Below are 72089 nucleotides of genomic sequence, written 5' to 3' on the forward strand. Positions count from 1 at the left end.
CAACTCAAAAAGGTTGTCAGGACAAGAATGGGGTTCCAAGACACAATATGCCTTAAAACTGCTATGGAGTGGCCTCCCTCTAATCTAATCTATATAGCTTGAGGAACCGAATATAACAGGGCACCACTTCGCCATTGAACTCAATGGACGCGGCCACCATGTTCTTTTCTGTCACCCTATTACTTTGAAAGGTGTGCAAGTTCTTAATTGGAAAAGTTTACACTGAGTATAACCCTATACTCCCACATTCCCGCGATAAGGTCCCATTTATTTTCTCTGTTCAACGTATCTTCAATGTGTCAAAACTAATGAAGTCCCATCCCAACACTTTTCCTTTCATTTGGCTGATGTTGCTGTAGGTTAGGTGGGTAAAGAGACAGGGGGCATTATTGAGAATCCCTCTACTCTCTCAGAGTTGTTAAGTACTTTAAACCCTCTCTATTTTATGCATGTCATTCTAGGTGAAAATATTCAAAAGGTTTAAAAAATAGCAGATCTACAAGCTCAGAACATGGGGCATTATGACACGTTGTTAGCATGTATATCAGCTATTTTCGCCACATGACATCCTCGTACGATGAAGAATAAATTAACATGGACCAACCAGCAAGATGAATGAGAGAGCGAAATATCTGAGGGACATTGCGTCATCTGTGTTTTAGTGCTGGTCCTGCATCAGGCAAATTTGAATATAATTCAATACAAAAACACAAGCACGCACGCACACACACACACACACACACACACACACACACACACACACACACACACACACACACACACACACACACACACACACACACACACACACACACACACACACACACACACACACACACACACACACACACACACACACACACACACACACACGTATGGAGTTCCAGTAAGTTCCAGAACCACAGTTTAGTCTCAAGGGGATACTGGGTTGCTCTTTGCTGAAAGTAGATGCTTCTCTCTCTTTCCTGAATGACAGTGACACGCACGCACACACATGCAGGCATCTGTGCGCACACACACACACACACACACACACACACACACACACACACACACACACACACACACACACACACACACACACACACACACACACACACACACACAGTGTAACATTAGCTCAGTCCAGACCACACTGTCACTTGGGCAGTTTGCCTTGCCTGCCTGTTGGGGATGTTGGCCTGTGCTCTTTTTTCCAGACATTGCTTCAGACTTACACTATCTGTTTCCACAGCATTTAGCCTGCAAACCCAAGAATGTGGACAAGACTCCAGTACATTGTTTTACAAGGTCAAGGAGGTATATCTATCTGAGATCACTACTAACCATGCAAGTCCCCTAATCCACTCTGTGACAAAAAGCCTGGTCACAGAAAAAACAAAACAAAACAAAACAAAACAAAACAAAACAAAACTCATGAATAGACTCCAACGCACGTCACACATAACTGAACACCCTGTCTGCCGCACAGTTCTCTGTCTTCAATTACCGAGCGTGTCAAGGAGAGGTTGTTGGCATTCGCAGAAGTCATCGTTTGTAGCTGTTGTTATTTTCTGTATACCCATGCTCCTCCACTCTCCCCTCTCTCTATGCTTGACATAGTTTGAGTTAGTAGCTTGCTTGTATTTTATGTCCTGTTCCGCCCAATCCCAAAACCCTCTCTGCTGTTTCTCCAACCTTGTGGCCTGTCTGTCAACCCTTGTTCCCATGGCAATTAGTTAGAAACCCTGGCCAATTATCCACCGCTCCCGAATGTGTGCCTCACAAACTGCTCCGGGTGAAAAGTCGCCACTTGCTCTCTGAATTCATTTGAATAGGCGGAGGAGATTTGTGTGATAGGTTAATGGTAGGGTAGTAAAACTGCTGCAGAGGCGACAATGTTGAGTTCATGTTAGTTTATAGTAGGCTGTGACCCTATTCAACGTTTTATAGCAAAGGGTGTCTAGTATCTACATATTCAGTTCAAGGGGACATGGGACAACATATTAAGACCCTAAAAGCATGGTGCAGCCTATTGGACCGAACGCATATGCAGCCAGGGGACAAGCAAGCATGAAGTGCAGGGGAAGTGCATGGTCCACATATAATTCCTCTGTGTCATGGCAGATGACCGACTCCTCCTGGTGTCTGTGCACCAGTGACTCACAGCGGAGTGCTGGCTGGAAGCAGGGAGCTGTACTGTGGTACTTGTTGCATATAGTGTTTCCACCAGGCAGAGAAACTGGGCTACATGTTTTCTATTCCAGTGGTTCTCAACCTTTTCAGGCCCTGACCCCCCAAAATAATCATATTTGAACTGGGGACCCCCCCCCACCCTGATAATCACTTGGTATGTAGGAGTTGATGCATTACATTTTCGGTTCCGCAGATAAATATTGTGAAAATAGCAGATCTACAATTTCTACAAGTTCACAACGCCTCACTTTGCGAGGCGTTGTGAGCTTGCAGATCGGCTATTTTCAAAATGTTTGCCTCTTTCTTATATTATTTGACAATTTGGCCAAAGTAAATGTTAAATTGTCACTTCAATGTCATCTGGGGACCCCCCCAAAAATCATGTGGGGACCCACAGGTTGAGAACCACTGTTCTATTATATGCGTAGGTGACGCGTCCCCTCAAGAATGTGCTTCTCTTCCTTTTGCCCCCCCTCCCACCCCCTACCCGCCCGCTTACTTCTCTCGCACGCTCGAGAAGCTGTCGCTTCAGGAATCTGGAAAACACCAGCGGGGAATGAAAGGAATTTCTGCTTTTCATTTTTCCTTTTCACCCTCCTCCCCCACCCCCCACACACCTCCACCTCCCTCCAGCCTCCCAACACCCCCCACCACCAGCCCTCCCCCCAATCCCCTCGTGCTCTTTACTTTGGACGCCCCTGCACAGCCGGGACTCTTGAGTTTTCTCTTGTTTCTGAATGCAGCCCAACAATAACAACCGCTCATAAACAATGGCTCTTGTTGATTGGGGGGTTTGAGAGGGAGAGTTACTGTTACTGGCCTCGGCAGTTGGTTTTTCTGGCGTGGGCCCGCGTGAACAGTCCTAAAAAGTGCAAAAGTACAGGGTACACCGAGGACTGCGCAAGATTTAAGGGGCAGCTCTGAAAACGCACCATCTCTGTAGGAACATAAACACATGCTTTGGTTCCTCCACTTCTTCTCGTCTGGCTCTATCATTCTTCCAAAAAGACTCTGGTGGACCGAGCTCTGAAAGGGAACACTGGTCAATGTCAGGAAACCACATAACTACAGAAAAAGGGGGGAAAGGCAGTTTTGGAATTCTCCGCTTTTACAGCACCCATGGACCCATAAAGAGAGTCTGGATCCCATCGAGTAGGATTTTGAACTGGAAGACCATGCTGTAGAGCTCTGCCCAGCATTTTAAAACATCAAGCAACAAACTATAAGTTAAAAAAGAACCAAAATGTGCCCCTTTCTAACAACCAAAACAAATAGTTTACAAATCATTAACATTAGCGTTTGATACTACAATAACTACACTGATGTTCCTCAAGTGTAGAACAGGTTTCATGACCCTATGAAAAACTAATTCAAGTCTTCCATCAGAATAATCTGCTAATGTTAAATGTTAATATGATGGATAATTACATGTCTTTGCTAGGCATGACACAGAAGTAGCCCCTGGATTCTTCAAGACACAAAGGATGGAATGCCCTTTCTTTCAAGTACATGTATTTGGTGCCACCATGTGGACATAAAGGGATCTGTACTGTATGGCATACATGAACATGACCCCTAAATATAGCACTATATGACACCTGACATGAACATACATATAGCCACAACCATAACTATGTTTCTTCCTTCAGTGCATGACAATACCAAGCACTGAACAGTTTGACATTGAGTGGCAGACCCCAGTATGACACTGCTAAATAGGATTGTTTAGGAGTCTCAAGTAAAGGAATATACTGTATATTTCTACAATCATAAAATGTATGTGAAAATCTATGACAATGTCATACACTGAAGAGAATGCTTCCATATTTTCCACCAGACCAAAATAAGGTGCTGTGTCCTTGTCAAGTGTACAGTAGGTCAAGGCTCTCAATTGTGTTTAGCAATTACAGACCTATTTTGGTCCAGAATAAGAGCCCCACTGGAAACCCTGTGCTTTCAAGGGGTGGCACAAGGGGAAAGGCCATGTAAATCAGTATGGTTCATCCTGTGTTTCGCCTGTTAGATTCTGAGTAGGGGTGTCACGAGACACACAATTAACGATACTATACGATACACGATACTGGGCTCATATCATGATAACAATATGAAACATGTGTGTGTGTGTGTGTGTGTGTGTGTGTGTGTGTGTGTGTGTGTGTGTGTGTGTGTGTGTGTGTGTGTGTGTGTGTGTGTGTGTGTGTGTGTGTGGTATTGTTTTTCAATTATCAACATAGTTCAACTCAGTTTGCTGTGGTGGAATATGAGTTATTAATACAATTAAACTTTAACCCATTAAGGCCCGGGTGGCTGGTGCCGGTCCGGGCACCTATAGGCTGCAAATGCTCCCGACGACATTTGCTGCATGTCACTCCCCATCTCTCTCTTCCCATTTCCTGTCAGTCTACTTTATACTATCAATAAAGGCAAAAATGTCTTCAAAAAAATAATAATAATAACTTTAACCCATTAAAACCGGAAAGGCATCTGTGTCATTTTAGATTTTAACTATATATACAGTATAGCAACAACATACGTTTTTCAAAAAACTCTTAGGATTTAGAACAGTGGTTTACAACAGTGGTACTCAAAATTAGCAGATATACCAGCTAACAGTGCGTCACTTAGTGCCACGCTGTGCGCTTGTACATCTGCTACTTTTTTACATTTTTGAAAAATCTTGAGAGTGGTTGAACATTTTTGAATAATGTTTCATTTTTTAACACAAATGTTCTCTTCTGGCGGTCCCGCGCAAAAAACATTTTCAGATGGGGGGTCCGGGTGGAAGTAGAAGAAACAAACAAAAAGTACCCCTAAGAACAACCACTGCATGTAATGACAGTGAACCCCTCATAACACACAGTATACAGTAGGTGTCATATTTTGCCAGCTACTGCCAAATAGAACCAGTGACTCACCCCAAGGTAGATTTTCCTTGTAGAATGTTTTAACTTGATTTGTGATCACTGGGTGAATCAACTGTATCCACCTGCATCCAAATCTATGAGACAGAAACATGTTAAATGGTCAGAAATGGCAAGAAATCACGTGCTACAAAAGTGCTACAAAATGTACTTGGGTATCAGGTAAACATCAAACCTAGCATCTGTCTACAACATGCCATCTAAAACAGACCAAACAGTCCCAAAGACAAGATGGGAGCATTAAAAAAGAAAAGTTAAAGGAGGGGGGCTTTATTCTGCAATATAGATTTGCCTGCCAGGAAACGCTCCACCTTTCTCATACCAGGTGAGTGTTGTATGAAAATGGCTAGGCTATGCCAACGCCTAACAGTCCCAAAGACATGATTCCAGAACTATTTGACCTCTCTGACTTTGGGCTCCTTTCTAAATGTTCCAAACGTTTCTCCCCTATTTTGCATCAATGAGTGAACCGTAGGTTATGATGACAAATTCCTATTATTTTGTGTAGAATGGCCAACAAAACCAATATCTCAACAGGACACACACAGCTATGTGTCAAATTTCCCATCTCTTATTCTAATGCAATGTCTTAAAACATTTTTTATTTGCACTAGTAAAAAGGACTTAATTGCATCCATGTGCTCCAGAACTTGTTCATTGCTTGCAGTGTCAAACAGGTTTCAGAGCTTTCACACAGTCCGTCCTGGTCCAAGTCAGCAGTGACTATCAAATGGCGTTGCTGCATGTCCCTATACTAATCTTTCTGGATAGTCCCCCGGGGGGCTGTATACTTGGGGTGTGTTAAACACATTTAGAGCAGGAGCATGTGGTTCCTATTCTTTTCTCAGAAAGAAAAACAGAAAAGGATGCAATTATCTGAGAGTTTGAGGGGATTAAAACTTTACAAAATCATTCATTTTCTGCTCAGTAATCACCCACTATATATTGGAGTAAATACTGCATATTTAGAGATTTTCATGTCAATTATTTGTGCCGTTATGGTTATTGAAAATTTTGAGAGGTAAAGCCTGCACTCCAACTCTATGGTAAAAAGCAACTTGAAAACGTTTCGATCCGCAATCGATCTTGCGAAGAAGATCCACTTTGCCTCTCAAAATGTTATTTTTTTGGCCTAGCACCCATTGTCGGGGTCATGCTTTGAATATTGAAAATGGCATATATTATTAACTCACTTCAACAGCTTCAACACTGCTGCCAAAAACAACAACAACAACAACATATACACCAATAAAACATGTAAATATCAATACAGCATCAGCAATGACAAGTACCTCTCTGTCTGTACTGAACTGGTTTCACCAGGATGGGGTGTCTGTCAGGAGTCAGGACACAGAACTTTTTACGGTAAGTGCATCAACTTTACTGAAGATTCCAACAGGAGTACAGGTACTGGTACATGGGCACAATGAATACTTGAGTGTGGTGAACAGAAAGTAATCATCATCAATGACAGAACTAAAGTACAAATAAAAGACAATAATAACCACTCTGTTAATTACCATATAATAATCAGCATGCACATAAATAACTAATAGGTTTGGACGAAATAACTGTAACACATTGACCTCAAAGGCATACAGCACTGGCAAATGACAACAAAGGCTAACACTTAGCATTACTCATAAGTATTTACCTTCAGTACAACAAAACATCAATTCCCCTGGGTGGTAAACAGTTAAATAAAAAAGAAACTTACACAACTAGCATCAACACACATCAAGGGGAAGGACTGTGGGAAATGGGGAAGATGGGTAGAGATATTGTAGAAGAGAGGTGGAAAAGTATTTGTTCAGTGGAGAATGACTGAGAGTGACAGTGGATAGTGGATGGTCTAATCAATGGCAGGTGTGGGGAATTCTCCAATACAGGCTGGTGTTGCCAAGGCGATCAATTGGCTCATTAACAGGCCACAGCCAGGGCCTTTACTACACTGTCAGACTGAATGTCTAAGACACATTAAATCAAGCCAAATACATTGTGGCTTTAATCTATCAAACTTAATATTAATTCATTGTATTTAATATTGGTCCCTTGAACAACACACTCAGCATCTTTGATTGCCTGATCATCATCATCATCATCATCATCATCCTCATCACTTGTTTGTTCTAATGGTCATATGAAAGAGGAAACAAAACATTCATGACTAAAACATTTTCACATATCCCAAATCTATCCAAAAATGCAGCATTCTTTTCAGAAGAATGTAGGCTGCTTCTCATAGCAGAAGGATGTACAAATAGGCTACTGTATGATATTGTTAATTGTGGCTAAAAACAGTAACTTATGACAAACAGTTCAACACATTTATCTCATCTGACTTTGACTTTTATAGGACATAATGTATGAACAATGTGTTCAGTAACAGAACTAGAACCAGGAAACCTGGTACTGCCAGACCCCTAGTGGTTGAAATCTGAATGGCCGGGCTTGACGTGTGTCCCTTCTATGACGAAAGGGGGACAGACTTTTTTGGCTGGGGCCGGGGGACAAAGTGACAAAACAGATACAAAGCCTCATGTAAGCCCGACCCCTTGGGTCTGGCAAAAAAACATCGCGTGTTAGTGAGTAGGACAATTTTGTCCTGACTGCAGCTAAATTCCAGCCAGACACTTTATAAAAAAGGACACCACAAAACATCAGCTTTGCCATCCAAGTTTAACATATTGCATTGGACAGGGGGAGTCTTCCCAGCATGCCTCGGGGTGCACAGGCCTTTTGGTTATTTTGTTATTGCCATTATTTTAAAGTTGTTTGTTTGCCAAGGGGATTTTGATGAGTTGGTTCCAGAAAATGGTGGGATAATTACAAATAAAAGTGTTCTTGCCACCCTAGAGATGGGTAACCTCACCAAGGTGTTGTTGCAAGGGAGATGGTTTGGATGCACCAAACAGCCTGCAGCCAGCCACAGGGACTCGATTGATGATTTTTGTATGTACTTGCGTAACGGGTTTTGCTTTATGGCTAGTTATTTTACTCTTTGCATTGCCTATTGTACTGGAACTCATATACAACAGGCCTAGAAACGCCTGTACACAAAATATACACACCCTGCACACATGGTAGTGGAGATTATGGGTTTTCTCCTTTCACTCCTTTCAGTATAATTTCCAGGACTCCTATTGTCTGTGTATCTGTCTGTTTCTCGATATGCCCAAATATGGAGATGACTGACGTCATATTACTGACATCATAAATGATTGTCGTCATAGTACTCTCACAACAGGTACTGACAGACATCATAGCACTGATGTCATAGGTGACTGGGTCATAGACATGGCCTCCTTCAAGAAGGCTGATAACAGGTACTGAATTAATACAGCTAAACAAAAAAGAAGAGTCTAACCATGGCTGCCATAGCATCTGAACACATAATGGTAAAAAAAAACGTAAAAAAACATCACACTTTACCTTGTATGCCTCTACATACTTTACCTTGTATGCCTCTACAGTATCTTCTACCATGCCAAATACTGTGTAAAATTAACTGCAGAGCTCAGGTGGTAGTGACCATCTGGGAATAGGAAATTGAAGTTCCATGGTTTGATTGTCCAAGACTTTGTGTCAAGGTGTCCCTGGGAAAGACATTGAACCCCTAATTTCTCCCTGTGCGCCATCTGGGGGCTACACAGTGCTTCCCAATAGGATGGGACAAATGCAGATAAGTTTTAATATATATTCCCCCCCCCCCAATCTGCTGTATACAACAGAACAGAACTCTGTCTATGTTTTCTGCTCAGACAAACAACAAACTTTCAAAAGATTATTCGTATGGGTTGTTGGCAATTTTTGACTTTCAAACCTTGTGCTGTGTTGTTCTCTTAGTTACTTATATCGATGTAATCAGACATGCCATTTTAAACAATTCCATGATCTACCATGTGCTTCCATGGTCTACCATGTGTTTGTTGATAATAGCTTGGTTGAGTGAGTTCAGCTGGTTTGTCCATTTGTCTAAAGCAGTGTAGCGAGCTCCTCCCCTCTTCAGATTGTCCAGTTCCAGTCGCTGGTTAAGCTGGTCAATGCGGCCAGAAATTGTATTGTCCAGTATGCACTGCACCAGCAAAGCCTCCACATCACATACATCAACGTTCAACTCCTTGGAGATAAAGGGGATGTGTATTCTTGTGTAGGGTTTGATGAGTTTGATAAGTACTTGAGTTCTAATGTTCCACAGGAGTTGATCTATGTGCTCTCTGATGAAAGGATCATCCATTATTTTACTGTGATTCTTTCTTAAGATCTTCTCAAATTCAGCTATGTCATTATTCTGGTAGGCACTCACTAAATTTGTCATTGCTAGGATCTCTGGGTCATTTTTATATGGTTTGGCCTCCTGAGAGTCAAAGGGGTTGATTCCTGACTTCATCAGCATGTTGGCAAGGACCAGGTACTTCAGGCACGTGGTTCTCCTTGGGCTCCCAGACTCGTCATAGTTTTTAAAGGCCTCAAAGAAGTCTGTATGAGCCTTCTCAAACTCGCCCTCCCTCAGGTGCATCTTCCCGCCACATTCTCTGATGACTCCCATGATGAGCGGGTGAGGGATGGCTGACTTGATATGAAGAGACTGCTTGTATAGGGCCTTCAGTTTCTTGTTGTCCTTCTGTGCAGTGTACATCTGGATCTCCAGAGCGTATATCTCTAAGAGCTGTGTGCCTTTCTTTAGGTCATCCTTTCCACTGTCTGTCTGACATGACTGGTGGAGTTGTCGGAGTACCTTCTTTAGTTTTCCATACTCCTCGCTCTCCAAGTACAGTTTCCCCAGCTTTGTGTTAATTTTAAACCATACTCTGTCATTGTTGGCATCTTTCAGAGCCTCAAGCGTAGTTTCATAGAACTCCTGTAGTAGGTCCATCTGTTTGGAGGTGGAGATGTAGTCTAGAATGGAGTTAATGGACTTCTCAGAGTAGTTCCTGGTGACAGCACCACTGATATATGTCAGCAGTTGCTTGTATCTGTTCATCATTTCTGGAAAGTTGTTCAGCTTGAAGTTAATTTTAATCATCTGTTTGAGTGCTTTGAATCCCCAGTCTCCTTTCTCTCCTTCTAGTTCCAAGACCTTTTGAAAACTGCTGAGTGCTGCTTTGGGGTCATCCTCTTTAAGCCCCTTGGAGTTGTAGTACTGGTTCTCCTCATCCACATTGGGTTCAGAACTGTTGTCTTCCTCGTATTCCAGATCATAGTCCTCTTCATCGTCGCACATGAAATCATCTTCATTGTCAGACATCTTGATGATTCTCCCTGCTTCTTAACCAAGCTACAGCCTAGAGAAAGTCACCAAGCCAAGACAATGTGATTACAGGTGTCTTCAATTAAACTATCTCCTCACAGCACACCTGTTACTGTCTACTACACCTTACTCTGAGGATATAATATTACTCCTCTGTGCTCTGAAGTACAAAACCTATATATAATCTACAAAGATACCTCCTATTAATAACGCTTTAAGCTTGTCTGCTCGCTTACACGAACTGAGCCAACTGAGCGCCTATTATATCTACACTGTGACGTATCCATATACATCACAGGTCATAAAGCACCGCTGTGGGGGAAGACCAGTCATCTTCCTATCTTCCTATCTAAAATTGGCTTAAGGGAAGACCGCAATTCTGACGTCACGCTCATGTCGCTATGACTCAGCCATAACCATATAAGGCAGGGTGTCGAACTCATTTTGGGACAAGGGTCGCATTGGGCGAAAGGTGACTTGATGAGGGCCACGACCAGTTGCAGCTCACGTGCGTTCACTTACACATTTGTCACTTGGCTTTGTTTTCCAGCCTGTTGTCTCAGTCACTGCTATTAACAGTGTTAAAGTAGCCTATATCACTTCATACATTTTGTTCATGATTAGGAATAGCTACTTAAATGATTGACTCTTATTTGTATTACAGACAGTAGGCTACAAGAAATTTGGTATGAGAGGTGAAAAAAATAAAAAATAAACATTTCAAATACTGTCTCTGCTATAACTACAAATTTGTAAATGGGTCCACCTTTTTTATGTAGGCTTGAGTGCTTCCAACAATCAAACTCAGTCGTTTTATTGACGTGATGAACAATAATGGAATATTCCGAAAATATCAATGAATCACAATAGCTGCAAGCAGCGATAATACGGAGCCAGGAGAGAGAAAGAGAAATGATAATTCCTTTAACAGGTCAGTTCATGAAAGTCCTTGCGGTCTTGTTTCCAATGAGGGCCTGTGAGCAATTAGGGGTTAAAAGTCTTGCTTGTGTCGATGACAAATTTCATCGACACATTTGCTGACCTGGAATCGTGCCTGGGGCAACCAGAGCCTCTGGCTCCCTAGGCGGGCTCACTAACCACTCAGCTATGGCCGCCCCTGAGAGAGAGAGAGAGAGAGAGAGAGAGAGAGAGAGAGAGAGAGAGAGAGAGAGAGAGAGAGAGAGAGAGAGAGAGAGAGAGAGAGAGAGAGAGAGAGAGAGAGAGAGAGAGAGAGAGAGAGAGAGAGAGAGAGAGAGAGAGAGAGATATGGAAACGGAATAGATTGAAGAGACAGAGACATGGAAACGGAATAGATTGAAGAGAAAGACATGGAAACGGAATAGATTGAAGAGAGCCATGGAAACGGAATAGATTGAGTCATGTTTTTTGCAATTCAACTTAAATGAGTGTGCATCAAGTGAGGCTTGAACCAGCAACCTTGCAGTCGTGAGGCACTCTTAGGTAGCTGCAACACTACCTATAGTGCTATAGCTTTGTCCAGGCTGATGTTGTCTGTTGAGGATGACAAACGCTTGCCTTCTGTCATGACCCAAGCCCCTGTTTCACTAACACTAAGATCACTCGTTCACAAACCATTTACCAATGAAGAAATTGTACATCTCCTCAGAAGCAAAACTAGTGAAAGTAGCCGATCTACAAGCTCACAAACCAGTAAAAGTTGTCAGATTGTACATCGGCTATTTTCACAATGAAGTATGTTATACATTGAAAAAACATACTCTCATAGCTATCTGAAAAGTTGTGAGATTGTAGATCAGCTGTATGTAAAAAACACTCAATTAAGTATTTCATGTTATCTTTAACAATTGCAGATGTATTCATTGATAGTCATGTTGTGTGAAATGCAACTTAGATGAAGTCTGCACCACGTGAGGCTTGAACTGGTGACCTTCAGGTTGTGGGGCACACATTTAAGCGAGAAGCCACCAACAGACAAGAACCTGTGAAAGGAGATCACACAGATGATACAGTTTCACGCAAATAGCTGAAAAATCCTGGGTTTAAGTGTTTTTCAAACTGCTCAAGATTGCGGACAATCTAAGGGCGGTGCTTACTGGTCAACGTGATAGATGTGTTCCTCATTAGTCAAGGCACATGTGTAAGCAGGTCTAATGGCTGTCGGCCAAACGAGGCATGACTTTTGCCTGTTTAAAGTTTGCATTTTCAAAAAATTGCTATAGCGCCCCCGTTTGACCAATTGGAGTAAGATTGGTTTCAGTGATATTTGGAATGGCCCTTTACATTTCTGCAAAGTTTCAAAGAATGGTAAGTCTGCATGTATGTGTTAGGGGCAGATGAATAATTGTCATAAAACTGCAATATTCATTGGCTCATTAAAGCTTAATTTTTTCACTTATGGAAAATATTTTGCAAACGTTTTTTGGCATAGGTCCAAAGTTCATGTGTAAAAAGTTTCGTGCAGATTACTCAAAAATCCCAGGAGGAGATAGGTTTTAACTGTTTTTCATATAATTCAAAATGGTGGGAGATCTAAAGGTCAGAGGTCAAAAGTCAGAGTGTGAAAGTTGTTCAGCATGAGGAGACGCATGTGTGCATCGAAGTTTCATGGCTGTAGGTGAAACAGGGCATGAGTTGTACCTGTTCAAAGTTGGCATTTTTCAATTGAGTGCTATAGCGCCACCTTTTGACGAAAGATTGTGAGAATTATTTCTTGATCTTTTTTCATGACCATCTATCATATGGCCGAGTTTCATAAAAAGCGACTGCACGGTTCAGCCAGAACTGCCAAAAGTGGCAGAAAAATAAACCAATAACAAAACGTGTCCATGCTGGAAGCCTGGCCCCGTAATTAATGCTTAAAAAAACAACTTTAAAACTACCTACTACATTTTTAATTATTATTCTTTTCAAAAATATCCAAAATGTCAAATTTACATGAGATTTCATCTAAATCACTTTCTGCCTCTAGACACCTGACATCTCTTTGCTTTAACCAATGTGTCAATGTCAGGGACCAGTTTCTGAATCTGCAGTTATTTTCATAATATCATTTAAAGGACAACTTTGTTTTTTTACAACCAATGTTTATGTTTTAGATTGTAATTAAAGTAAATAAAAGATGAGTGTTCAAAAATTTTAATTTACTGCTTTCTATAGTTTTAGCAATTTTCACAATCTTTTTTTACAGTGTTTTCACAGTGGGCGGGGGCATTCTGTCCGGTGGCTAAATATGTATTTTTTTAACACATTAACCCAGCGTTTTCTTTATTATTATTTACAGTAGCTCTTCTAGCCCCCCAATAACATCTGGCCATCTCAGACAGCCGGACCTTTTTTATTGTGTAAAAAAGGCATATTTAGCCACCGGACAGAATGCCCCCGCCCACTGTAAAAAATATTGCAAAAAATGCTAAAAATATAGAAAGCAGTAAATGAAAAAAAAATTACACTCATCATTTATTTACTTTAATTACAAGCTAAAATATAAACCTTGGTTGTAAAAAACCAAAGTTGTCCTTTAATGTCTATTATGTGTCACCTATTAGTTATATTGCGGTCTAGGTAGAATGAGTTCAGATTTATATATAGCCAGATATTGTTTTGCAATTTTTGCAATGTGAAGTTCACAGTAGCTAAATCTGACTTAAAAAAATATGAATTTCTATTGAATATCTTAGTTACCATGAGATTGACCTAACATTTAAGTTTTGTTTCTCTACAGTATGTGTTTGTTTGGGAAAAGTTGACGTATAACAAGGAAGTGGCTCTTCCTGGTGGCTGGGAAGTGGAACTACTTTCTTGTAGCCGGGAACTACTTTCTTGTAGAAGTGTTCTTGTTGTGAATCATTAATAATGATTCACTACAAGAACAACTTTTCGTTTTAGAAAAGCAATAAGCCATGCAAGGTCTCAGTTTACTTCTATTTTATAATGGCAGAGAGGGTTGGAGGCACTGACGCGTTGTGTCTCACTATGCCTCTCAGCCATTATAAAATACAAGGTAAACTGCGGCCTCTTCTGGTTTATTGCTTTAATAATGACCGATGAGCTGCTGCGCTGCTTGATTTTGTGCCGTATCCAACATGACAGTCATGTAAACAAACACGCAATGTCATTCACAGCTAAACATTGCCAGAAATAGACAATGCAGTAACACTTTCATTACCGTAAGCAACGAAATACTTCGTTTTGTTGTTACTTTAGGATCAATTTATTAATTCATTTATTAAGTAGCCGTGTAATAAGCAGGGTGATTATGGCACCACCACTACGTGTCGGTGCCTAATCACCCTGTCAGGTTTTATTTCTCAACAATGACCGGCTGGTCAGTGGTCATTGTTGAGAATTATCCCCCCCGTCAATTATCCCTTGCATAACAAACCCTCCAGGGGAAACAGAACCCAGTGGAAACACTGACAATACAACAGGAGTAGGTGCAATGAATCAGGTGAGCTTAAGTAAACCGGCAATTGATCAGCTGCTTGACACGTCACATACAGTACATATGTACTGCATGTGACCTCTCGAGTGTATACTGCCAGAACTAGCTCACAGGCAACGCATCATTTGTGTTTATAGTACTAAAGGGGAAGTTCACCAAATACAAAAGTAAAACCATAGTTATATGGCTCAGTAGGTATTTATGTCCTGCCATATAAATATCTGCAGGTCAGGTTAGAAAGTCCCAAAGAATGACAGAAAAAATGGAACGTTGTCACGCTCGTATCACTATGACTCAGCCATAACCATATAAGGAGTTCTCAATGCAGCTTGTCCTGGCATCAGGCACAAACAAATCAGTCAGCTCCATATATGGGAACAAAAGGGGGCATGCCCATATATGGGCATATACTGATGACATCGGCGATATGTGCATAAAAGGGAAAGGACTGACAGATACAGAGATCTCCATATATGGGCATAAAAGGGACACAGGTAGACAGACAGAAACAGACATCTCCATACAGTATATGGGCATAAAAGGGACACAGACAGACGGGTACAACGGGCTTGTAGCGGGCCGACTCTAGATGTGACGGAACCTCTAGTACATTAAATTCACACAAACAAAGTCCATTCATGGAGCTTGTACATCAAATATATTACCATGGCAGGCTTTGTCCAAGTTATTAAATTGCTCAACATCTGATGGTCACTTCCCCAATGTCTTACTGTTAGGTCAGAAATGTAGTAAAATCCAATCAAATAATGTATTCCCTGGAGATACATGGAAATATAAAACCTAATCCTTTTCTCTAAATGCTGTGAAAGTCATCACACGGTTGATAAAAAGGCAGAAGTACAGAATGGCAGAATGTTGATGATAATGATAAAGGGACTCAATTCATGGTATAAACAAGACAGTGAGTATCATTACAGCAGAGCTGTCTGGATAGTGCAAAGTTTGGTTGGACTAAAAATATTGTGGTTCTCCTCTCAACTCAGCAGTGTTGTCATTTATTGTGACATAAATGCCATCTTTTGGTGAAAATGACAAATGTGACGCATATAATTTCGGAACACTAATTGCAGAACTATTGCGCAATAATGTTTCATAAATACAAAGTGTAGGGAAAATATGAAAGTTGTTTGATTTTAGGACTAGTGCTCATGATGCACACCAGCAAATAGTCATTGAGGGGGTTTGGTGACCACAGGAGAGACTGGTGACAGCCGGAATGTAGACGGCATCCCGGGAGCAGTATGGGTTAGCGCCCCATGCTGTGTCTTCCGTGAGGAAGAAGCCCAACAAACCCGCGGTGAGGCCTGCTAACGTATTGCACCCCTTTAGGAGGGCCATTCCAGCGTACCGCAAGTGGAGCTAATACCATTAGACGGCCCAATCTAGTGGTATCGGCCCAGGGAACCATCACGCCAGAAGGAAATGTTTGGATCGGGGCGGTGCACCTGATCTGGCGCAGCACTCAGGTCCTGGACCTGGTGAGACGAAGGAGGAGCCAGGCCAGGAGACAACCCACAGAGCCCAGTCCCTCCACGTGCCAGAGCCTCCCCGAGTCCCGGCAGAGTACTTCCGGAGAAGCGGACTGCCCTGTTTTGCCCTATAGGACTGACCATGGGTAGCTACTGGGACGTAAGTCGGGGCTTGATCAACCTTGGCTGGGTCACCTGGGCGAGGGTGTATGTTGTATGTTGCGAGACCCGAAACACCCTATGACCCCAGGCTACAACACTGATGATACGTCCCAGTTGCATCCATGTGATGTTTTTCTTTATAAAGTACTTGGGTATAATGATTGATTCCAAGCTGACATGGAATTCCAACACTGATGCCATCTATAAGAAAGGTCAGCAGAGGCTGCATTTTTTGCGCAGACTGAGACAGTACTGTATAACGTGGAAACCGGTTTAATGGTACTCTTCCATCGATCCTTCGTGGAGAGTGCATTCACTTTTTGCTTTATTCCCTAGTATGGCTCATTATCATTGGTTAATAAGAACAAACTCCATAAAATCATCAATGTATCCAGCAAGATAGCTGGGGTACGACTTGAGAGTATGGCAGCAAATACGACTTGAGAGTATGGCAGCAATGTATGAGACCCGGGTACTTAGGAAGGGGAAAGCTATTGCTAGGGATAGAACACACCCGGTATACAGTGAATACAATCTTTTACAATCAGGACGACGGTACACAGTACCAATGTTGCAGGCTACGGCTTCAAGATCATTTGTCTCCACAAGTATAGGACCTCAGAACAAACAGTCCCCATCTCAGTTCTGTACATAAAATGTAATGTGATGCCTCTTGAACTATGACTGGTAGCCTTTCCTGCTTTCCTCTCTGTAAGAGAGGAGTGTGTACCGTGTTATTGGCAATGTATTGTGTGATCTGTCTATGTTTTGTGTATTTATGTGTAGTGATATTTTTGTATCCTGATGGCTGCTTGGTACAAAATGAATTTCCGCAAGGACAATAAAGCATATATCTATAGTGTGTGGAGGCAATTGCACTATGTATGGTGTGCTATAAGAGGGCACTCGGATAAATGACGTACGCCTTCTTCTATTAGGGTGGCTGGATAATAATGATCTCAAACTGGAATATGACTCCAGTTTGAGACAACAATGAAATGCTTTCAAAACACTGCAACTGCGCTATTAAATGTTGCAAATGGGCACAACGTTACATGAAGCCTTAAATATATTCAAATACGTCACCTTAGCCATTAAACGTAGGGGGGAAAACCCCCCTACGTCTGCTGCCAGTACTGCTCCCGGTTTGGCTACAATGGGAAACATGGCCACAGGCTGACTAAATAAGTAATTTAAACGGTTATTTCGTGCCCCAACTTAAAATATTTTCCACCCAACCAAACCTTAAACATCTGTACGCGTTGGAATCTAACATTGTTTTTTGGACACGATGTATACAAAAGGGTAAACAGCGGAGCCTTGGCGGACGTTCTACCGATTCTGGGTGACATCCACATAGAACCTCATCTCAGAGCTGTATAGCGGAGTGAGAGGTTCTTAATGGAGGAATTCACAAAATGTAAAAAATATGAATACACAATTTTATTTTAATTTTGTTTACAAAAATGTGAAAAATATTCATGGTTTTTACTTCCTTGACCTACACTGAAAGCAAAGAAATTTGGTGCTGATTGGGCCATGGTCAGTGAGATTAGTCACAGACAGACATAGACAGAGACACAGACATGCACACACACACAAACCCACTGGTTGCTGTTGCTTGGTTGGACAGAAATCCTGTCTCCATCCACTACTATTGAAAAAATCACACCCTGTGTGAAGAGAGTGGTGCCTTTGATGAGCCCCGTATTGATGTTGTCATCAATGTTTGTTTATTGGACACACACCCGGACAGACACACACCCGGACACACGGACACACAGACAAAGTCAGATATAGGAGTGGTTGGCACCACTCAAAAACTATTAAATTCTTATTTTACATTTATCTTGGTCTTGGTCCAAAAACTGGATATTATTCTCATATTTAGCAAACGTAGCATTAACAACCACCGCTATGCGGAAGGAGCTTGCTGGTTGGTCGGTCAGAGAGACACAGGGAAAATCAGAAGGCTGACAATGGGTATCATTGAGCCCATCCCGTCTGCTCCTTCTGAATCCACTGCAGATACTCATGGGCGTTGTCGTGTCCTGCCAGGTCTGCCAGGACACCTGTGGGGCGGCGACCCTCCTTCCTCCGACACAGGCTGCAGTTACACATTCCCCGGCATTTGGGACACGACCATGTTGGGTCGAGCAGCACGGTCTGGACGTCCTCGCCATAGCGACTCTTCAGACATGGCCCACAGACCTGTCCTTTGACCCCCTCGCAGACACCACTGCGGCACGACGTCTTGGTGTCCAGTGTCTTCTGTCTGCACTGGTGACAATAGGTGCCATTCTTGTCCCAGATCTTGTCTTGTCTGCAGTAGGCAATGTTGTCCAGGTCCTTTTTGGTGATCTCCTCCACTGACCTGACCACACTCGGGGGCGGCTGCTTCACAACGTAGCTCTTTTTACTTTTTTCAACATACTCCTTGTCCACCTCCACCAGTCTCTTGATGTCTGTCATCCAGGCCCCTCGGCCCCCCCAGCCTGGAGAGACACTCTTTTCTTCTACGCTAAAGTTCACCGCCGAACGGCGCGCACGGGGCGGGTTCCTCCTAATCACTATCTCCGGCTTAAACCTCGGCTTCCGGGGCGTCACATTATTCTCCCTTGTTTGCTTCTTCTTTAGGGGTGTATTAAAGGGAGTCAGCTCAGAGAGCAGCTTGGCCAGCATGGCTTTGTTCTCCTGGATGTTCTTTTCTCGCTGCCTCAGGCTCTGTGACAGAACCTCCTGTTGCTGCATCTCCTCCTCCTCCTCCTCCTCCTCCTCCTCCTCCTCCTCAAGGTGCTCCCCTGTCTCCTCCTCCTGTTTGACCAGTGTCTGGGGGACCTCCTGTGTCCGGGAGGACATCATTTTGGTGGGGAACATCAAGTCCACATCCAGACTCCTCTTGGGTGGGGAGGTATTCTCTCCATCAGAGCCTAGGTCCATGTCACAGTACTCCTTCTTCCAGGTTACAATCATTGTTATTGTGCTTTGTTAGTTGTCCTTCAATTACTGTACCTCTTTCACAAGCTCACACACCTGCTGCTATGCTATGGTCTACACCGCCGCCTAAGTAATTATCTTACTGTTCCGCTACTCTCTCCTCTGCACCTCCAGTATGGTCTATCGCTTACACAAACTGAGCCAACTGAGCGACCGACGCAATATATCAGGCTACACCATGACATATGACCCAGTGATGCTCAGGTGACATCATTGGAGTATCAGTGCAGCATCATGAATGCTCAAATCTGGAGTGTGTTGTCAAACTTCAATGTGTCGTCATGGCATCAGGTGTAAACAAATCAGTCAGCTCCATATGGGCACAAAAGGGGGCATGCCCATATATAGGAATATACTGATGACATCAGGGATCTCCATACATGGGCATAAAAGGGACAAGGACTGACAGATACAGAGATCTCCATATATGGGTATAAAAGGGACAAGGACTGACACATACAGAGATCTCCATATATGGGCATAAAAGGGTATTTATGTCCGCGGTGCGATGTAGGTGTGGTCCGAACCTCTAGTCTATTAAAGGATTAAAGGATTAAAGGATAATATGGAGATTTTTAATATAATATGACATCACTGCCTCGCACGGGTACTGGCTGTCACCCACGAATGATGAGCACTGAAGGTGTCAGCGGTCCCAAATATGGAGTTCCACATGGTTCCAGATGGTCTTCATGTACCTTGATGAACAGGTACAGCGCTAGTATGGAAAGATTAGTAAAAGATTAAGTGTGTAGAGGGGAAAAAGGATCAGACCATGCAGAGCCCTGTAAACTCCCATTCAACTAAGTGGTTTAAGTGGTTAAGCTCTCCACTGAATGCTCCTTTCAAGTTATTTTTTTTTTTTTTACAGGTTATGGCATGTAAGGGTCGAGCCATTTAGAAAACTGTATGTATGTTCCCAGAATTTTTGTATGGCCGTGTACATCCGTCCTTCCCTCTGTCTGTCCGTCCACGGCTAGCAATCCCACAAACCACTACACTGAGCGGTGCCAAGATTCTTGTGCACGCTGCCAGTTGGCCAAGGAAGTCAATCACTGAATGATGTTAACATTTTGTGATTTTGACAATTTCTTTTTCACATTTTTTAATTCTTTAATCTCAGATCCACCATCCCACTACACTCCATATTTGGGCAAGACTTACAATATGTAATCAACATGACATCATCAGCATGACTACATACACACTGGGTGCCCTGTGTATACATGCACACAAACACCCAAATGCACATGCAAATGATACATAAAAGCTAGAACTATCAATATTATTGTTGTTAAATTGCCTGATTTTCCCTTCAATAAATAATCTGTACTTGTGAAACAATAAAAACAATATAGTTTGATTATTTTCAACTTTGGTTTTAGTTGAATTATTTTTGGCAGCCGCGGACAAGCAAAAATCATCTTAAACAGGCAAAATACCTGATCTGCATGACAGTATCCACCCACTCCTCGAAACATGAATGCAATGGGAAGCTACAAAGCTGGCTTTGGAGTAGGGTTGAGGATGTGGCTCTTGGGGGCACTGCTTCTTTCCTTGCTACTTGCAGTGTATGGGAGCTCAGACTCCAAGGCTATTACCACCACCCTCACCACAAAATGGGCCTCTACTCCACTGCTGTTGGAGGCAAGTGAGTTCCTGGCAGAGGAGAGTGAGCAGAAGTTCTGGGATTTTGTGGAGGCTAATCAGAACATAGAAGGAGAGCATGGCGATACAGACCAAGCCTACTATGCCCTGATAGTGAAGAGAGCCAGTGCCTTGCTCAGCTCTGCCCTGGTTAACATGCTGAAGTTTTCCATGTCACTTCGAGTATACTCTGCTGCAGTATACTCTTTCCAACAGATAGCATCCAATGAACCACCTCCTTCTGACTGCATAGCTTTCTTCAGTGTCCATGGAGAAAAGACCTGCAATACTGAAGAATTAGAATCTCTGTTGGAAACAGCACCTGAAAGGCCAAAGCCATACCTGTTGAAAGGCGATCACAAACTTATGAGTTCAAATCCTGAGGCTCCAGTAGTCATTTTGTATGCTGAGATTGGAAAAGCAGGATTCTACAGTCTTCACCAGGCCATGCTGTCCAAGGCTCAGCAAGGCCTGGCAACATACGTGCTCCGTCATTATGTGGCTAATCCAAGCGAGAGTAAAGTGTACCTTTCCGGCTATGGAGTGGAGCTTGCCATTAAAAATCAGGAGTACAAGGCAAAAGATGACACGCTGGTTCAAGGAGGTGAATTAAACATGATAGGGGAGAATGATCCTGTGGACAAAGGCCAAGGATTCCTTTCTGGTAAACTGAAGACAGTTAACTTGGAGCTGATGAACCACCCGGTGGGCACTAATGATGTGGAGAGCACTAATGATATGGCTCCTCTTAAAGTCTGGAAGATGCAAGATCTGAGTTTCCAGACCGCAGCTCGTATACTTGCTGCTCCCCCTGTTGAAGCCCTCAATGTCATGAGGGACCTCAGCCAGAACTTCCCCACTAAAGCCAGGTCTATCACAAAAACGTTGGTAAACTCAGAGATCCGCAGTGAGATTCTGAAGAACCAGAAGTACTTAAAAGGAACTCTAGGACTGCAGGCTGGAGAGTCAGCAATGTTCATCAATGGACTACACATAGATCTGGATACAGAGGACATCTTCAGCATGCTGGAGGTGCTGCGTAGCGAGGCCAGAGTGATGGAGGGACTGCACTCCCTGCTGATCGATACACCCTACATCCACGACATGCTGAAGCTCGATGTCCAGCCCTCGGACTGGGACTACGCAGTGGACATCCGACACCCTGGAATTAACTGGATTAACAATTTAGAGACAGACCACAGGTACAGTTTGTGGCCGTACCAGGTTCAGGAGCTGCTTAGAGTCACATTTCCAGGAGTCATCAGGAAGATCCGCAAGAACTTCCACAATCTGGTGATCATTCTGGACCCCACCCACAAGAACTCTGCAGAGCTGCTGAGCGTTGCAGAGATATTCTACACTAATGACATCCCACTTAGGATCGGCCTGGTGTTTGTGGTGTCAGACGAAGAGGATGTAGATGGCATGCAGGATGCAGGTGTGGCCATGTTTCGTGCCTACAATTACATTTGTGACGAGGTTGACAGCCAAAGCGCATTTTATGCAGTTATCGCCATGTTAGACCGCGTGCCTAGTGGATGGCAGCTGAGTGCTGTGGACGTAGTGAAGGTGTTGGAGAAGATGTTTCCCTATGTGGAGATCAGCAGCATCCTGGTACATGACTCCAGCTACGACACCAACCGCAAGGAAGGGCGTCGTTACTATGAGCAGACGGGTGTTGGCCCGTTGCCCGTGGTGATGTTCAACGGAATGCCCTACCAGCAAGAGGAACTGGATCCTGATGAGTTGCAGATGATTACCATGCACAAGATATTTGAGACCACCACCCTCTACCAGAGAGCTGTCGAGCAGGGAGTGCTGACCACAGATCTTGATGTAGTAGACTTTATCATGAACCAGCCAAACATTGTTTCACGCATCAATCACAGAGTCCTGTCCACCAGCAGAACATACCTGGACCTGTCTGATACCAACAAGAGCACTGCTGTGGCCAACAGCATGAACTATATTACCAAGAAAGACGATGGCTTCATCCATCCTGTGACGTTCTGGGTGGTGGGAGACTTTGACCAGCCCTCTGGACGCAAGCTCCTCTATGATGCTATTAAACACACAAATACCAGCAACAATGTCCGGCTGGGGATGATCAGCAACCCCTTAGTTGGTCCAGTCAGTGATACAAGCTGTGTGACTCGGGCCATCTGGGCCGCCATGCAGACACAAACGGCAAACAACGCCAAGAACTTCATCACCAAGATGGCCAAGGAAGAGACTGCGGCAGCCCTGGAAAACGGCACTGATATTGGAGAGTTTGCTGTTGAGGGTATGGATGTGACATTGTTTAAGAGCATGTATGAGGGGCCCAAGTTTGACTTCCTACTCTCCAATGCTGCTTACTGTCGAGACGTGCTCAAACTGAAGAGAGGACAGAGAGCAGTCATCAGTAATGGAAGGATAATTGGCCCACTGAAGGAGGAGGAAGTCTTTAACCAACATGACTTCCTGCTATTGGAGAGCATTACTCTGAGGACTTCTGGGGAGAAAATCAAAAGAAAGGTCCAAGAGTTTGGGATCAAGGGTGAGAGGGCCAGTGACCTGGTAATGAAGGTGGACTCTCTGCTGTCTTCTCAGCCCAAAGGAGAGGCCAGGGTTGAATATGATTTTCCTGGCAAACGCTACAGTGCTGTGAAGATCCGTCCGAAGGAGGGAGAGGTGTACTTTGATATTGTAGCCATAGTGGACCCTGCAACCAGGGACGCCCAGAAACTAGCTCCTCTGCTACTTGTCTTGAAGCAGTTTGTGAATGTAAACTTGTTGTTGTTCATGAACTGTCAGTCTAAGCTCTCAGACCTGCCTATCAAGAGTTTCTACCGATATGTTCTGGAGCCAGAGGTCGGGTTCCAGGCAGATGGGGGTTTCTCTCCAGGTCCCATGGCTAAGTTCCTAGAAATGCCCAAGACTCCCCTCTTCACCCTTAACCTCGACACACCTGAGAACTGGATGGTTGAATCTGTACGCACACGCCATGATCTGGACAACATCTACTTAGAAGAAGTTGACAGTATTGTAGCAGCAGAGTATGAGCTGGAGTACCTACTCCTGGAGGGTCATTGTTTTGATGTTGGTACGGGTCAATCCCCACGGGGCCTCCAGTTCACCCTGGGAACCACCTCTGAGCCTTCCATGTTTAATACTATTGTCATGGCAAACCTGGGTTACTTCCAATTAAAGGCCAACCCAGGAGCCTGGATTTTGAAGTTGAGGGAGGGCCACTCTGAAATCTACAAGATCTACAGCCATGACAGTACAGTCTCCCCAACAGACTCTGATGACATCATAGTGGTCATGAACAACTTCAAGAGCAGGACCATCAAAGTCTTGGTTCACAAGAAGCCAGGTAAGTTTAATCAGAAGCTGCTGAGTGATGGCATTCCGAAGAATGACTCTGGCTTCTGGGAATCTCTGACCAGGAGGTTCTTTGGAACAAAACAAGAGAAAGATGACGTCAATGACGTCATAAACATATTTTCAGTAGCCTCAGGTCATCTGTATGAGAGGTTCCTCAGGATCATGATGCTCTCTGTTCTGAAGAACACCAAAACCCCAGTCAAGTTCTGGTTCCTCAAAAACTACCTATCGCCAACCTTCAAGGAATTCATTCCTCACATGGCAGAGGAGTATGGTTTTCAGTATGAACTGCTCCAGTATAAGTGGCCGCGCTGGCTCCAACAGCAGACAGAGAAACAAAGGATCATCTGGGGTTACAAAATCCTCTTCTTGGATGTTCTATTCCCTCTCACTGTCGACAAGTTCGTGTTTGTGGACGCTGACCAGATTGTGCGCACCGATCTAAAGGAGCTTCACAACTTTGACCTGGAAGGTGCTCCGTATGGATACACTCCCTTCTGTGACAGCAGGAGAGAGATGGAAAGCTATCGCTTCTGGAAATCTGGCTACTGGGCCAGGCAGCTTGCTGGACGCAAGTACCACATCAGTGCCCTGTATGTTGTGGACTTGAAGAAGTTCCGCAAGATAGCTGCAGGGGACAGACTCAGAGGAGAGTACCAGACACTCAGCCAGGACCCAAACAGCTTGTCTAACCTTGATCAGGATCTTCCCAACAACATGATCCACCAGATACCCATCAAGTCTCTGCCCCAGGAGTGGTTGTGGTGTGAGACCTGGTGTGACGACAGCTCCAAAAAGAAGGCCAAGACCATAGACTTGTGTAACAACCCCATGACCAAGGAACCTAAGCTGGAAACTGCTGTGAGAATTGTAGAAGAATGGACAGATTATGACCAGGAGGTTAAACATCTGCAGATAAAAGTTCAACAGAGAGCTGCACACAACAGTCACACAGCACAGAAGCCAGACATAGATGTTCGTACAGAGCTGTGAGTGTACATCTGAGACTGTGATATGGCAGTGAATTAGTCTAGACTCTGTTCAAAGTCTTTTTTTCTTGTTTCTTTTTTTATACAACGTGACTATGAGGGGAAATGACAGTGGTCAGGTGAAGGTGGTTAAAGTGTGTGTGCGAGCGAGCGTGTGTGTGTGTGTGTGTGTGTGTGTGTGTGTGTGTGTGTGTGTGTGTGTGAGGGCAGTGAGAAAGCATTTGCATAACAACCATGTATATGGACTATTTCTTCCCAAATCACTTTATGCGCCCCAAGTGGACCCCAGGGGAGAGAACAGGTAGCTGTGGCGTTCCGCAAGGAAGCATACTTAAAGGCCTTTACTGTTCCTAATACATGTATACGACATGAGCTTGTGACTGTAACTTGTTCTTGTTCGCGGATGACTCGGATCTGATTGTCTCAGACAGGGACAAGTTGCAGGTTGAAAAATCCCTTAGCTCTGAAACTATCATTACACCTGGGTAAAACTGAATCCATTTTCTTTGTTTGGGTCCAAAATTTACCCCGGCAAGGCCGACGGCTTCACAATAAAAGTGGGTATGTTATCACAAGAAAAGAGGAAATCCATTTTAGAGGCAAATCTTTCCAGTGATAAAATGGAAACTAGAGTAATCAAAAAAGTCAACCAAAGAATAAGATTCTTGTATAGGATCTCCTCTCTGGTCAGTAAGAATACTTTGAGGACTCTAACAGGAGCACTTCATCCAAGGTTACTTCGACTATGGATGCCCCTCATGGTACCATAACACCACAAAGGCCTTAAAAACAAGGCTCCAGACATCCCAAAACAAACTGGTAAGGCTACTCCTTGGCCTTACATTTACAACTCATTTAACCCCTGCTCACTTTGCTAAGGTCGGATGGCTCAGGGTAGAGGACAGAGTACAGCAACTTGCAACGGGCCTGGTCTACAAGAAAAATACATCACAAGCGTCAATCAAGCCCACAATCACACCACTCAGAGGGAGCTCCACTAATCACGTCCAACCCAGATTTGGCTCCAACTACCCAGCTAGCAAAATATCGCACATTTCTGGCGTGAGGCCGTCTCCACGCCACGCCGACCGGGGCGTCCGCCGGGCGGGACACGCCGCGTCCACTCGGCGTCCTTGATCAGCGTGAGCCGCGCGTCACGCCGAGCCGCTAATCAGCCTCACTCCGGCGGTGAACGCCAACCGTGGCGTTCGTCGATGGCGGCCGGGTAGCGTAGCGCCGTCATATAATATGCTGTATACACCCCCCTCCCTCCCTCCCTCCCTCCCTTTGGGAATCCCCCCTCCTCCCTTTCATCCCCTATATTTAGCGGCCATTGTTACACCCCCCCGCATTTGAGGTTTCTAAACATGTCAAGTAGCAATACAGAATAAGGTCCCCATCACACAGTTCCCCTGTATCTCTAAGTATCTGTCTAAGAACATGACATAATGCAGAAAATACATGGCCTACATGAAATAATGCAGCACATGGTATTTATTAGAAAAGGAAGGCACAGAAATAATAATCCTAAAATACAAATGTATCACTTTAAAATGGCAGACAGTGAGAAAAGTATTCCACATAAAAGTATCAATGCTGTAATAATATGTGTGAAGTCAGACTGGTAATCAATAGCCTACTTAAAGTAACAAAACAAGTAAACATACCCATTGAGCAGAATGTCAAGTAAAAAATGCATAAGAATATTAAAAAATCACACCCTGTGTGAAGGTAGCGGCGCCTTTGATACATTTTGTCATCGATATGTGTTTATAATGTGTTTATAGCCACGTGTCACGTGAAGCTTGACCAATCACTTTGTTGACGGGTCTGACCAATCAGAACGTTGACGGGTCTGACCAATCAGAACGTTGACGTGTCTGACCAATCAGAACGTTGACGGTGAACACGGACAAAGTCAGGTATAGAGCAGGACCCGCTCTATACCTAAAGGTAGAGAGCGGCTAGCGCCGCTAAAAACGTACCTAGAAGGAGACTTTAGCCAAATGAATAATAAAATGAAATTACTAAATATTTCTAGATATTACTCATTGTTTATTTAGTCATTGTTTATATAGACATCTAATTCTATATTCATGACATCATAGTGATGTCATGAATAGTCCCCTTGCCTGACAAATCAGAACCTTGACGGGCCTGACCAATCAGAACCTTGACGGGCCTGACCAATCAGAACGTTGACGGACCTGACCGATCAGAACGTTGACGGACCTGACCGATCAGAACGTTGACGGACCTGACCAATCAGAACGTTGACGGACCTGACCAATCAGAACCTTGGCGGGCCTGACCAATCAGAACGTTGACGGAAAAGCCAGGTATAGAGCAGGACCGCTCTATACTATGTATAGAGCGGCGCCAGCGCCGCTAAAAATAGGAGATCTATGGTCCATTTGTACACTCAGAGTTGCAGACCTGTAAGGGTCCATTTGGTTTCATCTGTACACAGACTTTCAGACATGTAAAGTCCATTTTGGTTCCATGTGTTACCGCTGTAGTTTGTCCTGGTGTATGTGTTTCTAGTTAACATGCCACAGACTCAGAGCCATATCAAAGCTACTTGACAAAAGTAAACATACCCATTGAGCAGAATGTCAAGTAAAAAATCACACCCAGTGTGAAGTGGGCGGTGTGTGGTCATCACAACATGACTCACTTAAAAAAAAGTATAAATGACTTTTTTTTAAGTCCATACTGCTATTCACATTTCAGCTAAAGCAATTTTTGGATTCTTCTTTACGTCTCCCACGAAGCTTCGTCTCTTCCATTGTTGGATTATATAGGCCACTGTATTTTTAGAAATCTTAAATTCAGCTGAAATTTCTCTGGAACCTTGACCAGATCTGTGCTTTGTCACAATTCTGTGTTTAAGCTCTTGTGATATACACTTGGGTCTCACAAGGCCAGTTCTAGGAAGACTTGCCATTGTCTTTGTTTCGGTTTTTACTTTCCTCATTTTAACCATAGTGATTTTGCGATTCTTTTTCACTGATCTCATGAAATACACAACATCTCAGTTAAATATACTACTCTCACATCAAAATGGTTTTAGATTAGCCAATCACAGGATGTGAAATTGGAGCACTATGTCACTGTTGTGACACCCAAGTAGGTGGTGTGGGGTCATCACGACATGACTCACTTTAAAAAAAGGATAAATGACTTTTTTTAAAGTCCTTACTGCTATTCATAGGGCTGCACATGTGTCATGTGTTTCGCTAGCCAATCACAGTCCTGAATTTGCAAAGTCAGCCAATCACATTACACTTAGTGGTGATGACACTAGCTGTAATGTGATTGGCTGATATGAAAAAAGTATCGATTTGCATTAACAATGGAAGGGTTAGGGGGTACATAAATGTTTTGGTCGGTGTCCAAAACCCACTTATAGGGGGCGGCTACACCGCCCCAAAAATGCATAAGAATATTCAAAAAATAGGAGATCTATGGTCCATTTGTACTCTTGCAGACCTGTAAGGGTCCATTTGGTTCTATCTGTACACAGACGTTCAGACATGTAAAGGTCCATTTTGATTCCATGTGTTACCGCTGTAGTTTGTCCTGGTGCATGTGTTTCTAGTTAACATGCCACAGACTCAGAGCCATATCAAAGCTACTGGAATGAATACAAAATGGGCCACTGTTCATTTAATGTGTGCTGGTGTCTGTCGCCCGCCTCTTCTTCCAAAGCCAATGCAGTTCCGTCATGTGGAACGCGTCACGTGAGCCACCCAACGAACGCCAACTGAGAGGGAGAGAAAGGAAATAAATTAGACAACGGTGCATGGTGTTGGTACTTTAATAAGGACCCCTAATTTGGGTGCATTTCTCCTTTCCGACATGTCGCCTTTCCGACGTTGACGAACCCTATACCTAACCCTAACCCTAACCTTAACCGCACGCGGAAGCCACTAGTCGGAGTGGTGAGATGTCGGAATGGAAGGAGCACCCCCCCTAATTTAACATGCATCAGGTCTACAGACCCTGTTAATGGCATGGCTATCTCTGAGACCCCAATTTATATAGTGAAATGTATGTTAATTTAACTCAGTGTGTAGAAACCCTTAATACATTGATCAGTTCCCCTCTTCTAATGCCTCACTAAATTTCCACACCAACACCAGGCCGACAATGTAACTTGTAATTTTCACATAATGTTCAACTATCATGACAGAGATTACAAGAGGGTTCAGGGATTTATGGTGGAGGTTATGCTGGGGTGCATTTCTCCTTTCCGACATGTCGCCTTTCCGACGTTGACGAACCCTATACCTAACCCTAACCCTAACCTTAACCGCACGCGGAAGCCACTAGTCGGAGTGGTGAGATGTCGGAATGGAAGGAGCACCCCGTTATGCTGTATAGAGAGAAAGAAAAGAGAAGGGAAAAATACATTTAAGATTTCGGCTGTGGCATAAGATTGTAGATTGGCTATTTTCAGCAGCCAGTTCATTTAATGTAAAGCAAAATAATTAAGAAAATGAGCAGCCTTTCGTGTGTGTGTGTGTAAGCTTTTAGCTTAATTCTGCCTTATTCTAGCCTTCAGCTAACATGAGCTGGGCGATCTATATAAATAAAATAAGTACAAGTGTATCCATAACACAGATTTGCCTACCAATCCATCGATCAACAGTTAGTATCATAACTCTGTGACGTGATTAAAAGTAATGTGGGTAGCAACCAAGAAAAGTCTAGTCGTTTAGCTACAGTAGGCTAGCCAGCTAGCACGCTAACATGTAAACAATGAAACAGTCAAACATTTCTAAAACGAGATATTTGGACTACACACAGCAGGCATACATCCACACAGATACAAAAAAATAGTAGGCTAATACACTAACCTTTAAATTACATTTCCCCGGAGGAAAAGGATCGATATATCAGCGGTAATTTTTCCCTCCGTCGAGAAGGGACGACGGTATTGTGTCACTACCGAAACGAAAGAGAGATTGTTTCCCCAAAAACCTGTTGGGAGTACGTTTCAGGCAATTTAAAGTTGATTGGTGGTACTTTGTAGTGACTTTTTTTTTGGTCCCTAACATTCATCAAGCTCTGGACTTCGTAGTTTTACATTTCCTCCTGTAAAACTATAGCTGGACAGAGTTCTTTCAGACATAACCCCCCACCTTAAATTATCGGGAAACAGGGGAGGGACACAGTCCCCCCGATGGTCCTCCAGAAGGTTTCTCTTCATAGTTTTGACTTTTTTTTTTTGTATTTTGGCCTTGAAAATTTCAATTTCAACAACACTGAAGAATGTGACAACTGGGATTTGAACATGGAACCTCTGTGCTGAGAGTCCAACCTTTAGACCACTACTCCATCTCTCTACCATACCGAACAGGTCTCTTCGTGGTTTTGACTTGCTTTTTTCTATTTTGGCCTTGAAAATGTCAAAGTACAACAACACTGAAGTATATGACGACTGGGATTTGAACAAGGAACATCTGTGCTGAGAGTCCAACCTTTAGACCCCTACTCCATCTCTCCGCCATGCCAAACAGGTCTCTTCGTGGTTTTGACTTGCTCTTTTGTATTTTGGCCTTGAAAATTTCAAAGTACAACAACACTGAAGTATGTGACGACTGGGATTTGAGCATGGAACCTCTGTGCTGAGAGTCCAACCTTTAGACCACTACTCCATCTCTCCACCATGCCAAACAGGTCTCTTCATGGTTTTGACTTGCTCTTTTGTATTTTGGCCTTGAAAATGTGATGACTGGGATTTGAACATGGAACCTCTGTACTGAGAGAACCTTTAGACTTTACCCATTGTGCTACCAGCTCCCTTGCTATGAAAGGTCTTCATTCCTCTTTGTGGAACAACACACAACAGTACTTTAAAAAATCACACCTGTGTGAAGGTAGCGGCGCCTTTGATACATTTTGTCATAGATATGTGTTTCAATATTAATATCTAATATATAATATCAATATTAGTTTATACCCCAGTTAATAAGAATACAGAGGACGAACATAAGGATGGACATACACCTGGACATAGACACGGACATACGTACACACACATCTAATTCTATATTCATGACATCATAGTGATGTCATGAATAGTCCCCTTGCCTGACAAATCAGAACCTTGACGGGCCTGACCAATCAGAACCATGACGGGCCTGACCAATCAGAACCTTGACGGGCCTGACCAATCAGAACGTTGACGGACCTGACCAATCAGAACCTCGACGGGCCTGACCAATCAGAACGTTGACGGACCTGACCAATCAGAACCTTGGCGGGCCTGACCAATCAGAACGTTGACGCAAAAGCCAGGTATAGAGGGCTAATATCGGCTAGCGCCGCTAAAAAAGAAAAGAAAAAAGAACTTTACAGCATATTACTTTGTCTATGGTTTGCTGTGCTGTTACCTGTCTAGATGTTTCAATGTTAATGAACCCCAATGGAAACAAGCCGTTGGCTTTTCTGTCATTATTCATTTGGCCTTTATTTAGGCATGGCACAGTGGCCCACTGGATAAAGAGCCTGCCTGAGAAACACAAGGTTGTGAGTTTGATTCTTAACCCTGACATTGTGTGAAAATAAAGACATTTGGAATAAATACATAGATTCTTTTTAAGTTTTAAATATACATCTTTTTCATGGGGGGCCCTGACACTACATCTTTTCACATTGAGGTCCACTGCCAAATAGAAGTCAATTCGGGGGGTCCTTGACAACAAAATGTTTTAGAACGTTTCTAAGAAGGGGGAGTATTGCATGCAATAGCTACTTCAGTTGAAACAAGCCTTTGGCTTTTCTGTTGATGCACATTTCTCATCATTTCATTTTTCAGTTTGCAAACAGCACACTGCACACATACTATGTAGGCTAATAGCAAACACAAATAGGTCTAAATGAAATGAAATAATTGTACATGATAAATAAATAAAAATATACAATAAAGAAAGCATGCACACCCAGATCCAAGTGATCAAATGCACAGCAACATCCTATGCCTATGCTTGAACCACAATGAAATTAAAACATGCAGTCAGCATGTGGTGAATATTCTGGTGTTGCTCAGTATGCAACCATCTTTCACATGAACAGCTTTGCATAAAAAGTGCATTCAGGTATTATGAATCAATGAATTGAGTGCTAACATGTAATGTAAACATACACAACAGGACAAAGGTGAAACAGTAAGCACAGCGCTGCAGGGAATCGAACCCTGTTCCCAGTAGAAACCAGGCGTACCGACTACCAGCGTTTGTTTGCCTTGTTGACACCATATTGCATACTTGCATTAAAATGAATGAAAAGATATGAATAACTATATTTATGAATAATTACAATTGTCTAATGGACTGTTGTTAGCTTTAAGCCCAAGCTGCAGGTTACAGACAGCCCAGTACACAATTATACAATCCCAGGTCGATCTAAAAACTAATGTTACATGATTTAGTGGCGTTTCTGTGGAAAATAAAGGGCACTTTACCTGGATGATGATAATGATGCTGCTGCTGCAGCTAATGCTGCTGCCGTGACCACTGCAGCATAAGAATAACTGTCAAGTTCTTTCACAGTTCAGCTCCAAACCCAAGACAAGGACACAACTCAGTCTCAAACTCAATCAACTCCTTTATTTTTTCCAACTCTTATATTTCATTTTGGTTGGCTTCTTTTCGTTGATTGGTCAATCATAGTCAGGTTGTAAACCTTAAAAGACAGAGAGAAAACAAGGTTTAACAACATTGCCGTTTTACAACAAATTAGGGTATTTATTAAACAACTTAGGGTTTTCAAATAATACATTTTTTAAAACAATAAATGCTTTAAAACAATTAAATGTCTTAAAACAATTAAAGCCCTTAGACCAAACAAAAAGTGTCTTTAACCAATCAATGTCTTAAACAAGTTAAGTAAATCATTTGAATTAAACATTTTAAATGAATTAAACATTTAAAATGAATAAACCATCTTAAGTCCTTTAAATGGAATAAAGACACATTTTAGGAAAAATAGTAGACCCTCAAGCTTGTAGATCGGCTATTTTTCACTTAGCATTTTAAGCATTTCTTAAGCATGGCAAATTCATGAATTCCACATTTTAGTAGTCTTAACTCAAATAAACCATAACATGGTAATTTCATGAATTTTCTACATTTTAGTAGTTTTAAATCATAAACAGAATTTTAACCTTTTAACTTTGTATTATCCATTTGTATTTCATACTTTTCTTTCCAAACACAAAAAGAGGACAACGCTGCAATGAGTTCCTTCAACAATGCTGCAATGTGTTCCTTAATTTAACTTAACCAGTTAGACATGAACACATTATAAGACACATTTTCAAACACATAAGCAGTATTGCAAAACAAAGTAAATAAAACCAGTTCACCAACCATTGGCGTCTTTGGGCTGAACTTCTTTGGTAGAACTTAGTTCCTTCTCTCTGAAGTGTGTTTGTATAATGATTGAGCACCTCCACTCCTTTTCAGGTGCTTCCCATCAGGTAATGAGCGGCCATTTTGCTGGTGCATTTTGGGAAATGTAGTGTAGAGCAGGGGTGTAGTTTTGACTATACATGGTGACTATACATTTTTTGGTTAAAACAAAAAGTATTTTGTTAAAAGGTTAGAATACTATATTCTGATGGTAATCATTGCTATAGAGTGTTTTTTCAGTAACAGATGTCTCCCTGTCTCTCCAGCTCTTTAATAAAAAGAAAATACATTTTTCGGTAGGTGTCAAAATCTCAACCAATCAGGAGAAAGTACCCATTTTAAAGCTTAATTTGTATAGTGTTCCAGTTCCAATTTTGTCTGCTCATTTCTTAGTGTCATCACTTCCAATTTCACTTGTTTAATATGTATCCTGATTGAGTTCTCTGTCCTGGTTGGATAAAATTGTTAATGAAACTGAAACGAAAATGCATTTTCTGTTTAATAAAGAGGTGGAGAGACAAGGAGACTCCTAATACTGAACAAACACTCTATAGCAATGAGTACTATCAGAATATAGCCTAGAGCTATTTAACAATTATTTTAACCAACGCAAATTACTTACCCTACCTTTAATTCCAGTGGTGGAAAAAGTACCCAAATGTTTTACTTAAGTAAAAGTATCGATACTGCAATGTAGAAGTTTGGTATCAAAATGTACTAAAATGTTTGAAATGTTAAAAGCTCACAACGCATCGCGCTGTGAGCTTGTAGATCTGCCATTTTCAAATGGCCTAGGTATAAAAAAGGGCTAAAGTGGTTAATGTATGTTTTATAAAGTAATGAATACTTTATACCTGCAAAGTAACTAAAGTTTTGAAATAATTGTAGTTTGCCTCCGAGATGTACTGGAGTACAAGTAATATTATAGACAATTGGAAGTACCTCAAAAATGTACTTAGTTATTTTACACCACTGGTGAATTCAGATCATTTATAACATGAATTTGTCCTGGGTCACAAAAGCCAACAGGGACAAAACATTCTGAACACAGTATCTCAGGACATGGTGATGGAAGGTGCAGTGCATTTCTTGCAGGTGATGGGAGAGGATTGGTGAACTGATTAGAAAAAAATAAAATGCATGCAGTAATGCATATTCATTTCAACCTGTACCTCCCCCCTCCTATGACACATTTTAACACTGCTGCCCCCCATAACAATGTAACCAATCAAGTGCTAATAAACCAGGGAAATGTAAATGCAACGCAAACCATGAGCAGGGCGCCACAGGGAATCGAACCCTGTCCTAGTAAAACCAGGAGAACCAGACCAGCGCCTTATTTTGGTTTTTTTGCGTTTGTTTTTTTTATGACGCGAATGACGCATTTTATGACGCGAATGGCGCAACGCAAGTGACCTCCCTAACCCTAACCAGCAGCACCCTAACCAGCAGCAGTAAAGAATTAAAAAAAGTTCCTACCTTCCAGCCATCTTCACTGCACACGCTGCAGCAACAGCATCATAGTTCCTACCTTTCTGCCATCTTCACTGGACACGCTGCAGCAACAGCCATAGATATAGAAACCTAGATCGTCACAGCGGATCATCCGTTTCCATCTGCGTCTTCTTCTGTCACTCCAGCCCCTGCATGTCCTCAAGATGTCTTCTTCTGGTCAACTTCAGATTCTGGAAAGAAAGACAAAACAGTTCAGTTGTGTAGGCCATTGTTTTCTTTTTGTTTTGCGTTGGCGGATTTCTTTTGCGAATGGCACATTTTATGACGCAACACAAGTGACCTCCCTAACCCTAACCAAGAGCAGCAAAGAATTTGAAAAAGTTCCTACCTTCCAGCCATCTTCACTGCACACGCTGCAGCAACAGCATCATAGTTCCTACCTTTCTGCCATCTTCACTGCACACACTGCAGCAACAGCATCATCGTTCCTACCTTTCTGCCATCTTCACTGCACACGCTACAGCAACAGCCATAGATATAGAGACCTAGATCGTCACAGCGGATCATCCGTTTCCATCTGCGTCTTCCTCTGTCACTCCAGCCACCTGCATGTCCTCAAGATGTCTTCTTCTGGTCAACTTCCGATTCTGGAAAGAAAGACAAAACAGTTCAGTTGTGTAGGCCATCGTTTTCTTTTTGTTCTTTTGCGAATGGCACATTTTATGACGCGAATGGTGCAACACAAGTGACCTCCCTAACCCTAACCAGCAGCAGCAAAGAATTTTAAAAAGTTCCTACCTTCCAGCCATCTTCACTGCACACGCTGCAGCATCAGCATCATAGTTCCTACCTTTCTGCCATCTTCACTGCACACGCTGCAGCAACATCATCATAGTTCCTACCCTTCTGCCATCTTCACTGCACACGCTGCAGCAACAGCGTCATAGTTCCTACCTTCCAGCCATCTTCACTGCACACGCTGCAGCAACAGCCATAGATATAGAAACCTAGATCGTCACAGCGGATTATCCGTTTCCATCTGCATCTTCCTCGTCACTCCAGCCACCTGCATGTCCTCAAGATGTCTTCTTCTGGTCAACTTCAGATTCTGGAAAGAAAACAAAACAGTTCAGTTGTGTAGGCCATTGTTTTCTTTTTGTTTTGCGTTGGCGGATTTCTTTTGCGAATGGCACATTTTATGACGCAACACAAGTGACCTCCCTAACCCTAACCAAGAGCAGCAAAGAATTTGAAAAAGTTCCTACCTTCCAGCCATCTTCACTGCACACGCTGCAGCAACAGCATCATAGTTCCTACCTTTCTGCCATCTTCACTGCACACACTGCAGCAACAGCATCATCGTTCCTACCTTTCTGCCATCTTCACTGCACACGCTGCAGCAACAGCCATAGATATAGAAACCTAGATCGTCACAGCGGATCATCCGTTTCCATCTGCGTCTTCCTCTGTCACTCCAACCACCTGCATGTCCTCAAGATGTCTTCTTCTGGTCAACTTCCGATTCTGGAAAGAAAGACAAAACAGTTCAGTTGTGTAGGCCATTGTTTTCTTTTTGTTCTTTTGCGAATGGCACATTTTATGACGCGAATGGCGCAACACAAGTGACCTCCCTAACCCTAACCAGCAGCAGCAAAGAATTTTAAAAAGTTCCTACCTTCCAGCCATCTTCACTGCACACGCTGCAGCATCAGCATCATAGTTCCTACCTTTCTGCCATCTTCACTGCACACGCTGCAGCAACAGCATCATAGTTCCTACCTTTCTGCCATCTTCACTGCACACGCTGCAGCAACAGCGTCATAGTTCCTACCTTCCAGCCATCTTCACTGCACACGCTGCAGCAACAGCCATAGATATAGAAACATAGATCGTCACAGCGGATTATCCGTTTCCATCTGCATCTTCCTCGTCACTCCAGCCACCTGCATGTCCTCAAGATGTCTTCTTCTGGTCAACTTCTTCTTCTGGTCAGATTCTGGAAAGAAGACAAAACAGTTCAGTTGTGTAGGCCATTGGTTCTCAGTGTGGGGGTCCCGGGACCCCCAGGGGGTGTTAATATAGCATCACAATAATTTTAACCCTTTATATTTTGGCTGTTCAAAAATAGCAGATATACAAGCTCAGGCCAGCACCGAATACCACGCTATGAGCTTGTAGATCTGCCATTTTTGAACAAAATCGGTGTGTGTGAGATAGATAGATAGATAGATAGATAGATAGATAGATAGATAGATAGATAGATAGATAGATAGATAGATAGATAGATAGATAGATAGATAGATAGATAGATAGATAGATAGATAGATAGATAGATAAAATAGTCAGGCTAAAAAGATATATCTTTTTTTCCCCTCTTTTTTAAGCAAACATAACTCAAATCTTTGCTTCTGGGGGTCCCTGGAACCAAATATTTGAGATGGGGCCAAATACATTTAATTTTGGGGGTCCTTGACATGAAAGTTTGAGAACCACAGGTGTAGGCCTACAGGGTCACATTTTGGAAGCCTTCACTACCGTGCTTATAGTCTGTTCTGGTTTCAGAAATTACTAAAGACAGGTAGTAGTTCACAAACATTTACATGTCAAGGACCCCCCCCCAAAGTCATTTGTATTTGGCCACAGATCCCATCTGAAAACATGTGCCAGGGACCCACATACAAGATTTGTGTTAATAATATTGTTTGTAATACAACACACATCTTGTAGCCTTACAGGGTCCCTGTCATAGGAGAGTCCTTGATATGGAAGAGGTTTGAAAACAACTGACTGAGTTGGTTTTAGTAGTTGTAGTTTAGTTGTAGGCTATAGTTTAGGCTATAAACCCAATTCTTAAACAATAATGTTAAATAGTCAGGCTAAAAAGATGTAATTTTCATATCATTCAAACAGTTTGTATTTACCTGCAGCAGGGGGGGGCAGGTTCCATTCTGAAGTGATCCACCCTGGCATCTCTCACCTGCCTTCTATTTATATCTAATAAGCACTGCTCACATCCAGTCAATCAACATAATGATGATTGACTAATGGTGTGTGTGTGTGTGTGTGTGTGTGTGTGTGTGTGTGTGTGTGTGTGTGTGTGTGTGTGTGTGTGTGTGTGTGTGTGTGTGTGTGTGTGTGTGTGTGTGTGTGCGTTTATGTTCTTCATGTTATTAGTGGAAGGTAACTGGGGTCTTGTTTTTCAAGGCACAAGGACCCCTGTGTTAGTGAGCGCTACCTACTGGGCTGGCAGCATTCCAATAATTTAACAGTGGGTAGCAATATTCAATAAATCACAAGTGTGAATAAACAAGCTTAGTTTGAGAAGAACAGTGGGCAGCAGACACAGCAGCACCCAGAAACGAGTATTGGCTTCAATGCCTAGGCTGGAATTGAACCTGTGGCCCTGTTTGCAGATACCACAGAGGTGTTCACCAACTCCACTGCCCTACAGCACCACCACACATTTACACATCCTTTCTTTTAGTACTTTTAAATGTAGTTCCTGGATGTTAAGTCTTCAAAACATGCTTCAGAGTAAAGGAGCAGGAGGATTTGAACCCACGACTTTTGGATCATGTAGACAACGTTCAGCACAGTGAGCTGAGCTACCATGCTGCCTGCTCATCCAGACCAGTTTGTGTTCTGCTTTAAGTGACTACTAACAACGATACAAACAAAATACAGATTTTTGTTTTGGTATATTGTGCTGTTGCTTGTCTAGAATCTCTAGGTGTTTGAATGTTTATGGAGCACAATGGAAACAAGCCTCTGGCTTTATTGTGAGGAATCCATCCAAGTACAATAGTTAATTGAGTTCGGATTCTCTCTACATAATGGCAAAAGGTCCTGGGTTCAAATCCTACAAATAGCAGATCTACATGTTTAATTCATTGTATAACTGTACCTCTGTGCTTTTTGCAAACTGTTAATAAAGTATTCAATCAATCAAAACAATCTTGAAATAATTGTGACAAAGTTTTAATACTTTTGAAAGTACTTTCTTTGGGGGCCCCCTGGCATAAAATCTCTTCAGATGAGGGTCCGCAGCAAAATACAATTTGGGGGTCCTTGATATGAAGAATTTGAAAACCACTGTGTTGTTCAAAGGAGTGGCCATAGTTGAATGGGTAGAGAGCCTGTCTTGTAAACAGAAAGCCCTGGGTTCAAATCCTGGGCCTGGCAATGTGATTGCGTCCATGAGATAGGCACTGAGTTCCTAGCTGCTCCTCTGTGGGTGGCCAGGGACGTGCACAGATAGACTCTAGGTGGTGCTAGAGCACCTGCCCTTTGCCCTCTTGACCAGAAGTGCCCTTTTGAAAAAAAGGGGGAAAAAGTGTTTGTTTTTTTTTCAGTTTACAGCAGGGGTCTTCAACAGGGGGTCCAGGACCCCTAGGGGGTCCTCAGAGTTACTACAGGGGGTCCGCCAAATCTTTATGTGATATGATTTTTCTTTTTACCATAACCACTCGAAACCTAGCATCCCTTTTCTGAGGAGAACTTTAGCCAAAAATAGCAGATCTACAAGCCTTGTAGATCGGCTATTTTTGGCGGTATAGGTGTAGAGGGGAAAAAGAGCAGACCAAGCAAACACAAAAAAAGTATAATTTACTTGAGCACCTGCCCCTCAAAATGTCTGTGCACGCCACTGAGTTACGTTCGTTTCGGGTCAAAATAAAAAATGAAACGTAAGAAAACAGGGTTTTGCTTTTTCATTCTTTCATTTCTCGATCTTAATATCAAAGATACTGTAAAGACTAGACCAGAAGCGGAAGTAGATTTAGGACTTAAAAATAAAAGTGTGTGTTTGTCTGTGTATATATATATATATATATATATATATATAATTAAATATAATTTTATTATACCGTACCATACCATACTCACTCCAAATCTCCCTCCACAGCAGAGCCCAACTCACTCCACACACTTGCCCAACTCACTCCACACACTTGGCCAACTCCCTCCACACACTTGGCCAACTCACTCCACAAATTTAATTTGCACAACTCACTCCACAAATTATTATTGAGGAAGACATTTGTGCTTAAGTACAATATTGAGGAATTAAGTACAATATTGAGGAATTTGTTACTTTTAACTCTATTCTGTTTTAGGCTTGGTTAAAGTTTTAAATACTGTCTCTACAAAACAGTCTCTACAAAACAACTTAATGGTTCTTAGATGTCTTATTCTATTGTTGGTCAAATCAAGAGGTGTTGTTATATTCCTCGTTAAGGTTTTGTTTTTTGACCTAAACCAAAGTGGATCCAAAGTTTCTCTTTATATTGCATGTAACCAAATGAACCCAAAGGTTTAAGAAACACTGCTCTAAATACCAGGTTTATACACAGGTTTATATAAAAGCTACAAGCTGCTGTTCATAACACAACACAAGAGGTCAAATGTAGGAATGGAACAGTTTATTTGACAAAAGGGGCAGTGTAAAACTTGAATCCACTGTTGGATAAATAGTAGTTATATACATAACTTTGGGACTGTGAAATGCATAGGAAAGTGTTGTTAATTGTAAACTGTAGACAATGAACATCTATTTTGATATAAAGTTATACCTAAATAATTAGATGTTATTTTACAAGGTGAGGCACATTTTATTTATTTTTTAAATAAAATGAGACATTTTGAAAGTAGCCGATCTACAAGCTCACTTTATAGGAAGATGAGCACTTACTCCTATTCAATGAAACATCCATTACAATGAGGTGTTGATTAATGGGTCATGTGCCTGCATTATGCAATGACCAGGTGATAGGCTATGCAGATAAGGTGTTGATGTGAATGGGTCATTTGTATGAAGTCAATTAATTATTCCAAGAATAATGTAAATGGCGTGAAATGGGGGAAAAACACACACACACACACACACACACACACACACACACACACACACACACACTATAATATTATAATTTATAGCTGCAAAGTAACTAGTAAAACAAATACATTTAGTGGAGTAAAAAAACAATATGTGGATCCAATATGTAGTGGAGTAGAGGTAAAACCATTGGAAGTTGGGAATACTCAAATAACGCACAAATACCCAACATTGTACATAAGTACAGTACTTAAGTTAATGTACTTAGTTACTTTACACCACTGACACATTGAACCAATATTACACTGGTGACATTGCATGGAGTGAGTTGGGTTTGGTCCTGGAGTGAGTTGGCTTTGGTCCTGGAGGGAGTTGGTCTTTGGTCCTGGAGGGAGTTGTCCCAGCCCTGGAGTGAGTTGGCCGAGCCCTGGAGTGAGTTGGGCGAATATTTCTTAAGTCTTCATGGAGTGAGTTGGATTTGGAGTGAGTTGGGTGGTATTCGTGTTTCACTATTGAAACAGTTGAGCAGTGTGGCTCAGCTGGCTATATAATTTCTAAGTAAAACAATAACCGACAACAAAAAAACTATTGAAAATGACGCAGCAAATAAGCAGTCACATGATAACCTTACGTCATCTGGCTTCGCCCAGTACCTGTGGAAAGCTCCATTTCTGTTTCCAATTAACCAGTATGATCCGGTCTAAAGCCCGCCTACTGTATCTGGTAATTCTCACGCACACATACATGCATTCCACGTTTCCGTATCTGCTGTAGAAACCAGAGCGGATATGCCAACCATCCGACCCAATCTACTCACTGTTAGGGTTGCCATGTCCGCTTATTATAAGCGACTGTGGACTTGTTTTTCTGTAAAGTTACTTGTAAATATTCGTAGTTGCGCGGGTTGTGTTTTTTGGGCTTGTTTCTAAAGTGCAGTTGCTTATTTGGTATTGTTTCCTAATGTTGTTTAAACCAGTGGTTCTTAAACATTTTCATGTCAGGGACCCCCAAAATTAATATGTAAGTATTTGTCCTCAACCCCCCATCTGAAAATAATGTGTGCCAGGGACCCTCCCCGTACAAGATGTGTGTTGTTAAAACGTATCAACAATGTTCCGAATTTACCTCTTTTTTCTCCAAGTTTCTTCTTTTCTTTTTTTTGAAAATTGCAGATCTTGCGATTGTGAGCTTGTAGGTCGGCTATTTTCAAATATCCGTAGCCTATTATAGTCGCTCCTTTTGGTCTTGTTTTCATAGATGTAGTTGCTCATTTCTCTCGCAGAATCTGGCAACGCTTGATACGGTATCAAATGTGTGTGTGGGTGATTTTCAGAAACTGTTTCCGGAAACATGGAGGCTGTCGTCAGTGATGTGGTAGCTCCCGAGGACCTCTTAGTAAGTTTTCACCCTAAATAACATCTATTTTGTCTATATATTTAACTTACAATACTTGTTTTACACCTTACTAGCACACAGTAGTTGTCAGACACACGTGTACATGTTAAGAAGTGGTGAAACAGAGCTGACATGCGATGAGCGACCAGCTGATGACAGCTAACATTAATTAGCACGTCTGTTGTTTGTGTTGTTGTCGCACAAAGTGCAGATAAGGTGAACCACCACGCTTTAACGTTTAAATATTTATGTATCCTATATTTATATAAGATATATATACATTTTTGTATACAATTGAATGGTATATTTTCATAAGCGTAGTATAATTTGAAGCACGGAAATTGGCGAGTAATTATTTAATTATTTAATCACAGATATAAAAGGGGTGAGTGTTTATGATTGAGTTTACTTAATCTCACTCCTTTTCGGATACGTTTAGATAACTTTCTCTATTATTTCTCTTGTTTCTTTTTTGTTCTATATTTTAATCCGATATTCAGTCTTAAGTGTTTTTCTGTTGAAAGTACAAAAAAGGGTTTCTGTTTTTATTAACATGATCGAAATACACATGACTAAACTAAAACATAATGAATCATGATTAAGAAGACAAATGTACGTTTTGAAAGTAGTATTTTTAAAGAAACACGTACTGGCACATTGTTGCCAGCTTGTTGTTGTCTCGGGTGGGTGGGGGTTGGGGGGGATGAGCCAAATAACGCCCCCAACGAAATCTAGTATCAGCACAAGCTAAAAGTCACATATACAGTCAAATTCTGAGTGTTACTGTAATCCGAAGTAAAGATGTATGTCCTGGCTGCCCACTCCCCCGCGTGGTGTACGAGTGTACGACATTTCCACCACTGATCACCTACTTGGCTAGGCCAGTGGTTCTCAACCTGTGGGTCGGGACCCCCCGGGTGGTCACCACATGATTTTGGGGGGGGTCCCCAGATGCCAGTGAAGTGACAATTTAATGACTTAAAAATACCTTTTTAATACTTACAAATAAAAGATAGAAAAATAGCACTACTGCATCAAAAGTAGTCAACAAACTACTGGTCAAACATTGGCCAAATTGCGTTGCGAGGCGTTTTGAGCTTGTATGTCGGATATTTTCACAATATTTATCTGTGGAACCAAGTCAACAAAATTGAATGCCTCATCTCCTACACTCCTACAAGTGCTTGTCACAAATATGATTATTTTGGGGAGTTATGGCCTGAAAAGGTTGAGAACCACTGGGCTAGGGGAAACGTCGATTCCCGTTCCCTTCCCTTCCCATTGCGCGTGTCCTACCCGACACCAGGGTCTACATTTCAAAACGGAAGAGTAAGGAGGGCCACCTCCAACCACTGTAGATGTATTATATTGTATTATACTCTCTACCATACAGGTTTGTTCAGTTAACGTTTTATTCATTAAAATAAGGTCTGGAAGGTCTGGATTGCATCTTTAATTTAGCTATGAGAGTGTACATGTGGAACCAAATGCCTATGGACCCATAAGGTTGCATTTACACCCTCATAGTTACTCTCAGAGAAAAATATGATTTTACTGTGTGTGTGTGTGTGTGTGTGTGTGTGTGTGTGTGTGTGTGTGTGTGTGTGTGTGTGTGTGTGTGTGTGTGTGTGTGTGCGTGCGTGTGAGAGAGCGCAGGAAATTACAGCTGTTATCCAACTAAGAAACACTGCCTATTGCATAGGATAACCCTTTTTGTCATGTGTTTGTCAGAAATTCGAGAAGAAGTACAACGGCGAGCTGGTAAAAGGTGCCGTGTCCAAAGAAACCAAGTTTGAATACGCATGGTGTCTAATTAGGAGCAAGTACTCGGATGACATCAAGAAGGGAATCGTCCTGTTGGATGGTGAGTTAGTTATCCACTACCCCCCTTTCTAAATACATGGTCAAATAACACTAACATGACATGTGAATATATATATATATATATATATATTTAAAGTGTTGTCTTTGAGTTCCACATGGAATTGGGACTAATTATTCTTGTGTTTTCTATTTTTAGACCTAGTTCAGAAAGCAACAAAGGAAGATTCCAGGGACTTCCTCTTCTACCTGTCAGTTGCCAACTACAGACTAAAGGTGATGACGGTCGTGCATTTACTATAGCAACCACATTATCAACAGTGTGTTTGTTTTTTATGGCTTTTGCAGCATTGCCCTCATTGCATTGCATTTGTTTTGGACATTTACACAATCATTTTGTTTGCCAAAGATTACAATGAACATGTGATTGTTCTAATAAAGTATCACAGGGATAATGTTTGTTGAACTTGTCACCTGTCCCTCACTTATGACCTTTTTTTTCTCCTTCCCTGCTCTTTGCTCCCACCTTCCTTCCACTTCTCCCTCTGGTTTCCATTCCAGGAGTATGAAAAGGCCTTGAAGTACATCAGGACTTTGCTGAGAAACGAGCCAGCGAACAAGCAGGCTCAAGATATGGAGAAACTCGTAGACAAGGCTTTGAAGAAGGGTAAGAGGCTTTTAGGCACCTAGTGCACATTCTCTACCCTTTACATTAGTGGTAACCAAACCTTTCAAGCCCATGAGCACTTTTTATTCCAATGTGTAAGCCAAGGTCTACCGCTACAGTATATTCTAAAAAAAACACCATGAGTAAGACAACATATTTACTATTGCAATTTCTGTCAGGCTCAATCTATTTGCATTAAAGGTGTAACGATACAGTAACTGCATTGATGAATCGATTTAAATTTTCAACGATCTACCATATCGATATGCAAATAGCAAAATATCGTATCGTTTGACTTTATATCGTATCGAATCGTCTTCTTGTCGCCTCCTCTCCCAATACACAAACCTGTGTCTACACTGTCTACACTGTAAAACTCTTAACGCTGACGGTGTACAAATATAACCAGTCCTTTTTGGTTCCATTTTGTACACTCTCTTGAGTTACAGACCTTTAACTCCTCAAGGACCCCTGGGGGTCCCCGGACCGTTGAGAACCAGTGTAGTGGTTGTCAGGTTGAAAGTGGTTAAAACATTTAGTTTTAGACAGAATTTGTCACTGTATTTGGAAATGAGTGTGCACAAAGTACTGATTTAGTAAAAAGGATAACTTTTTGTATAGTTGTATATTGCAATAACTGATGTGTGGTCACAAAATCCCAAGTCACACCTGGGCTTTTCTCACGGCACATCAGTGTGCAACATTTGGCACACCGTTTGGGAAGCACTGACCTAGTGTATAAACTTGAGCCTGACTTCTCTTTATCAGTAAGCCTGATTTATGCTGCAGGGACAGTGTCGCGTGACATAAAATATGTATTGTCAGTTGACAAAGTGTTGACGTATCAACACTTTATGGTTAGTATTTGTAAAGACTTGATGTTGAAGTTTACCCCTTGTCCTCTAGATGGCTTGGTCGGCATGGCGATCGTCGGGGGAATTGGCCTGGGCGTGGCTGGACTAGCAGGCCTCATCGGATTGGCTGTGTCAAAGGGAGCAACAAAATGATAACAAGGAGATAGGGGTTGGGGGGTGGCCGAGCTTTCCTCCTCTTGAAAAGTGACTGAGGTACTACTGACCATTGCTTTCCATAACAAATTAAAACTTTGGAAAAGGGTTGGTGGATATCTTTGTGGAGAGAACTTCAAAGAATTTCTTTTCAGCCATGTTGTCAGGGAAATAATATGGTTTAATTTTTGTTTCTGATGTATTTACCATTTAGAGACAATTAAAGGTTTCTTAAAAATGCCATAATTTGCCGCTTTCTCAATTTAATACGAGACGAGTGCTATTTTTCCATACTTAAGACCTTACTTATTATGTGTATATTCATACAATGTCGCTTTGGCGCATTCTCATCTATGTTTAAACATGTAAATAAAAATTAATAGAAGTGGAATGCAAGTTATTGCTCGATTGTATGGAATTTCTCCATAATGAAGAAAGGTAGCTCACACCTTGCATTCACTTCCTAGTACTTGGATTTTGTAACGAAAACAAATCTTTATAAAAGTGCAATTGTTTTATGATTACTGTTGTCTGTTTAATTATTTCTGCCATAAAGAACTGTAAGGTTAAAGAAGGTGTCTTTGAGTGTACAGGGAATTGTAGCATTATATAGGTGTTAGAAGGGTCACAACAAGCTGCTAGCTGATTGGTTTGAAATGCCTCATTCTGTTGATAGGAGGCAGCTGAAAGAGAAGCTTGTTTGAGTTTTATGCAAGGGCATGAGGACAGTGCTGCATTCTCATTAGAATTGGAAATAAGGCTTGGTTTCATTTATTCTGAATATAAAATCAGCACTTAAACCTCAGAAGTGGTTGCACTTACAGGAAATGAATAATATATTTGTCAGTAAATGTTTCTGTCTTTAGTGTCTTATATTATTACTTATTATATTATACTTTACTAACTGTTTTATTTGGCTGTAATCTCAGTCTCGGTAAATAAAGAGATTTTGAAGTGACAAATTTGTGTTCTTGCAAAATCATTGCCGATGTTTTGGAATAAATGACAGTGTTTGGAGTATCACACACATACAGACATCCTGTTGTGTGTTGTTGAACTGTATATGATTAGGAAAGGAAGTACAATGTGATAGTTGTGGTGTAATTTTCCATTTGCCTGTTGACATATCTGACCTATCAAAGTAATTTATTGATTGACTAAAGTCCAACATACTGTATACTGTAGTTCCCATCTCTGCAAACCAGACAAATATTGTTCACATTCCTTATAGTTATGGAGTATACTATATGTTGTGAATTATTGTATGCAATTGATTGTCTTTGGCTTTGTGCTTGAGGCATTAACTCTAATATATATACTGTAGGTAATAGTATATAAATGTACTAAATATAAGTATACAATTTACAAAGTCAAATCTGGATTCTGCTTTGTAGGTGTCTACTGCCTTGTCTTGACTCCCAAGGTGGGATTTGGGTCCCTGGCATGATTTTAGAGCAGGAAGGCCTCATGCTGTCTATCTCTTGTGTCATGTTATCAGTCCTTTGTGATGTTACTCATTAACTCACTTGACAGCATCGAAACTGCCCAGGGACAGAGGACTAAATACAACCGTCTTCCCCAGATGAGGTGATAGGGTGGATTAATCACAGGGAAAAGCCAATAATCTTAATAGGCAAAACAAAAAAGAGGAAACCTTTGATAAAATATTTTTTTTGTAGTTTGCTTAACCTTCAAAGTAAAAATCTAAGTCCTACAGAGCTTATTCAAAGTAATACATGTCTGTCTGTCTGTCTGTCTGTCTGTCTGTCTGTCTGTCTGTCTATTTAAATAGGGCAGAGCTTTATTGTCCAAATGGCCTGGAAAATTCCCTATTACCTTATGTGTGCTTTCTCTTTCACTAAGCCTTTCCCATCTGTGTTCAGATACAAATATGCAGTATGCAGATCATACTTTTGTTCATAATAAGACTGATTGTATAATTCACATCAGCTTCACTAAGAACTGTGTATACATATAGGGGCGTATGTACAGTATATTGACAGGGAAAAGACAGTAATATTAAAAAAAAAAAAATCTATTAATTTGTATTTGTTTTTTAAGACATGACATCAACAAGACATAACAATGAGACAAACAAACAAAACCAGACTATAATACATGTTAAACATGAGTAATTAACTAATTAATCATAATGAGGTACTGTATAGGCAAACAGAATACAACAGTTGGTGCACATTAACAATTGGGCTTGTACAAAACAGAGCAGTCACACAGCAGAGTCGAGATGACCCGTGATAGGACCCCAGATGTATTCGAATGTTGCTAGATTGTCCTGTTTGTTGCAACGCAGCCTCTCCAGGTGTATCAGTGATACAAACTCATTACTTCATCTTGTAAAACAAGGAGCGATGGAAGTCTTCCACTCTGTTAAAATAATTCTCTTTGCTACAAGTGTACCAAGCATAAGAGTCTGTTAGACAGAGAGTACGGCAGAGCAAGAGAAGCTTTGGAGCAACCAAACAAGGCAGTTAGTGCATCAGGTTCGATATGAAAACCATATACTCTGCTATACCAAGCAAAAATGTTTTGCCATTATAAAATAGTCCTTGGGCAGGACCAGAAAGTGTGACCCAACGTGTCCTTGGAGATGTTGCATCTGTCACAAGTATCGGAAACTGTTGGATACATTTTATTCATTTTAACCTTAGAGTAATGCAATCTGTGCATGACCTTGAACTGGACAAGCTGCAATCTGACAGTAATCTTAATAGGCAAAACATAAAAGAGAGAACCTTTGATAATAATGTACATTTTATTTGTAGTTAGCTTTACCTTCAAAGTAAACATCTAAGTGATACAGAGCTTATTAAAAGTAATACATGTCTGTCTGTCTGTCTGTCTGTCTGTCTGTCTGTCTGTATCTATTTAAATAGGGCAGAGCTTTTGTCCAAATGGCCAGGAAAATTGCCTTTTGCCTTATGTGTTATTTAGATAGATACAAATATGCAGTATGCAGAACATAGTTTTGTTCATAATAAGACAGATAGTATCATTCACATCAGCTTCACTGAGAACTATGTACATATAGGGGCATATGTACAGTCAGGGCTTAAGATGCTTCCACCAGAGGCCAGGGGTAGAGGTTTAGTCATCCCAAAGGTAGCGCTAATCAGTGGTGGACAGTAACTAGCTACCTTTTCCTGGGTATTGTACTTTTTTATTTTTTATTTGCAAGCTCATGACTTACACTCTTACACATTTCAAATAGAAATTGTTCTTTCACTCAACTGCATTTCTAGGAAGGGACTCCTGGGACTCAAACGTACAAAAATATATTGTGAATTAACCACTTACTGTAAACCCTATTTCAAAAAGAGTGACAATAGCTGATCTACAAGGTCACAACGTGTCACGGTGCAACGCGTTGTGAGCTTGTAGATCTGCTATTTTCATAATTTAAAAAAAAATCTGTTTTTTGTTGGTTTTATATATTTTTGGAAATGTTTTAAATTTCAATACAGCAATGCATTGGTATTAAAAAGAAAATGTACTTTGTAATTTGTACTTTTGAATACTTGAGCACATCACTAAAGGGAATTGCCTAAAGTCAAGACAACGGGGGAGGGGGAGAAATATGTCCTTGGAACATGATGTATCACTTAAATCCTTTCCTGTTCACACCCATAGTAATTCAAAGTTCTTGTGTAATCCACGTCAAACTACAGTGTTTTATTATTCATTTACCAATTTTAGTACAGTCAGTTGCTCTGGGAAACAGTCACTATCTTTGTGAGTTTGAAAGTGAATTTCCTTTAATACATGCCCACTGATGTTTGTTTCATGTTCATATTTTGCTGTAACCACATGGAGACTTCTACACAGTCAAATCCAGAGATTTGATTTGATTTAAACCTATCTGGGAGGGGAACTACCTGTCAGGACAGTGGTCATGTTGTATGTTAATTGAAGTCTCAATTTGATCAATAATCAACCAAGTTGAATATGGTATCTATGAGATAATATAACACTGCATGGTCAGGTCTCAGCAGTCTGAGTCTCTGTTGACAAAAGTAGTGATATCGTTATAGTCTCCAAGGTCACATACCTAATTAGAGCACAGTACGTAACACAATGTGCCTGTGCGTTATGAGTTATCACATACCAATGAAATACTCCTTACAAATATTTCTCAAATGTGCTTTCAACTGTTGCAACTGGTGTTTTAAGTAGACATACTGTATGTCTTCTTAAAAGGCATCAAACCCTAGGCTGAGCCATGTATTACAATGTATTACAACACATTAGGGTTTTGTCTGTACCACTTGATCCATTCAGGGTAATGGAGTGCAGCGAATGGACATTGGTTCTATTACAGTCAAACATCTGTGTAACATGCATTTGTTTTGTACTTAATTTTATTTGCCCAGGTTAATCCCTTGAGGTAAATAAAATATCATTTTTTTTATTGAGATCCTCAGCTGCTCAAGTCACCAATAATGGTGGGGAACAAGTAATAATCAGTTAAAATACACTGTACATTTTCATTCATACTGAATGGTAACAAATACGATCATTCATTTTAAACAACACAACATAATCAATACAAAAGAACAAGGCATATACAGTGTGAAATGTAACCAGCTGATAAGATTGGTATTGGTTGCATGGAATATCAGCCATTTTAGGGATAATATTTATCATACACTACACATTGCCTACTACCTACCTACAACAAGCTGTTAAAACAAACCTGACATTCCTGCTTGAGTGGAAACATGTTTCCGACATAGTGCTTTCCTCCCAAGGTCTCGATACCAATCTTGGCTCTAAATAAACATTTTAAAAGAAATCAATCAATCAAACCACCAAACCATTGGCCCTTGGAAGTTGTGAGCTGCTGAACAGGTCAATATACTGTTGCTTTAACAGGCTCCATTTTTCATAAGAGTTTGTTTCATCCCTAATCAAACATTGCATATTAGGAATGTAGATTATTTTCTCAGTTACCTGGAAAAGGATACACTTTATCACATGCAGGCTTACGTACTTGATACTAGTTGTTTTACAAAGGTTTTGGCTGATAGCTTGACGTCAGCAGTTTCTATGTTTTTCTGCCTTCTGTGCACTTCCTCTCAATGTTTAACACTTTTTTCCCCCATTCAAACCTTTATTTAGCTTACCTTTAGTTTACAGGCAAGATTGTCTATATGGCATTTAAATGTAAATTTGCAATCAAGCCAGATTCCAAGGTATTTGTATTCAGCAACCCTTTCTATATTGGATCCATTTGAGGTAGTAATGCGTAAGTTATTGTAATCAATTTCTCTGGCCTTAGAAAATAACTGGAATAACATGACTCTGAGAATGGTCTTTCTTATTAGTGTGGTTGCCCAACAGGGCAACCAGACTATTACTCTACAAAAAAAAACTTCCGCTATTTTTCCCACAGTTTTTATCCCCCAATGTTGTGCCATATGTCAAAATGACCGGCTTGACCGGGAATCGTGTGCTTGTATTTTGCTAAGAGATTGGTTGCATATTTTAATTGATATTAATTTATTAGTGAATTACATTTCCCTAATGGAAAAGTTGGGGAAAAATGGCAAAATAAAATGGCAAAATGAAAAAACTAGATTTCAAGTATTTCTTTCTCAGAAACCGTAAAAGCTAGAGATACCAGATTTGGAGGGAAGGTTCATAATTTATTGCAAAATGATTCAAAAAAGAATCACACCAGTCAGCCTCATGGTGGCGCTATAACAGCCCCCTTTACGTTTTGGCCTATAACTCTTGAACCGTAGGTCGTAAAATCAAAATTTCTTTTTCCCTAGATTCCTTGGGTCAACACGCAACTTCCCATATAGGCCACACCCATTTGCGTCAGGATAGATTTTCCGCCAGTTTGAATTTTCTTCAAAACACACTTTTTGCCCCTTTACCTTCAAATTTTGTCCAAATCTCACACAAATCGGTACACATGATCTATGGACCCATGCGATGAATATATCCAAACGGCATATTGATAGTCCTTACCGTTCATCAGTAATTGGCTTCCAAAGTTAGTGGGAGGGGCCCGTTTTACCAAAAATGCCAAAAATCACCAACGAAACGTCCAAATGTCACAAAAATCGGTACACATGATCTCTGGACCCATGCGATAAACATATCCAAACGGCATTGTAATAGTCCTTACCGTTCGTCCGTAGTATAGTTTAATTGATATTAATTTATTAGTGCATTAAATTTCCCCATCCGCTTTAATGGAAAAGTGAAAAAACTCAAATTCAAGTATTTTTTTCTCAAAAACCGTAAGAGCTATAGTTACCACATTTGGAGGGGAGGTTCATAATTTTCTCCGAAATTATTTTAAAAAACATCACATCATTCGGCCTCATGGTGGCGCTATAACAGCCCCCTTTACGTTTTGACCTGTAACTTTTGAACCATAGGTCCTAAAATCAAAATTTCTTTTCACCTGGATTCCTTGGGTCACAACGCATCTCCCCATATAGGCCACGCCCATTTGCGTCAGGATAGATTTTCCGCCATTTTGAATTTTCTTCAAAACACACTTTTTGCTCCTTTTTCTACAATTTTTTTCCAAATCTCACAAAAATCGGTACACATGATCTATGGACCCATGCGATAAAGGTATCCAAACGGCATTTTGATAGTCCTTACCGTTCGTCCGTAATTGGCTTCCAAAGTTAGCGGGAGGGGCCCGTTTTACAAAGAATGCCAAAAATCACAAACGAAACGTCCAATCGATCCCAGATTTGAATCACATGTCGAAGGTGGTTTACTCAACAAATCCCCAAAAGCATTTCCACTTTGATCCATAGGGGGCGCCACAAATGCGTAAAATGTAACCGTTTGATGCAAAAACATGATTTTTGGGGGGATCAATCCTCTCAAAATGAAACGCAAGCGATCTCAGGAGTGACGACACAATGTAATTGGCGCAGCCTCCGACGTTATTCCTCCCAGCGTATTCCTCGAGTCCCGGCGGCCGCGACCCGCGACCGGCGTCGGCGCAACCACACTTTGCAATTTCCCCGGAATTGCGACGCGTCTAGTTCTATTCTATTCTAATGTTTCACACATATATTTCACAAATCAATTTCACAAATCAAATCAAACGTATTTATATAAAGCACTTTTTTTTTTTTTTTAAACTTTGTTTATTGGGTTTTTCCATAGCAGTATTCAGCATGAAAGGCATATAAGAAGGTACAGAAAAGCTTTTTAAGGCAACCAATAAAATTAAAATAAAGCACTTTTAAAAACAACTCACTTTGAACCAAAGTGCTGTACAGAATATAAACATCAAGACATAGAGTGGCATAAAGAACAGTCAATAATTAAACAAATGCTGTACAGAATAATATAAACAGCATGACATGATACAAGATGTATAAATGGACAGTCAGTAATAAAACAGAAACAAATATTGTTATTTAAAACACTGCGATTCAACCAAATCAACCATATCAGGTGGATTCCAATGCTTGTGAATAGAATAGAGTCTTGACCCTGGACGTTTAAATATTCAACAGAGTAGAGGGTGCAGATCTGATAGGGAAGTGACCGCTGTTCCACAGTTTAGGGCCTGCGACAGAAAAGGCGTGGTCACCCCAGAGTCAAATAGCACCCCCAGGTTTTTGTCTAGGGCTTGACAAGGGTGGAGAGGATGCCAAGATCGCCCTGGATCTGTGCGATGGAGTCAGGGCGACCAAATACTACAACCTCAAACTTACTTCCGATCACCTGCAGTAAATTTCGTGCCATCCAACATTTAACATCAGTAAGGCAGTTCTTCAGGCTAGCTAATTTGGACTGGTCATTTCGTTTCAGGGGGAGATGAAGTGAGTCTGCGTAACAGTGGAATGAGATATTGTATTTTTGAATCATTTGGCCAAGAGGAAGCATGTAAATGGAAAACAGGATGGGACCTAAAATGGAGAAGCAGGGGGAGAGGAGAAACTACCAATATTAACGGAGAAGCTTCTGTCATTGAGGTAGGATACATGCAAACCAGTCCAAGGCAGTGCTGTCAACTCCAGCATTGTACTGGAGACAATGTAATAAAATGTTGTGGTCTACAGTACAGTATCAAAAGCTGTCCAAAAGCTGTACTGAGGACCAGAAGCAGTAGGATAGCACAGTCACTAGAGTCTAGAGGAGAGGAGCAGGTCATTGTTCACCTTCAGTAGTGCAGATTCTGTGCTATGGTGAGCTTTAAAGCCTGACTGAAATGTTTCCATAATATTGTTTTGGTCTAGGTATTAAAGTGTTTTGTTAAGCTGTTTTGGATCTTCAAGTATTTTCTGTTTTCTGACTGATGCCTTTTTGTTATTATTGTATTTATGGATGACTGCTTGGAGGGTGTCTGAGTTTTTTTTTATAGGAGGGGCTGAACCACTGCATGCTTAAAGCAGGTTGGAATGTTAACAGTGGCCAAGGATCTGTTGATGATGGTGAGGATACGGGGACCTGCTATGTCAGTGGGGACAGAGGTGACAATGTCAAGAAGTGTGTGCGTGTGTGCGGGGGGAGGGCGGGGGGGGCAAATGTTCTTTCCGATGTTGACTTGGCTGATGAAAACTTGTAGAAAACCGCATTTTTCGAGGTTGGTACCTGGGGCATTGTGGATGAGTTTATGGTTTTGAACAAAATCTTCGGGTTATCATGGGAGTTGTTGGAGATTAAGTTTGAGAAGTATTTTGTTGTCGCTACATTAATCGCTTTTTGATAATTGAGAAGGTTGTTTCTCAGTATAATAAAATAAATCTGGAGCTGATCACTTTTACACATCCTTTCCGACTTTCTGCATTCCTTCCTCAGGACTCTGGTGGTGTCATTGAGCCAAGGGGAGCCTTTGGGCTTGGGCTTGGAGCAACAGTATCCAGGATGACAGCATAGGAGGTGTTTAATAAGGAAGTAAGTTCCTCAGTGCTGATATGAGGTGGAGAGGCCTCAATAATGTGTAGTGTAGGGAGTAGATATGAGAGCTTAAATAAATAGTATTCTATATTATCTATATCTATTCTATCTATATTAAAACATTCCTACTATCAGTCCAGCTTCCTAACAACAATTATTTTTCATTAGTACACAGCAATGTGGAAAAATTCAAGTTTAATTTAGTGCTGTACGTTTAGAATGTGTATTTTTCTTTCAAATATTCAATATATGATGAATGTCTCTCAATCAGTCAAGAACTGTGTTTGTCCCTTCGAACTCTCAGGCTTTGTAAAGGAGGTTCAGACTGAGAGGTCTGAGATCAAAACAACACATTCAAATAAGAGTTCAGCGTTTTCAGAAATACAGTCCAAGACACCTCCCACTTTGAGCTGATATCGTCATTGCACGTGCAGGTCGCTTCAATTTTAACGAGCTGTACCTGGACATGTGAAAGTTATGGACTTGCTTCTTTGACACACTTAAAAAACAAGTCACATAAAGTATTGCTTTCACAGTCAAAGCCACCATGACATTGACTCTAACAACCTAGCAACCTGTGCTTGGGCTAGCATGCCGTAAAAGAGCTTCGGCAAACAGTCTGGTCATAAAATTAGCCATTTATGATGGGGCAGAATCCATGTCTGTCAGAAGAGCCAACATCGAATGCTCTTCTTTTTGGGGTTAAAGGCATTCTCTCCCAATCAATCAACTAGGTAAAAGGGAAAATTCACTCAACATAAAAAATCACTCCCATTAGTTGAGATGCACTAAAACCAATCATCTGCGATAAATCAATAAATCATTGATAAATGCTGTTTAGACATAAACTGTCACTGATTGGATACTAATTGTGTGGATTTTGTGCTAGATTTCAAACAAAGAAAATATTTTAAGTATTTAATATAAATACCAATATTACCCTCAGTATATTACTCTCAGTAGTGTCAAAACACCCATAATAATAATGATAATAATAGCTATAATAATAATAATATAGATTGATTGATTGATTGAATACTTTATTTAGAAAAGACATGGAAACAGTACATGGAAGTACAATTCACAATACAAGGTCCTCTAAACTGGATTGCTCATAAAAGCACAATGGCTTATTTAAAATGAGATCCCCACGCACTCAAATCATGATGGCATTTAAGAAAACAGACAAATATACACTACTATGCAGAACGTCATACAATCAGCTTACAGGTTACTGGTATGAAAAACAAGAAATATGTACAATAGACAGTTTGAGGAGGAGGGGGGGATAGAGCTTTTCCAAGTACCCAAAGTCGCTTTACATAAAAACCCATAACATCACTGATTAGTTTGCAGACCAGCTGTATATGAGATTTACAAATTCTGATTATTTTGATGATTTATCAGTTGTCACCGATCCTGAGATAAAAAAAACCTAGAACGAAGGGGTCACAGGATTGTTGTTATTTATTTATTTGTCCTTCAAAAGAATGATATGGATGATGAAAAAGCCTTGATACACTTTTATTTATGAATGTTTCCAGACTTGCAGTATGGGGAAACAAAATACTTGTGCGACGTTTGCCCATTATTAGATACTAAGGAGTTTTTTCACATTTACTTTTGTCCTTTCAGCCGAATCAGTGACAAAAACAAATGCCCTCACTATCTTGTTGATGAATAATGACTGCTGTGTTTATCATCTGTTCTATGCACTGTGGATGTGTTTTAGGGCCCTCCTCTTGACCTCTAGACAAATTAGTTTGCTTATTTACTAGTGCCCTAACCCCAATACATTGAGCCATTGTCACAAATGCAGGTTAAGGATTACCCTAATGATATCAGCTAGGTTGACTGTGTTTGCCCTAGTTTTAACATTGCTGACACAAGACTCGCGGCGAAGTCTGCATCCCACATGATTGGGTAATTTTGCATTTCCCTTTGTGCTTGACTGCTTGTGATATGCTATTATTTGTTACTTTCTGTCTCCCAAATTAAACCAAATGTTTGAGTCTTGAAATGGATGCTGATAGGTGCAGTGATATTCAACACACAAAAAAACCTTGATTGTTTGGCCTTGAGATATTTACAGAGAGCAGTTACCAAATCTTTAAAGTCAAATGGTGCAAGCCATTTTACCAATTTAGGCAGGTGAGAAATAAATAGCTTTTACAAATATATATAATATAATATAATATTATATATATATATATATATATATATACACCCTTATTTTTCACCCGGTGCCAATTTTCTAAGTGATCCTGGACACTACACTCCCCTCACCAGCCAAACTTTATATTTTAAAAATCTCTATATATATGAAAAAAAATCTAATCTATATATATATATATATATATATATATATATATATATATATATATATATATATATATATATATATATATATATATATATATATATATATATGAACTTTAATTGACTATGGTTTTTATCTTGGTATTGTAAAGCACTTCAAAAATCGCTTTATAAATACAATTTATTATTATTATTATTATTATTATGATGTATAAATCCTTTTTATAATTCTGTTGATCAGATTTGTTAATACTTTTTTTAAAGAAACATCTGAGTAAATAAGTCTAACATAGAACAGACAGTTCAGTATAATTAATAGCAAGGGGTGACCATTGGACTCTCAGTCAACCGATAAACACCTGTTCAGTTTCAGGGGTGTAAATTTAAAAAGGAAGATAGTGTGCGTTCATTTGTGTGTGTGTGTGTGTGTGTGTGTGTGTGTGTGTGTGTGTGTGTGTGTGTGTGTGTGTGTGTGTGTGTGTGTGTGTGTGTGTGTGTGTGTGTGTGTGTGTGTGTGTGTGTGTGTGTGTGTGTGTGTGTGTGTGTGTGTGTGCGCGCGCGCGCGTGCGTGCGTGCGCATGTGTGCATGTGAGGGGGCGGAGAGATGGAAAGCAGGTGATATGAATCATTTAACATAATATGTTGTACTGGCTATATCTCATAGGCACACTAGACACAACAGCTCATTAAACTTCAGATTACCCCTGACTACATTTTTTACAATATCTTTTTATGAAATCATCAGAAAACTTGTCCGACAAGAGGGATAACACAGAAAGGATACTTTTTCTTCTTTTTTCCCCAGATTAGTTTTTTTTTTCTTTCTTTCCTTTTTTGTGTGCCAGCAGTAAGAAATCATGGATCCCATTGTGGAAGTAGTGGCTTTGATCTTAGGGTTTGTGGGTTGGGTGATGGTGGGGATTGCCATACCAAATCGTTACTGGAAGACCTCTACTGTCGATGGCAACGTCATCACCACTTCCACCATCTATGAAAACCTATGGATGTCTTGTGCTACAGATTCAACCGGTGTGCACAACTGTCGAGAGTTCCCATCTCTTCTTGCCTTGAATGGTATGTTGATCTAATGATGTAATATGTATGTTGTTGGTAATGATTATGAAACCCAAGAGGAAGTGGAGTTAATGTACATTTTCACCTCACATTGAACATAAACATGTTTGGCTAAGAAATGTTACATAAATGACAAGATTACATCTTGTCATTTATTTTTCCATGATCCAGTAGTTCACAAAGTGAACTATAGGGTTCCTTGAGGGGGTTCTAAATGGACCCTTACATGTCTGTAACTCTGAGAGTTTACAAATGGACCTGTAGCGGTTCATTTGGTTCAATTTGTACACTCAGAGTTGGGTCATTGAAATTAAAAACATTTGAGAACTATTGTCATAACCAATTGAACAGCAATGAGGGGTTATCTGATCAAGACAAGAATAAAATGACTGCATATTACAATTGGTACCCATTGAAGGAGGATTTCAGCACTCTTTGGGCTTTTAAAGTATCTAAAGAAGTTTAAGCATACAGTATACATTATATCACGAAGGGAAGTTGGCTGTCAGTCAGATTACTCTAGATTTTAATGTTGTCTCTAGGTTATATTCAGGCATCTCGTGCCTTGATGGTTGCGTCGATCGTCTTTGGCACCTTTGGACTGGCGGCAGCACTGATAGGAATGCAGTGTTCTAAAGCTGGTGGAGAGAACTACGTCCTCAAGGGGAGGATTGCTGGCATTGGGGGAGTCCTTTTCCTACTTCAAGGTAACAGAGAAACCACAAGTTTGGAAATTTCACATTTAAATTGTGACACCCAGTAAAAAAATGTTTTTTTTACAGGGACATTTAGCAAATGCAGTGGTATTGATTCCATTACAAAATGGTGTGTATCACAATTCTTTCTCCAATCTGAGAGTCAGGCAGGAGTCCCTATCAAATTTTGAATGTTGTAGGCTATCCATGGTGGGCTTTCTCTTTGTATTAAAATGCACTGTAATAGTCCTATCACCAGTCTGTCTGAAAAGGATTGTTACCTAAATATATGTTTTATGTAAATACTTATCTATTTTATTTTATATTGTTTCATACAAGTGAGAGTGTCTTCCATGTTTATGCTGAGGATTTAAGAACAATTGATTATGTATGTATTTATTTATTTATTTATTATAGGCCTGTGCACAATGGTCTCTGTGTCATGGTATGCCTTCAACATCACTCAAGACTTCTTCGACCCATTTTACCCCGGGACAAGGTAAGTAAAAGTGATAAAACAACAAGCAATATAATAGCAGTGTGTTAACAGTGTGACGGTGTTACAGTACTGCCCTCTACTGTGTGTTACAGGTTTGAAATAGGAGAGGGACTATACATTGGCTGGTGCTCTTCTGTCCTGGCCATAGTTGGAGGTGCCTGTTTCACTTGTTCTTGCAAACTTGGCACAGAGGAGAAATAGTGAGTCCACTTACAAACTTGCAATTTACAATACTCAATACAACGACTGCAATAAATAATGTATGTATTCATACAAATTCATAGCAGTGCATGGTGGAATGTACTGTATATTATGCTACTACTAACTGTACACATGTTCAACATGTGCAATAAAACCTTGTATGTCCAAAACCCTCACTTTTCAGGAAATGGTCTCTATGGACCCAGTATAGCTATTATTTATTCACAAGCTCTGTTAATACATTCCATTAGTTAAATATTAGAAATATATTTAACGTGTCACATGAGCTTCTAGATCAGCTTTTTTGGCTACTTTTTTATGAGAATGTCATTCGACAAAGTATAAATTAGGGCATTCATTTATGGGAGAGGGGGGGGGGGCACATAAAAACATGAAATAGCGAGATACTGCCGACAGCCAAAATATTTCTATATTGTTGCTTCAGTCTAATGCACAAACATCACTAGACAAGTTCCTCATAAAATAGAATTATGATCATGATTATGATTATGAACCTCTAACCCTACAGCTGCTAACCGTAACCGTCTCCATTTGATCCATTACCTGCTTTTCATATTCTCTAATTAACATTTTTCCACAGTTTAGACAGTAACCACTTACTCTGTGTTCCATCACTGCTTTGATATATTATCATCTAATCTTCTACTCCTCATTAAGAGAGATTAAGACCTACATCATCTATTATGTTCTTTTGGAATTACTGACACCTGCTTTGACTTTAGCACTGTCTGTTCTCTGGGATTACTGACTCTGGCTTTGACTCTGGTGCATATGCACATATATTAATTGTTGATAGAATGTAAATATATCACATCACTGTTGATAGGCTGTACCTATTTTCATGTTATAGGTCTGTTGACATTGTAGATAGATATTCATTGATATGCCTTTATATATTATCCAGATACTGAAAACCTGTTAACACTGTACATACTGTACATTCATATATATTTATTCACAGTTGAGAGTGTACATAATATATTATCCAGCTGTCCACTTTAGAATCCCTGTTGACACTGTACAGTACATATATTCATTCACATATTCACTGTTGACAGACTGTACTGTACTGTATAGGCTATCCATTAATATACTCATATCACATTGATGTAATGTACTTATGTTAAGTCATCATTCAGATATCCAGTGCAGATGTCCAGTGTCAGAATCTAAGAATAACTATTTTTATTTTATGTTAATATTTATTTTGGTTCTTGACTCTGCTCTTACCTGTACCTCTCCTGTTTCGCTCTCACTACTGTTGTTGCTATGACACCTGCATTTTCCCACAGGGATCAGTAAAGTGTTGTTATCTTATCTTAACTTATCTTGTCTTATTTGCCTCAGCCCACTGCCTTATCAAGCCAGGGGAACAGTCTACTCTGGACCTGCACCAACAAGAAGTGTAGTAGCAGCCAGCACATATGGTCGAAATGCATACGTTTAAGACGGGTCCACAAACGGAGCCTTGTGGGACAACTTCACAATGCAACGTTGCAAAAGGATTTGCTACAAAGGTGCCTGGTACATTGTGGGAACATCTAAGATTTTAAGGTTTTTCCTTTATGTATATAGTACACGTTGGAGTCAAAGGTTTTTCAGATTTGTTTGTTCTTTTTCTTTTTGTTTAAGGATAGTTTAAGTCTTGCACCAGGTAGGGCTGGATGGAATACAAGAAGAGTGGGCACTAAAGAAGAGTCGGCACCTCAATGTAAAATTTGCTATTTTTACCAAAATGTTATAAAATATCAGAAAAATGGTCTTCAGTAATGTAAAGTATACATGATTTGAACATGCACAGTACGACTTAAATTGACCCTTCAACTTCTTGTTTATGCCCAAAATGATTAGATATACAGGTGTTGTAGCAATTTGTAGCAACTGTAGAAATATTAGACCTTAATATATATTAGAACATGTTCAATCATGTTCTAATCATGTATACTTTCCATTATTCCAAATATTTCGGTGTTTTTTTTTTTACATTTTGGATCAAATAGAGGCCAATTTTACATTGAGATGCCCACTCTTCCTTAGTGCCCACTCTTCCTGTTACCGCTGGATGTATATAATGTATGCACGGAAAAGGTAATATTGCACCACTGTAAAAAACGCACATCCCCAAATTTGGATACAGTACAAATGATCTAATGACTATGTTGCTCTCTCTAGTAAATATCTTGTGTCACACCACACATATTTACAGTTATAGTTATAGTGTGATACAAACGTTGCCGCAACTCATGATTGCCAATATTGTAGGCTGCTAAATTATGTTCCTAATAATGTTATATCAAAATGTTTTCTTTAATCAAAGAGATTATGTATTGGCATGTAAACTTGTAGATATTTGTAAGGGGAAGGTCAAAAGCAGCAGATTCAAAGTGTGGTGATCCTTATGTAGTATTGATACAGTATGTACGGGATGTTATTGAAATATCTTCCTCTTTTCTTTTTCTTTTTTTTTACAGTTTTATAGATTGTTACTTTGTGAGAGGGAGGTTATATATAATGAACGAAATGTGTCTGTGTTATTTTTACAATTACTCAGAATAAAAACATTGTTTAAATGTCTCAACAATTAAAGTCGTCTCTTTGGCCATTTAAATTGAGCTGTGATTTAACAACAATCCCATAGGCGGCGTTTTTTCAAGTAATGTAATTCAGGACCATACAAGGGCATGGGCGTGTCGCTGCCTTGCGAGTTAAAATAGTTGGTCCAATGACAGCGGCCCACGTTTAAAGGCCAACACGGATGTGTTGCTGCCAGTGTTGCCATGTCCGCTTATTATAAGCAACCTTGGCTTGTTTTTCAATAAAGTTGCTTATAAATATGCGGGTTGCGTTTTTGGGGGCTTGTTTCTAAAGTGCAGTTGCTTATTTGGGGCTTGTTTCCAACTGTTGTTTAAACCAGCGGTTCTTGAACATTTTCAAGTCAAGGACCCCCAAAATTGCCCGAATTAATATGTATTTGTCACAGACCCCCCCCCCCTATCTGAGATTAGTATGTGCCAGGGCCACCCCCATAAAAGATTTGTGTTGTTAAAATGTTGCAAAAAGGTTCCAAATTTAACTATTTTTTCCTTCTTAAAAAAAAAAAAAAAAAAATAGGACATCTACAACCTCACAACGTGTCGCGTTGTGAGCTTGTAGATCGGCTATTTTCAAATAGCTGTATAGCCTAGTCACCTCTTTTAGGCTTGTTTTGATAGAACTGGTTGCTTATTTCTCTCGCTTAGTCTGGCAACACCGTCGGTGACGTAGGGCAGCGACATGACAGAGAAGTTTAGTTTACAAAAGCGTCCCAGCTGCTGAACTTATTCAATGTCATGTCACGTAAACTAAATCTAACATTACTGTAATGTCAACGACAGCCGTTTGCGGGAACATTTTTGCGTTTTTCTAGTATATTTCTATTATTATTTCAGTGTATTAATAATATAATATTTCAGTGTATTTCTACTATTTTTCCGACGTTCTGTCGGAACCATTCGTCGAGGTTTCACATTTTCACACGGAATTCTTTGAGACCGGGACCATAAATACACTGTCGCTCCTGTATCCTGGAGCGTCGGGAAGTACATGATACAAGATGAGCTCATGAAGAATACCGGCTTCAATGAGTCAAATTATAGTTATATGCGTAAAGATAATAGCAGAAACGTGATTTTGTTCACCTACAATAGGTAACAACAGGTGCTGAAGTCTTGTAAATATGGAAGCGCGGCGGCGGAAAGGGCTCAACGGTGTCCTGTCATCTCTGTCTCTGGTGTGTGTCATCCTAGACCTCCAGTTGGATGGTAAGACAGCCTTTGCTGTACCATAAGACAGCCGTAGCTGATTAACCATAATAAGACAGCCTTAGATGAACCATTAGACAGCCTTATGTGAACCATATAGGATTATAGGTTATAATAACACACCCTAATATTGTTACACAATCAAAAGGCTTTTACACATAAAAGTAAGGCTTCTGTTTTTCAAAGGGTGGTTATCTCCATTAATACAGCCTATCCCTCCCTGAACTTAAAATGAAAGCTTAATGATAATAATGTCTAGATGATCATCCAGACACTACTTTGTCCCGATTTCCCCCAAGTATTTGTGATATCATCAGGGAGGCTGGGGTGTATCAAAATATTCCATATTCTCTAGCTAATCAGTGGGAGCCAAGCAGCATCCATTGTGTGGCCATGGATCAAGACTATCATAGATGTATTTTATCGATTTTGACATTTGCATCATCAAAACGAAAGCAAATAAAGTCATCTATGATAGTCTTGATCCTAGCCTGCTACATTACACAGCTAGCTTTGTTTATACCAGATGAACACATTGGTGGACGGTATGTCACTGCTAGCAAAATATTGTCTGTTGAAGCTGAAAATGTTTGTTTACATTTGCAACATCAGTAAGCATTGTCAGAATGGCACCAAATGTTTTTTTTGTTGTTGTCACAGTAGTCCCAGAACACTGTGAGATTAGCTGAAATCAGCAAGTCGTTCTTGGCACTTAAAAACCTGACCACACATATAATTTACATTATTCTTGAAAATGTTTATGATGATTAAAACCGCAATGCCAACGTACAGGCTAAACTACGTGATGTTGCCTTTCTCCACCATTGTGCACAGACTAGGCTAACCCCATGGTTCTCAAAGTGGGGTCCGGGGACCCCCAGGGGTCCTTGAGCGAGTTCCAGGGGGTACCCAGATAAATGTTGGATAGTTAGTAACCAAATGGATGTTGCTGTAACTCTGAGAGTGTACAAATGGAACCAAATGGACCCTTACCATTTGTACACTCTCAGAGTTATGGTGGTCTGTGGTCTAATGCAGGGGTTCCCAAAGTGGGGTCCATGGCCCTACATACATCAGCTATTTAAATATATGATATTCTTTGAAAATGTTTGAATATTTTTTTACATTTTTAACACCACATCTGAAAATCTTTTCAGATGGGGGTCCACGGCCAAATCCTTATTCATTTAGGGGTACTTGACCTGAAAAAGTTTGAGAACCACTGGGCTAACCTGTGACGAGGCATGTTACTGTCATAATTCTAGCATACCCTTTACGTAATATTATTAGCATACTCTTTGTCAGCACAGTGTATTCCTAGTGAGGTTTTATGTTACAGGTGTCTTGGGAGCCACTCATGTTGAGATTGAGCAGCATTTGGAGATGGGCCGCAAGCTTCTGGCAGCTGGTCAACTTGCAGAAGCCTTGTCCCACTACCACTCTGCTGTGGGTAAGGTTACACCCACATTTTGACCTCTTTTAGATTTTTAACCACTTAAAGGAGTAGTTCACCCAAAAAATGACTTATTTTCTATCAATTACACACCCCATGAAGCCTTGAACAAAAAAAAACGTTTTGTTTTTGTCGCATTCCTAAGCCAATGATTTGGTGACCCGCGGAGTCTCAAAGAGTCTACATTGAGTCTCTTACGGGAGACTCCGCCGGTCATCAAATTATTGGCTTAGGAATGCCACAAAAGGAAAAAAAATCTCCATGAATTCAAGGCTTCATGGGGTGTGTAATCGATAGAAAATGTTACAGTATTTTGAACATTTAAAATACTGTATGAGTATTTATATTTAAAAAAAAATGTTTTCTTATAATGACGTGCCCCAAAATAAGGATGCCAGGGTGGTTAATGTATGTCCATTATGGTAATTTATTTGACCATTTTATATCCTCTCACCTGTGTCTTTCTGATTACCCCCACCCATCTGAGAGTTGCAGACTGATATAAATAGCTCAGTTCAGAGTCAGACAAAGAATGTCACCTTGCGGGTTCTGAAATATGTCCAAGAAAATAAGCAGTTTGGGTTGGGCATTATGGGTTCTATGTTGACTTGGAATGGCCGGCCCAAAGACAGAATTGTGTCAGTTTACAGTCCATTTCACCCTTTTTCCAGAGGGGGACTCTGAAAACTACCTGACCTACTACAAGAGGGCTGCTGTGTTCCTGGCCATGGGAAAATCCAAATCTGCGCTTCCAGACCTGACCAGAGCTATCCAACTCAAGCCTGACTTCTTGGCTGTAAGTTCATATCAACTCTCCACCGGAGAGGATTAGTGGTAACCAGAAGAGTGGGCACCTGAGAAGTCAAGGCACTAGTATTTTCTTTTTCACACGACTGGGTGCCTCAGAAACCAAATGGACCCATAAGGTACCATTTGGTTGTTTTTAGACTTTACAGTTGAAATATGATGGTGTACTAAGGATATCTCTATACACTCACAACGTGTCAAAACGTGACTGCTATACTAGTATGGATTTAGAGTAGATTTAGAGTATGGACTAAATCTGGCTTTACACTCTTTTCATTTGAGACAGGTACATGTTGCAAACTTTTTCACGTACAATGTGTTATTCCACGAGATGAAAAAACATATTCTAATGTCTAAATTCAGCAAACATTCAGCATTCAGAAACACTGAGGTGCCCACAATGTTTAGGTGCTCACTCTTCCTGTATCCAGACTAGTTGTCGTGCATATATGTAATGTTATTATTGTTAACCTTTTCTCTCTTTCTCTTTCTACTCATCTCCATTTCACTCACCTCCCTCCCTTTGTCATTTGTCTTCACGTTGCTGTGCATTCAGGCCAGGATGCAGAGGGGAAATATCCTTTTGAAGCAGGGAAACACCCGAGAGGCCAGGGAGGACTTCGAGGCAGTGGTAAGTCATACCGCTCAGTACTATGGCATGTGATGATCACCGTCCCAGTTTACTTTCTATTGTGTGTGTCTAGATCAAGATCCTCTTGTCATCACAACCTGTAGTATACTGCTGAAGATGGCTACTGAGCATGCTGTTTAGAGACGCAACTATCGATTATCTTTTTAGCCATAATTATATTGAAAACAATCTAAGTGGAACAACAAGACTGTTAAACTGCATTGTGTATTATACAGTACATTGAAGAAAAATATAATAATAATAATAATTGAATAACTTGTAGATCGGCTGTTTTCGCTATTGTCAAATATCTATTAAAGTTAGGGCAACATATCATTTTAAATGATTAGGTGAAATTAGATGAAAAGGCTGAACTATTATGTTATAATTTGGTATTCTCATATAAGCAATAAATGTGTGGAAAGGTGTTAGAACAGCTAAATCTGCCCCGCCCCAACAGTCAATAAATTAGTTTAGTTGAGTTGAAAAAGTCCACCCTGGTAAACTCATGCAAACTCCCTATAAACAAATACAAGGATACTTGTATTGTCATGCTATAGACTGTCAATGGGGAAACTATAATATCTAACCTGTGGATTCTTGTGTCCATGTCAGCTGGACCGGAACCCGGCACAGGAGGAGGCTGAGGACCAGCTGATGAGAACCAACGAGCTGGAGGAGCTTCAGGAAGAGGCCCATGCAGCCCACCACCAGGGGGACTACAGCACTACCATCAATGTGCTGGAAAGAGTCATAGAGGTACAGTACCCTGTTGCTCTACCCTGGGGCCTGCTGACAGACAGGGCAGTAAATGTGAATGTTTGTCTGTTGACAAAGGCTCTGGGTAGTCAGTAAGAATACCCTGAAGATTCTCGCAACACCACTAAGGCCTTAAAAACAAGGCTCCAGACATCCCAAAACAAACTGGTAAGGCTACTTCTTGGCCTCAATCATACAACCCATCTAACCCCTGCTCAATTTGCTAGGGTTGGATGGCTCAGGGTTGAGGACAGAGTACGGCAACTTGATATGGGCCTGGTCTACAAGATTTGACACAACATTGGGATCCCCCTGTATTTGTCAAAATACTTCCAAAACGTAAATGAAGTCCCCAATCATAACACCAGAGGCAGCTCCACTGATCATGTTCAACCCAGATTTGGCACAAACAAGGGAATGAACTCTTTCTAATGCTATTCAACAAAAAAGTGGAATTCCCTACCCAAAGGAGTAAAGGAGTGTAAAACCCTACTCACTTTCAAAACTGCCCTAAAGAATCACCTTCAGGAGGCTGCAATTCCAAATTGGCCCCTGTCTTAACCTACCCCCCCCCCCTCCCCTCTTCCTAAAACTGTCTATTGTACATATTTCTTGTTTTTCATACCAGTAACCTGTAAGCTGATTGTATGACGTTCTGCATAGTAGTGTATATTTGTATGTCTTCTTAAATGTCATCATGATTTGAGTGCACAGGGATCTCATTTTAAATACGCCAAGTGCTTTTATGAGCGATGCAGTTTAAAGGACCTTGTATTGTGGATTGTACTTCCATGTACTTTTACCACCGTCTTTCTAAATAAAGTATTCAATCAATCAGCTCCGAAGTGGGGTTGTATATATTCTAACTCTACTCCTATTAGGACTTATTTGACATATCTGACCTGTTTCCCTTGTTTTCTTTCTGTATCTCTTCTTATAGCCTTTTTCAACCCTGTAAATGATAGGAGCATGCATGACAAATCATTTCACCTGTAAACCTATGAAGTGACAATAAAGTGGAAGTTGGGGTTGAGTGGCAGGGCCTAGTAGTTGTGGTGGTTTTGGTTGCGCTAGCCCTCGGGTGGTGAGCTTTGTTATTCAATTCAATTCAATTTTATTAAAGTGTCAAATCACAACAAGTTGTCTCAAGACACTTTACATGTAGAGAAGAGACCCGACAATCCCACCCTGAACAAGCAATTTTTGCGACAGTGGCAACGAAAAACTCCCTCTTAACTGGAAGAAACGGGGGGAGGGAGATAACTATAGGGTGACTGAGTCGACTGAGGACTATGTTTCTGCTGATCCCTGATTATGTGGTCATGGTTACCATGTGTCAGTATATCCATGTTCCATAAAGGTTCTCTGTGTCTCTCCAGATCTCCCCGTGGGATCCTGAGTCACGTGAGCTCCGTGCCGAATGCTACATCCGCCTGGGTGACCCCCAGAAGGCTATCCTGGACCTTACACCAACGACGCGGCTACGCAATGACAACCGTGCTGCCTTCCTGAAGCTGAGCACGTTACACTACAGCCTCGGAGAACACCACGACTCGCTCAAGTGAGCTCGGTTATCTGGATATTGACTCTTCCCTGGCTTAGTGGGGAAATCGCATGAAAAAGTTTGACGAAGTTTGCGATCAGTATTTTTGTCTTGTTTTTGTGACTTTGGTGATGCGTTGAACGTGGATGTTTAAAACTTGAGTCTAAATGTTGTTTTGTCTCCTTCCTTGGTCCTTCCTTTGTCCGTCCGTTCATCTGTCGATGTGCAGTCACATTCGGGAGTGTCTGAAGCTGGATCAGGATGATAAGGAGTGTTTCGGCCACTACAAACAGGTGAAGAAACTCAGCAAGCAGCTGGACTCGGCAGAGGAGCTCATCCAGGAAGAAAGGTCAGTACCTCCATTGATAACTCTTGCAACCACTTAATATAAGCCCTATATACTTCTTGTGTTGTCTTCTTAGTTTTCACTTATCATCTTGTCAGTAATTCATAACACTGACAAAATGTATAATCCAGTTTACATTTTAAATGCATATAGTACTATTGGTTATTAACCAGCCTAAAATGTGCTATATTTTTTACTTTACTCTAGGTATGAAGAAGCCATTGACAAGTATGAGTCAGTGATGAAGACGGAGCCTAACGTTCCTTACTACACCAACCTGGCCAAGGAGAGGATCTGCCTCTGTCTGGTCAAGGTGAGATGAGCTGATGGACATTGGAGCAGATTATTTCAACCACTTAAACCCTGTATACTTCGTTGTACGACAAATACTGAAAATATCTACAAGCTCAGAATGTGTCACTTCACAAGCTTGTTATTTAAAATATTAATAATAGTATGTAACAATTGATTATTTTTTCGCCAAATGTTAATCCATTTTTGGCAGATGTTTCTCTTTTGCATATTATGACATGCCCAGAATAGGGACACTGAGGTAATGTACAGAAAGTTAAAACGTTTTATTTCATTTGTTTTGCCTTGTCCAGCTTAAAATGGCTGAAGACGCCATAGATATCTGTTCAGAGGCCCACCAGAGAGACCCTCGCAATGCCAACATCCTCCGAGACCGAGCCGAGGCATTCATCCTTAACCAGGAGTATGAAAAAGGTAGTAGTGGCCCTTACACACGGCTGAATGTCACTGAACTAGGCTGTTATCTGACAGGGCATGTAGGGTCAGGCAATATAAATGTAAATAGAAGTTTGCAAATATGTTGGATGTATTTAAAGAGCGATATGAGAAATTCTGTATCAAGATATAACAGTAGTTTTATTGTCAACGCTTGCACGTTGGCACACCAAAATCTAACGCACCCATTATTTTTATTAGCTTATAGTGCACTACAAGGTCAGCCTGCCTGTTTATACCCTTCTGTAGTTTTTAACAGGAAAATTTGCCCTAGGGTTTCATTCCCCTTTAACAATGAATTGGATCTAATACAATTTACAGGTTGTACAACACTATTATGTCACCCCCACCTTCAGTAATATTGGACAATATCTGTGTTTCAAATTTAAAAGTTGACAGTAAAAGACAAAAACAACTTATACCAGTGTTTTTTTTTTGTTCTCTCCTCCAAAATGGACTCCAAAGACTGTCGCTTAGGTGACGTCACTATCGCAATTTAGGCATTTCATTGGCTGACTTGTTATATTTTGGATCTGATCAAAAAAGCAAAGCACTATTCTATTTTGTTTTGAGTGGTGGTGGTCTGGTGTAAAACAGTGCTGGATGTAGATGAATTGTATATAAACAGTCATATGCTGCTAAATATTCTTCTATTATGTTATTCATACTTTACATGCTTAAATGTTTTAACATAATAAGTTCAAGGTTTCATGCAAAATGAAAAAGTGCCCCTATGGGGAAATGAAGGGTAATTAAAAATGTTTTGAACACAACCAGCAGATGGCATGAGTTTGCACTTTCTCTCCCTTTTGCTCTTATTTCAGTAATTAAAGACATGCCATTTATAACACGGAAGTACATTGTTAAATTGTGTTATGGATGTATATTTTTTAAACATGACAATATATGTAAGATTGGTTCATACAATTTGTAATTACCTGTTCATTTGTGGCCCTGGATCACTCATAGGTCGGCTTAAACCACACAAGAAACATATCTCACAGATTAAATTGTTAGAACAAAGATTTGAACAAAGTTACTAATATAAGTTCTCCTTTTCTCTGTCTCTCTCTTTCTATCTCGCCATCCCTCATCCCCTGCCAGCGGTGGAGGACTACCAGGAGGCCAGGGAGTTTGACGGAGACAACAATGAGATCAGAGAAGGTCTGGAGAGAGCACAGAAAATGCTCAAAATTTCAAAAAAGAGAGACTACTACAAAATCCTTGGGGTCAACAGGTTACTATTCAGTTTTCACGTCTACTTGGCATGTGTCAAAATTCAAAAATGTAATTGATTTAATTTATATACTACTGTGTATTTGCACTCCATCTCTATTCCTTCCCATTTCTCCTCAAATCCTAAACTCTCTAAAGGAGAAGGAGCTTGAGCGAATTGAGCCACCATTTTAGAATTTTTGTTATCTTCTTCAGGAGTGCCAACAAGCAGGAGATCATTAAAGCATACAGGAAGTTGGCACAGCAGTGGCACCCAGACAACTTCCAGTCCGAATCAGACAAGAAGGAGGCGGAGAAGAAGTTCATTGATATCGCCTCAGCCAAAGAGGTCCTCACTGACCCAGGTCTGACCCGATACCTGTGCTTGATTACATATTTGACTTCTAGTTTAGGTTGCTCCTCTTTAAGCCACAAATATGGAAGATGAATTTGCCTTTATGGTGTCCAAAGCATGCAAAAGGTTTACAATGACATTAAGGTGATTAATACATTGTTATCAGGAAGCCGTTCCTTGACTGTAGTTCAAAATAACACTGCAGAACATAGCATAGAGTATCTGTATAATTCTAAACGCTCACCACAGTATTTTTCTGTGTGATGATGTGTGTTGTCTGGTTATACTCCTGTAGGATTGCTTTATGTCACCCAATACCTGTCAAGGAAAGCCACGGCTCCACCTTTAGCCAGTGTCATTTATTCATCTATTCCTCGCTCCTCTCCCACTCTTTCATTTGCCATTGCAGAGAAGCGGGAAAAGTTTGATGCTGGCGAGGACCCATTGGACCCAGAGAGCCAGCAGAACGGCGGCCAAGGTGGGCAGGCCTGGCCCTTCCACTTCAACCCTTTTGAGTCCGGTGGCAACTTCCACTTCAAATTCCAATACAATTAGGCAGGCGGACGTCCATAAATGACTTTGTTGGAAACGGGACATAATATTAAGAGGATGGGAGACCAATGTAAAATCTATGGAAGAACTCTGGAGTCGTTAAGAGCTTTTTCATGGGTGTTTGACTTTTAATGCAGAGTCCGTCT

The 72089-nt window shown here is 40.8% G+C and overlaps 6 protein-coding genes across 6 annotated transcripts in view; 4 read left to right on the top strand and 2 right to left on the bottom strand.

Moving 5' to 3' along the window:
* Positions 1 to 8991: 8991 nt before the first annotated feature.
* Positions 8992 to 10344, bottom strand: LOC311034399 (COP9 signalosome complex subunit 2-like; the record flags this gene model as incomplete). The annotated part of the gene is made up of 1 exon (XM_084042280.1): positions 8992 to 10344. The coding sequence occupies one exon, from the start codon at positions 10342 to 10344 to the stop codon at positions 8992 to 8994; it is 1353 nt and encodes a 450-aa protein (XP_083898406.1).
* An 8064-nt stretch (positions 10345 to 18408) lies between these two features.
* LOC311034400 (cell division cycle-associated 7-like protein) lies at positions 18409 to 19395 on the bottom strand (the record flags this gene model as incomplete). Its single annotated transcript, XM_084042281.1, has 1 exon — positions 18409 to 19395. The coding sequence occupies one exon, from the start codon at positions 19393 to 19395 to the stop codon at positions 18409 to 18411; it is 987 nt and encodes a 328-aa protein (XP_083898407.1).
* A 1503-nt stretch (positions 19396 to 20898) lies between these two features.
* On the top strand, positions 20899 to 25428 carry LOC311035239 (UDP-glucose:glycoprotein glucosyltransferase 1-like; the record flags this gene model as incomplete). The annotated part of the gene is made up of 1 exon (XM_084043325.1): positions 20899 to 25428. The coding sequence occupies one exon, from the start codon at positions 20899 to 20901 to the stop codon at positions 25426 to 25428; it is 4530 nt and encodes a 1509-aa protein (XP_083899451.1).
* Positions 25429 to 42479: 17051 nt separating this feature from the next.
* fis1 (fission, mitochondrial 1) lies at positions 42480 to 46546 on the top strand. The gene is made up of 5 exons (XM_084042699.1): positions 42480 to 42527; positions 44259 to 44391; positions 44548 to 44624; positions 44910 to 45015; positions 45922 to 46546. The coding sequence occupies exons 1-5, from the start codon at positions 42483 to 42485 to the stop codon at positions 46020 to 46022; spliced, it is 462 nt and encodes a 153-aa protein (XP_083898825.1). The 5' UTR covers positions 42480 to 42482; the 3' UTR covers positions 46023 to 46546.
* Positions 46547 to 58102: 11556 nt separating this feature from the next.
* cldn15a (claudin 15a) lies at positions 58103 to 61191 on the top strand (the record flags this gene model as incomplete). Its single annotated transcript, XM_084042698.1, has 5 exons — positions 58103 to 58319; positions 58862 to 59026; positions 59432 to 59513; positions 59606 to 59713; positions 61083 to 61191. The coding sequence occupies 5 exons, from the start codon at positions 58103 to 58105 to the stop codon at positions 61180 to 61182; spliced, it is 672 nt and encodes a 223-aa protein (XP_083898824.1). The 3' UTR covers positions 61183 to 61191.
* Positions 61192 to 63000: 1809 nt separating this feature from the next.
* dnajc3b (DnaJ (Hsp40) homolog, subfamily C, member 3b) overlaps positions 63001 to 72089 on the top strand; it is a 10284-nt gene continuing 1195 nt past the window's right edge. The window contains exons 1-12 of the mRNA XM_084043754.1: positions 63001 to 63535; positions 64875 to 64985; positions 65660 to 65784; positions 66352 to 66426; positions 67042 to 67185; positions 68565 to 68746; positions 68958 to 69077; positions 69282 to 69387; positions 69680 to 69800; positions 70926 to 71058; positions 71253 to 71401; positions 71801 to 72089. The exon at positions 71801 to 72089 is cut by the window's right edge and continues 1195 nt beyond it. Coding sequence (XP_083899880.1) covers positions 63451 to 63535; positions 64875 to 64985; positions 65660 to 65784; positions 66352 to 66426; positions 67042 to 67185; positions 68565 to 68746; positions 68958 to 69077; positions 69282 to 69387; positions 69680 to 69800; positions 70926 to 71058; positions 71253 to 71401; positions 71801 to 71946 — 1497 coding nt within the window. The 5' untranslated portion in view covers positions 63001 to 63450 and the 3' untranslated portion in view covers positions 71947 to 72089. The remainder of the gene's footprint in view (positions 63536 to 64874; positions 64986 to 65659; positions 65785 to 66351; positions 66427 to 67041; positions 67186 to 68564; positions 68747 to 68957; positions 69078 to 69281; positions 69388 to 69679; positions 69801 to 70925; positions 71059 to 71252; positions 71402 to 71800) is intronic.

This window comes from Gymnoscopelus microlampas, assembly GCF_963454915.1.
Source record: "Gymnoscopelus microlampas genome assembly, chromosome: 19".
In the NCBI taxonomy this organism is placed as follows: Eukaryota; Metazoa; Chordata; class Actinopteri; order Myctophiformes; family Myctophidae; genus Gymnoscopelus; species Gymnoscopelus microlampas.

Excerpts from the sequence above, each read along its gene's own strand:
- fis1 (XM_084042699.1), top strand. The coding sequence starts at position 42,483 with ATGGAGGCTGTCGTCAGTGATGTGGTAGCTCCCGAGGACCTCTTA. Across the intron at positions 44,392-44,547 it reads GGGAATCGTCCTGTTGGATG|ACCTAGTTCAGAAAGCAACA; the intron begins GTGAGTTAGTTA and ends TTCTATTTTTAG. Across the intron at positions 45,016-45,921 it reads AGACAAGGCTTTGAAGAAGG|ATGGCTTGGTCGGCATGGCG; the intron begins GTAAGAGGCTTT and ends CTTGTCCTCTAG.